We start from the raw sequence: 72,089 nt of genomic DNA on the forward strand, positions 1-72,089 counted from the left end.
TAAACTGCTTGTATTTTAGTTGTTTTTTGGAGTATTATAGTTTCCTGTTCTGGGTGTTTTGGTGATGTTTGTGATTTTGGATAGATAGTTTATAGTATTACTGTGGGTGGCTTGTTTCTGTTATTCTCTATTAGTGTATTATTCCATCTTCTTTTTTTTTTTATATATTACGTCTTTTTATACTTTTTTGTCCTGGTCCCGGGGGTCTATCGAAAATGGTATGGACTGCGTATACTTTACTCTCCTGAGACCCCACTCTGTGGAAATACACTGGGTATGTTGTTGTTGTTTAATAATGGGTTTTTTGTCTTTGAGCTTTTTTTATGCATTTTACTTTGTTTTGAGAACTGATACTATTTAAGTACTTCTCTATTAGTTAAGTTTAAGGTGATTGTATTTAGTTGTTTTTAGGAGTATTTGGGTTTTTAGTTTTCTTGTATGGTTGTTGTTTAACAGAGGGCTTTTCTCTTTCAGCTTCTTTTTTATGCATTTTTTTCATGTTTTCTGACTGATATCACAAAATTACATTATGTGGTTCTCTTTTTCTTGTTTGGTTGTTCTGCATTTTACCTTATGGGGTATTGGGGTTTTCTATTCTTGTTTTAGGGGTATTCGGGTTTAATGTGCTTCTTGTTTCTCCAAAATTAGCCAATTATTCTGCATTGTTGCTAGCCTCTCTGTAATAGTGGACAAACTTAAGTCGACTTGATTCTTGATGTTTTTAATCTTTCGAATGGTTTCGGATACATTCCATGAGATGTCGACCTTTCCATTTATCATGCCAGCAATGATCATTGAGTCAAATTCAATGAAAAACATGAAAGTGCCAAAGTATGAAGCATACACCATGGTCAAACCATGGTGTAATAGCAAACCATTCCAGCCCCTTAAGGATAGCACTTGCCTCAGCAAAATTATTACTACAAGTGCCACAGTATGAAGCATACACCATGGTCATGTGCCCTTCATTGTTTCTAAGCATCCTCCTCCTCCTCCACTGCCTGTGTTTACTTTGTTTCAACCATCAGTATTTAATTTGTTATTAGAGTATCCAAGTTTGCCTTAAGTAATACACTTGATGTTCCTCCTAACATTCTTAAAGAAATATGTCCTTTTGTACATAATAGATCTTCAAGTTCTGAATGTGTGAAGCCAAGTGTGGTGGGACTTTGTTCTGTAGTTTTCTGATAGTCCATGTTCCATGTTCCATGAATTCTTAAACCTTGGTGATTTTGAGTTGCTATGCTGATGAAGAAAATGAGATAGGGCTCCCTTTCTCGTCCAGTTGTCCCTCCGGAATGAGCTTTCTCTATTGGCAAATTTCCAAACAATGTGCTGCTAATATTTGTCTTTCATATCCATCAATCTTTTCCATGTGTGTGATTGTCTGCCCTCCACTTTTTGGTAACTGCATGAGTTCTAGTGCAATATTTAGCTCAAGGAATTGATTTAATAGAGATGGTTTGGTTCTAAAGTTCCACCAAACCTTGTGTCTAGCAGAAAGGCTAATATCACTGATTGATCTGCAACCTGCACCTCCGTCTGTAGTTGGGGAGCATAGATCATTCCAGGCTTTCCAGTGATATTTATTCTTAGCATTTTCTTTTTCCTAGAAGAAATTGGTAATATATATTTCTTTGGGAGATAGTAGTTTTAAGATGCTTCAGAATAGAGAGAAGATGAATTGGAAGAGAGTGAAGAGCTGATTTGGGAAATCGTCAAGGATGACTTCTTTGTTGGCGGGACAAAAAATCTATATTCTTATATGTAACCAGCCCTGATCATAGTTTCTTGCCTCCAATGAGAGCATCTTTCGCTGCCAACTTTGGATTCTGGAAGCTATTTAGAGAAGGTGAATTGGAAGAGAGTGAAGAACTGATTTGATCATAGTTTCTTGTCTCGAAACTATGTCTTACACTGCCAACTTAGGATTCTGGAAGCTATTTAGAGATATCCTTAGTGATTCCAAGAAGATGCTTCAACCCCGTTAAGTTTTAGCTGGCTATCACGGTCCAATAAAGATTTCCAATTCCGTTTTGGAATATTTTCATCCGGGATTGGAACGACCTATGTTGTAAGGGAGGAGAGAAGGTGAACCAGCTTCCTTTGGTCGCCTCTCCCGTCTGGTAGATCACCAAAACAAATATTTTTTTTCTTCCTTAAATAGACTGGACTCCAAAAATATGTGAAGGGGAAATTAGAGTGTGAATAACCAACAATATGTTTAATATCCTGGATAATGAAATGAGAGGGTTTGGGGCTACTAGAAAGCAAGATTTGCTCTTGTTAACCAGTTTTCCAGAACTCTTCTAATATTTGCTGATGTTGTTCATCATAGCTAAGGTGCGTGATTGTCGTACTTCTATCTACTGAATAGTTGATAAAATCCTTCTCTTTGAGTTGATATGTTAATCTGGTAAAAATTTCTGCTCCAATAATAAATAGGAAGAGGAGAGGGAATCACCTTGTTTTATTCCTCTTCCCGATTTTAAAAACCCATGTTTGGTACTATTAATGTTAATAAATTACCAATTATTAGCTAGGTGTCTCCGGATCATGTCTATCCAACATTCCGAGAAACAAATTTCCTCATAACACTGATAAGATATTTCCAAGAAACTCTATCAAAATCCTTTGTCTTGTTTAATTTCATGACTACATTACGATTAAAATTTGGTTTTTTAATATCATGAACCGGCTCCTGGTTGAGCATAATGTTGTTTGTGATGGATCTACCTTAAGTAAGAAACCAGTATGATAGGGGATACCACCTTGTGAATACCTTGAAAGTATGGTGTTAAAGAGCTTTAAATTTAGAACACCTTGTGTTCGTTCCCTCTGGAGATGAAATACAATCAAAATCTTCTATAGCCATCCAAGATTTATCATTAAAACCCAAGGCATTTTTAAGTCCTCCCACAATACTTCTCTCAAATGCTCGTCGCATTTAGCATATACAATGGTTATCTTGACTGTCTCATCTTGGCATTTGATTGCAAGTGACATGCTGTTCCTTGTATTCTAATATTTCACATTCATGATGTTGACCACAGAAGAGCCAAATTTTGTTATTGATGTTGGTATAAGCAAATTTCTAACCCATTTTCCTTTTGAAACCGTCAAATTTGCTTCTTTTACTAAAAGGCTCCAAGATGGCAATGAAAGAAGATTGTGAGTAATTTTGAGTTGTTTTAATCTATCAAATACACCATGTTATGGATGCATCTGATGCTCCACATGATAGACTTAATCATTGTAAAGAATATACATTGGATCCTCTAGTTTGAACACTAATACTGGATGTCTGATACTTTGTTTTACCACCTCCTCTATTAGCTCCACACAAGAATCCTCTAATACTGGATCCTCTAGGACTGTCCTCTGAGGGAAAGGCTTGTTGCATTTCTATGTTTGGAGGTAGTTTTGAGTTGTGTCTTTCTATCTGTTTGTTTGTCTCTTCCTCATCATCTTCAGAGCTTTGTTCCACACTTTCATATTCTTCCTCATCACTACTTTCATCTTCCTCTTACTCAGTACTTGGTTCTTCATCTGTTGATAAGTCTTGGTTTTCCTCATCTTTAGCCTTATCGGATTCACGTGGCTGAGCTTGATGGATTTGTGCTCGTCTTTTGTGATTTTTTTGGTTTTTGATGGTGTAGGATTCTTGTGTTTGAGTGTTGGGGCGTGTGCTATTTCCCTGTTTGTCAGTTGGATCAGTAGTTCTTCTGAGATCAGCTTTGATATTCTTTTTGTGGTTTCAACTCCCTTGCTGGTTCTATTATGTGCTTTATGTGAAGTTTCTGATGATCTTGTGAGAATTTGATCACATGGTTGAGTTCGATCATGCTAGTCTACATGTGTCCCTTGAGATATCCTGGACCTTGTGTCTTGTTCTTGTTGTTGTTCTTTTTTTTTTTTTTAGCCTTTTTGTTTTGTTGTTTGTCATTTTGCTCGTCTTTGATCGTCAAAGGGATTATGGCAGATCATGTTCACCAAGAAATGACCTGAAATTGGATCTTGGTCTATTGAGATTGTTCCTTTTAATCTTAATCAAAGATATTGTCTCTTGTATTCAACTCCTCCCCTTTTCTTGCTTGGTCAAGTTTCTTCTTATTCTATGCTCCTTTTTCTTTGCCTGGGCTGCAACTTGTCCCTTCCATTATCCAATTTATTAAATGGATAAGCCCTTTGCTAAACGTAATTAATAATTCCAGCCTATTGGTATTTTCCTTCTCTTTCTCGGATTCTGCCTTGTTTCTTCTATCATTTGCTTCTTTTTCTCTTGTTTTCTTTTGTTTCTTTTATTCCTTCGGTAACCTCAGGTACTAATATTTATATTTAACACGGCATTAAAGAGCTATGGATGAACACCAGTTGTATGATGCAAATGGGGATGAAAGCTGGACAGATGGGTTTGGTAATCCTCTTTATGCCGAAAGTGATTTAGAGAGTGAAGATGAGGAGCATCTTGAAATTGAGTTAGAGAGGGAAGACAACGAGCATCCTCAAATTGAGTTAGAGAATGAAGATGGGATGGTGTCTGATCGATACCTCTTGGATGTGATGTCAAATCCGGCTTTGATTCGAAATGTTGCTTTAGTGGGGCACTGGTGTCATGGAAAGACTGCATTTGTACGTGCGATGATGTCATATGTCCACCATGTATCTACACTTGAGCAAATCAATGAGAGACGCATTTGTACTCCATACAAAAGGATTTATAGCGATACAAGGTTATCATACCGGCTTCACCTTGCCTCGCTTATTCTGAGCTACAACGATTCAACATCTTATCTTTGTAACATTTTGGATTGCCCCGGTCATGTTGACTTCTCAGATGAGATGACATTTGCTCTAAGACTTGCGGATGGTGCAATTTTACTCGTTGATGCTGTCCAAGGAGTGATGGTAAATTTCCTCTTACTCCTGCGACTAATTCACTTGTAGATGATATGTATGAGCATCTAACATTTGTTTATTGTGCCGTTTTGTAAAAGGTAAACACGGAAAGGGCCATTCGACATGCGATTCAAAAATGTATTCTGATTGTTCTTGTGATCAACAAGGTATCTTGTCTATCACATAAAACTGATGAAGAGTCGGGTAATGTTGAGACAATTTTGTTTCCTCTACTAATTTTTATTGTCCTTTTAGGTTGACAGATTGATAACAAAGCTTAAATTGACACCAAAGGACGCCTACTTCAAATTAAAGCACATAGTTGAAACTGTCAACGATCAAATTATAGCTGCCTCGTCCACAACAGGAAATTCAGAAGTAATTGATCCTGCGTTAGGGAATGTCTGTTTTGCAAGTGCAAAAGATGCATGGTTTTTCACGCTGCAGTCTTTTGCCAAACTGTATGTGAAGCTTCACAAAATTGACATGGATGCCAACGAGTTGGCTTCACAGCTTTGGGGAGCCTTCTACTTTGATAATGACACAAGAAGTTTTAGCAAGACACCACATGCAAATGGGGTCGAAAATCTTTTGTTCAGTGCGTTCTTGAGTCTGTCTACGAAGCGTATAGGAAAGTAACTGGCAACCAGGAGATAGATGCTGTTTTTGTCGTCGACACTGGGTTTACTGATATGTTGGTTCATCACATTCCGTCTGCTAAAGATGCTGCAATTAGAAAAGTGGAGCACATATACACTGGTCCAAAGAATTCAGTCATTTACAAAGCAATGGAAGATTCGGATTCCACTGGCCCTCTGATGGTTAATGTGACTGGGATGTATATCCATAGTGGGGTTTTAGGTAGGGTCTACAGTGGAAAGATCATGACTGGGCACACAGTGCGTGTTTTGAGAGCGGAGGACAAACTAAACGAGCTTATGACAGTAAAAGTCACAAAGTTGTGGGTATTGCAAGCATGTTGCAAGATACCCGTAAGTAAGGCTACTCCAGGTTCTTTGGTTCTGATTGGAGGAGTGGATGATGCAATCGAGAAAACTGCTAGTCTTTGTAATTTGGAATCTGATGAGGATGCGTACAAATTTAGGCTGCTGCAATTCAATACTTTTCCCGTAGTGAAAATTGCATTTTCCCTGTTGAATGGTTGGACTTTAGATGATATCTCAGAGGGTCTTAGAAAAATCATCAGGAGTTATCCCATAGCAACCCTAAGGGTTGAAAAGTCCGGTGTATGCACGATATCAGGTACTGGTGAATTGTACCTAAAATTCATAATGGAGGATGTTAGACAAATTTCCCTTGACAAGAAAGGAATGATTATCAAACTTAATTCATATCGAGGCACTTTTTTCTTGTGTGGGCAATATCTAGGTGGCTGATCAAGTTGTGTCATTCCGCGAAACTGTAATGGGTTCGTCTTCAATGAATTCTCCTGCTGAAACACCAAACAGGAGAAATAGAATCACCATGGTGAGATAATCAGTTAAATGCTTTTTATTACTGGCCTGCTTCACCTTGCTCACTTATATTTCTTGTAGATTTCTGAACCGCTGGAGACAGGACATGCTGATGACATTGAAAATAATGTCGTAAGCATAGATTGGGCTAGAACGGAACTTGATGAACCTAACATCTTATTGTATGATACACTCTCAATTGGAGTGGACAAGATCATATTGAATGCTTTGAAAGAATATTGTTGACGGGTAACTTGAATTTCTTAGTTCTGTGGTTTTCGTCCTGGCCACGTTTTTTCACTGACAAAATTTTGACAGGTTTCAGTGGGGATCTCAAGAAGGACCCTTCTGTGATGAGCCTATTAGAAATGTTAAATTCAGAATAGTTGATGCATTGATTGCACCTGAGTCATCGGATCGTGGAATGAGTGAGATTCGACGATGTGTACAGCATGCAGCGCACTCTGCTTTCCTTTTGGCTATGCCCAGATTTATGGAACCTGTGTATTATGTGGAGGTATTGTTTGGAGCTTATTTTTTGAATGCATTTTGTTGATAAAGTGTTGATTAAGCTCTTTAGAACGATGTAAGAGAAGAAGGGGGTGTTTTCTTTAGTGAAAGTAGGACTAATTTTCTGAAATCTTGCTTCAGATACAAACATCCAGAGATTATGTTGATGTGATAGGCAGGTTATTGGCTTGCAAAAGGGGAGCAGTTATTAGTACTGCAGAAGCTCATCAACCAGGGACTCTTTCTGTCATCAAGGTTCGATTTCTTATATTACATAGAACCCTTGTGGATTATGATGTTATTGACTTTGAGTCTTCTTTGTCTAGGCTCATTTACCTGTTATTGAGTCGTTTCGTTTCAATGAGGCCTTGAAGGAAAAGAAGATGTTTTGGCTTTCGGTGTTTGATCATTGGGCTATTGTCCCCGGGGATCCTCTTGACAATAATATTGTTTTAAGACCATCGGAGCCTACCCCAACTGATATGGGAATTCCTAGCTCGAGACCTTTTGACACGAAGCCAAGCACGTGAGTTGCAACGACTCCAAGCCTTGTTCACATTCTTGGTCATGTGTGAGGCCCTTGTGAGCCCATCTAAGGGCCTATATTTAATAAAATGTAAAGAGGCCCACCAAGACACCCCAAACCCACCCCCTTAAATGCCAAGGGTAATTTGGTCTTTGTCCCTCCTTTCTAAGTGACTATATAAGCCATGTAATAGGGCTAGTCTTGCTTTAGTTCATTCCTATTATTGAAGAAATACAAGTCTTGTAATATTTTGAGAACTTCTCTCTCTTATTCTTGAGAGTGACCCCAAAACTAGACAACAAAGTGTAGTAACACTTTTGTTGTTCTTTGGCTAGAAACTTGGGGGTCTTGAGGTTCATGAGTTCCTCTTGATTCAAGTAAGAATTTGGTATAAATATCTTTTAGTCTTAGGGTCCTAATCTTCATGTTAGGGTTCTTAGATTCTAGGATATTTTGTGTCAAGTTACTATCCATTATTTTGTAATCTTGTTGTTTGTATCTTGCTATAGTGAAGCCATGTGGGGCTCTTTCGATTCACTATAGTTATTGCAATCTTGTGTTATTTATCCATCTTGTTGAATATTGTCGTTGTTGCCTTGAAAACCTAGAGAAGCCGAGTGGGGCCTTTGATTCTCTAGTGATGTTATTCTTGTTGTTCTCTTGATTCTTTGTTGTAAGTTTGATCTTTTGTATCATTTGGTATTAAAGCTCAAGGCTTGGTTTTGTTCTTACAAAACCAATCTTGGGAAGCTCTTACCAAAAAGTGTGTTCTTGAACATTTTGGTTGAAAATTGGTTGTAGATCTACGAAAGATTTTACTTGTTTAGTTTGTTTCTTGTGTTGGTCTCTTCCTCACCGACACAAAAAAAAAAGTGTCTAAATCTAAAGTTGAGCTTAATAAGAAGAGACTTGTTGTTGTGAAAACTTGAAGTGGCCTTGAGTTTGGCTTGTGTTGGATGTTGGAGTGCCATTGTGGTGTATTGTTGTTTTGTTCTTGAAGGTGTTGATGTTGTGTTCATCTTAAAAGTTTATCTTCATCTTATGTCTTAAAAGAGCAATAGATCTAAAAAGGTTGCAAGACAAAATTAAAAAAGTTGTTTGTGAGAAGACTTGCCGACATCACCTTTCTAGACTTGACAACCACTTTTCCCTTAAAACAAAGAACCTTGTCTTGTGGAACTAGTAAGGTCAAATACCACCTTTTAAGTTTGAAAAAGTTGAAAACTTTTTTTTTTTACGAAACTTTATGTTTCCCTCCCAATAACAAGTCATCCATTACACATGGTATAAAGGGACCAAGGCTTCAAGTTGATGAACAACGTATGTGGACCCGTGGCCAATGACATGCTACCACGTCACCCTAGTTACTTTTCACATAATAATTAAGCTCAAATTTGGATGTTCTAATTTCTAATTATTGATTCCTAATTTCATCTAATTGACTTGAGAACTAATTAACAAACTAGTACATTCCTACGAGCTTGTCAATAGTCCTTTGAAGCTTTGTGTTCGTGTCAACGTTTGTTTGTGTGCTTTTATCGTTTGAATACGTTGTAACTCTTGGCTCTAGTCCGACGAGAATTCTTTGAGTTTCAAATAAGAATCCATTCCAGACAAGAGCATACTCATACCTTAAGGATTCACGGGTTACTAGCCAATCTACAACACTTGTGGAGCTCGAGTGTGAGTGAACCTAGAGAGTGTGAGTGAGGAGAGGTTTTAAACTAGTGAGGAGAGGTTTTAAACTAACTTGTTTGTTGTTTGTGTAGGTGATACCTTCAAAGGAACTCTCTTCCTTTTACTCCTCGACATGTTTCGTCAAGTGGACATGATAGAAATTCCTCCACCACCGTTATTCCCGAAACATGGCCACAATTGTCAAATCCTTCACTAGCTCCACTAAATGCCGCAAGCCAAACCACTTATAACCCTCTAAACCGAGACTCCAATAGACCAACCCATTCCCAAATGTCTCAAGTTCCACAAGAGGTACTCGGACGTCAAATGCCTCCACAAAATCCTAACCCCCCCTTCCAAGCTCCACTAAACCAAAGACCACCACCTCCACAAAATCCAATTCCTTTGAATTAAGTTCCAAATTTCGAAAATCGACCCGTCCACCTTGAGGAATATGGTAGAGAGGATTATGAAGGGTATGGAGCCTTTAACGATGCCTACATGAGGGAGGAAGAGATGAGAGGAGGTCGTGTGGATCCAAGGAGATACTGAGGATATGGAGAAAGGAGAAACGGACACCTAGAGAGAGACGTAGGCATCAATACCATCAAATTGAGCCTACCTATCTTTAAGGGTAAAAGTGACCCCGAGGTGTATCTTGCTTGGGAGTCGGCGTGTGATGAAATATTTCAAGTGAATGATATCTCGGAGGAGAAGAAGAGCTGTTATGCCATAGCTCATTTTGAAGGCTATGCTAACACTTGGTGGGAATACGTCAAGCGGTTCAGCAACGAGTTGGTAGAGGGACAACCACCACCATGGTTTCGGTTGAGGTACCTAATAAGGCAATGGTATCTTTCCAAAAGTTATCGTCATGAGTTGCTTGCTAGGTTGTACAATTTGCGACAAGGGAATCGAAGTGTTATGGCATACTATGACGAGTTTCAACAACTCATGTTGAAGCTTGATCATCGGGGAGAACAAATTGGCCATGACATCATTCGGTTCAAGTGTAGGTTGAACAAAGAGATCTTCACTCATTTGACGCTTCACAAGTTTGATATTGTTGAAGGGATTTTCCAAGCGGCTCTTGAGATTGAAAGGGAGCTTAAAGAGAGGTCGTCGTTCAAGGCAAAGGGACCATCAACCTCGAGTTGGCCGAGGAGCAAAGATAGGGTTCAACCATCTTCGGGTTGGCCCAAAAACAAGGACCAACCCACCACTACAAGGCTTTCCGAGCCTAAAACAGTCCATAAATTTCCTCCCCGACAAGAAGCTCACAAGTACCCTAATCCTAAAGGGTTCCAATGTTTCAAGTGCCAAGGTTGGGGACATAAAGCCAATGAATGTCCAAACCGGCACAATGTGATCCTAAGGGAAGGGAGATTGTATTACCTTGGTGAGGAAGTGGGTCTTAAAAATGAAGAGAATGAGGCCGAGCCTCAAGATGGAGAGAAACCCAAAAATGAGCCACATGATGATGATGATTGTGAGGATGCTTATCCGCAAGAAGGGGAGTGCGTGGTTCCAAATTTTGTAGTGAGGCGTGCCATGATTAGTAAGGTGATAGATGACCCTAACCAATGGGAGAATTTATTCCATACTAAATGTCTTGTGAAGGGAAGTGTGTGTACTATGGTGATAGACAGTGGAAGTTGTGCGAATGTGGTTAGTGTTGCAATGGTGAACTTCTTGAAATTGCCGACTACACCTCACACTAGTCCTTACAAGTTGCAATGGTTGAATGAATGTGGCGAGTTAAAGGTCACAAGGCAATGTGTGATACGTTTTAAGGTAGCCAACTACCATGACGAGGTGCTTTGTGATGTGATACCAATGCAAGCTTGTCACTTGTTGTTAGGAAGGCCTTGGCAATACGATAGGTCGACCAAACATGATGGAAGGTCCAATCAGTATACACTTGAGAAGGATGGCCGAAAGGTCGCTCTTCATCCATTATTGCCTTCCCAAGTGAATGAATTATACCAAAAGATGCAGGAATTGAGGGAAAAGGGAAAGAAGGCCGACAGTGAGGGAGTAGGGGAAACCGAGGGGATCCTAATTTCTAAGGGGCAAGGAAGTGTGGTGATGATGGCTAGGAGGAAAGAATTATTTGTGGATCATGACGAGGACACTCTGATGCTTCTCTTGGCTCATTGTTTTAACACTAACGCCACTAACATTTCCATTTCTCCTCCTATTTCTCATATTTTGCAGGATTACGAGGATGTCTTCCCAAAGGAATTACCGCAAGGATTGCCCCCACTTTGGGGAATTGAGCACTAAATAGATTTTGTGCCGGGTTCACAATTTCCCAACAAACCGGCTTATAGGAGCAACCCGATGGATACCAAGGAATTGCAACGCCAAGTTGAGGAACTCCTCAACAAAGGATATATCAAGGAGAGTATGAGCCCTTGTGCGGTTCCGATGCTACTAGTTCCCAAGAAAGATGGGACTTGGCGTATGTGCGTTGATTGCCGAGCCATCAACAAGATAACGGTAAAATATCGTCACCCTATTCCTAGGTTAGATGATATTCTTGATGAATTGAGTGGTTCGTGTTTGTTTTCTAAAATTGATTTGAGGAGTGGCTATCACCAAATTTGTATGCAATCGGGTGATGAATGGAAAACTGTCTTCAAGACCAAATTCGGTCTCTATGAATGGATGGTTATGCCATTCGGCCTAACAAACGCTCCAAGTACTTTCATGAGGCTAATGAATCATGTGATGAAGCCATTTATCGAAAAATTTGTTGTTGTTTATTTTGATGATGTATTGGTGTATAGTAAGTCCTTAGATGAGCATGTTAAACATTTACAATGTGTGTTTGATGTCCTCTGAAAGGAGAAGTTATATGCTAATCTAGAAAAGTGTTCTTTTGGTGTCCATGAGGTTGTATTTCTTGGGTTTGTGGTGAGCTCAAGAGGGGTCAAAGTGGATGAATCTAAGATTGACGCCATTAAAAATTGGCCAACTCCCAAAACCGTAGGTGAAGTGAGAAGCTTCCATGGGTTGGCTAGTTTTTATAGACGTTTTGTCAAAGGATTTAGCACCATTGCCGCCCCCTTGACTGAAGTATTAAAAAGGATCGGCTTTTCAAGTGGGGAGATGAACAAGCTAAGGCCTTCAAGGACTTGAAAGCTATGCTCATCTCGGCCCCTTTGCTACAATTGCGAAATTTTGACAAGACTTTTGAGGTCGAATGTGATGCAAGCAAAGTCGGCATAGGCGCGGTTTTAATGCAAGAATTGAAGCCTATTGCCTACTTTAGTGAAAAGCTCAAAGGAGCAACTCTAAACTACTCTACGTACGATTTAGAGTTGTATGCCTTGATTAGAGCCTTGGCCACTTGGCAACATTATTTGTGTCCTAAAGAATTCGTGATACGAATGGATCATGAATCCTTGAAGCATCTACGGCACAAGACAAGCTTAACCGGCGGCATACCAAATGGATTGAATTTCTTGAAACTTTCTGTTATGTTATTCAATACAAAAAAGGTAAAGACAATGTGGTTGCCGATGCTTTGTCCCAAAAACATGTGCTTGTGTCTACTTTGTCGTCTAAGTTGATGGGGTTTGAAAGCCTCAAGTCTTTATATCCCGAGGACCCTCACTTCACTCCTATCTATAGGAAAAGTAAAGAGTTGGAAAGGGATAGGTGGGTTACGGATAGGGGTTCCCATCCCTATACCAAATTTGATGGATACTTGTTTAAAGGTAGACGATTGTGTGTTCCCTCAAGTTCGTAGAGAGAATTATTTGTGAGGAAAGCACACAATGGCGGTCTAATGGGCCATTTTGGGGTCGAGAAGACCCTCAGAATTTTGGAAGAACAATTTTATTAGCCTAGAATGCACAAGGATGTGGCCTGGATTTGCGGCCAATGTGTTGAGTGAAAAAGAGCCAAGTCACGGCTCTAACCCCACGGGTTGTACACCCCATTGTCCACCCCTTTGCGTCCTTGGCTTGACATATCAATGGACTTCGTGTTGGGATTGCCAAGGACTAGAAGGGGGCGGGATAGTATTTTTGTCGTGGTGGATCGGTTTTCCAAGATGGCTCACTTTATTCCTTGTTCTAAATGTGATGATGCACCTAGCGTAGCCTCTTTGTTTGTTGATAATGTTATAAAAATTCATGGTGTTCCGAGGACCATAGTGAGTGATAGGGATTCTAAATTCCTAAGCCACTTTTGGAAGTCCATGTGGGGTAGACTCGGTACTAAGTTGTTGTTTTCGACTTCATGCCACCCACAAACCGATGGCCAAATGGAAGTAGTAAATAGGACCTTAGGGTCTATGCTACGGTCCATGGTTAAAGGAAAAACGACTTCTTGGGAGGATCACTTACCGTTGATTGAGTTTGCTTATAATCGAGTTATACACTCGAGCATGGGGATGACACCCTTTGAGTGTGTATACGGCATCAACCCCCTCACCCATTTGGATTTAACCCCTTTGCCAAGTGATCTTGTGATAAGCTTAGATGAAAGCAAACGGGCCGAGATCATGAAAAAGCTACATGAGAAGGTGAGGTTGCGGTTGGAGAAGAAAAACCAAGAAGTTGTGAGGCGAGCCAACAAAGGAAGAAGAAAGCTCATTATTGAACCGGGAGATTGGGTGTGGGTGCACCTAAGGAAGGATAGATTCCCGTCTCAAAGGAATGCTAAGTTGATGCCACGGGGTGATGGCCAGTTCCAAGTATTAGAAAGGATCAACGACAATGCCTACAAGATTGATCTACCCCCGGAATATCAAGTGCACAACACTTTCAACGTGTGTGATCTCTCTCGGGGGGAAACGGTGGAGGATGGCCATGATCCGAATTTGAGGACAAATTCCCTTCAAGATGGAGAGGATGATACGGGAATTCCTAGCTCGAGACCTTTCACACGAAGCCAAGCACGTGAGTTGCAACGACTCCAAGCCTTGTTCACATTCTTGGCCATGTGTGAGGCCCTTGTGAGCCCATCTAAGGGCCTATATTTAATAAAATATAAAGAGGCCCACCAAGACATCCCAAACCCACCACCTTAAATGCCAAGGGTAATTTGGTCTTTGTCCCTCCTTTCTAAGTGACTATATAAGCCATGTAATAGGGCTAGTCTTGCTTTAGTTCATTCCTATTATTGAAGAAACACAAGTCTTGTAATATTTTGAGAACTTCTCCCTCTTGTTCTTGAGAGTGAACCCAAAACTAGACAACAAAGTGTGGTAACGCTTTTGTTGTTCTTTGGCTAGAAACTTGGGGGTCTTGAGGTTCATGAGTTCCTCTTGATTCAAGTAAGAATTTGGTGTAAATATCTTTTAGTCTTAGGGTCCTAATCTTCATGTTAGGGTTCTTCGATTCTAGGATATTTTGTGTCAAGTTACTATCCATTATTTTGTAATCTTGTTGTTTGTATCTTGCTATAGTGAAGCCGTGTGGGGCTCTTTCGATTCACTATAGTTATTGCAATCTTGTGTTATTTATCCATCTTGTTGAATATTGTCGTTGTTGCCTTGAAAACCTAGAGAAGCCGAGTGGGGCCTTTGATTCTCTAGTGATGTTGTTCTTGTTGTTCTCTTGATTCTTTGTTGTAAGTTTGATCTTTTGTATCACCAACTCAGCATCTGGCTCGTAACTTCATGGTGAAGCCGAGGCGTAGAAAGGTATACATTCTTGCAGGGTTAATTTGAGTTTCAGAAGCTATTTACCCTTGAGGTTTCTGGAACACCTGATTTGATAAATCTATCCTTTTTCTTTCTAGGGAATGCGTGAGACGTGAGAATCAAAAAGTTCTTTGACGAGGCTATGATGGTGAAGCTTGCACAGCAGGATGCTGATCTTCACCTGCAGATAATGTAGATATTTAGTTGAGATGGTTCTGTCTTTGTGCTTAGGTGCATTCCTTTTTGGATTAATCTTTTACCTTCCGGTCCCAGTTTTAGCGGGTGAGAGTTTCATATCACGAATGGTTTTTGGTTAAACTACATTTGAGTACTGCATTCTGTTGGAGGAATTCCTATTCAAGCTTAATTGATACTGGAAATGTAGCAGCAACAGAATATTTCCAAATTGGTCATCTGCCTGATGTTAGCTATAGTTGGTTTAGAAATGTCAAGTTGGTATAGGTACTTAAAGGATGTATTAATCGACAGATTAGATTCCCATTTATGTGAAAAAAACTATGAATAGATTACCTATATATAGTATTACTCTGCTGCAGTTTGAAGAGATCATTATCTTCTTGGCTTCAATTTGGTCTTTTTAAAAAGAATAGTGCTCTCCATTGACTCTGAATAGCATTCCAGTCGCACTGAGCAAATCCAATCATGATGCTTCTTTTTTTTTGGATAATGTGGTGTCCCGGCTAGCACCTCGACTAATTCCTGCTATATATTATAGCCAGTTAAACTACATTGGTAGTGTAAAATTCTTTTTAAACTGACTATATAAATCTTTTATGGCAATGTTCATGTCACCCAACGAGTCGAGGCACTAGACATGGCACGCACCTGATACTATTGCTAGTACGAGGAAACGTTCTAGCATATATGTATATAAGTGGGATATGAATCCAAATCCCCGTCATGTTTGATTTTCACAAGTCTTTCGTCAGATCATGATCCTTTTTCGCACAAATGTTTTTGGAAGTTGATCGGAATTGACAGAATCAAATGTTGATGCAGTAATATATATCACTGAGTTTTTGCCATCAGTTTGGGGATATAAACTAATGTGAATATTATGTTTTTACAACTTTGTTTTTGTAGTGGTTATTATGACTTGTGAGCATACAACTAACATAAATGAATAACTTGGAAACAATAGGAAATTTAAATAAGATTCTTCAAAGGAGACCTACTTTAAGTTCATTAACACCACTTTATATCTAACGATGCTGATACTAGTTGTCAAGTTAAATATACTGAAAATTATAAGAATGCCTTACATCTAAACCAGTATATGAAGCCTCTAATGAATTATAATGACCCCCGGGACAAGGTCCCAGCATACTAGAAGAAACCTAAGAAAATCATAGCATCTAAACTTTCCTCCAGATAAAAAGGAAGGTCACCAATCACAGAAGATAGAAATCCTAAAATGTAGTGATCACTAACTTGAGAGTCTGAACCTATATCTTGAAACGATGTAGCGTCAAAGTTAGTCAATACGTGGAATGTAATTGATCACGAACTTGAGAGTCTGAACCTACATCATGAAATGATGTAGCATCAAAGTCGGTCAATACGTGGAATGTAATGGTATGTAAAATCATTTCAGGAGAATAGAAATACAAGAAATTATCAATGTAAATAAAACATTAAGTGATGACGAGCTGGAAAGGAGCAAGGGTATTAAATACCCCACATTTTCAGGCTAGATTTTGACCTGTCCTTCCTACGTGTATAGACCCAAACCCAATGATTTCTATTTAGATATACATGTGATATCAATTCTTTAGTGGGGAAACATCTTTAGAGATGAATTGAAGTCATAAAAATCTCCTAACTCAAAGTTGAGTTGAGAACTTTCCTGCCGATTGTGTTTTAGTAGATGTTCTTTGTTGGATCAACTTTAAATAGCCATTAATCCTAGAATATAATGAGGTAGGTGAGCTACTATATATCAAATTAAAGGTCTTTGATTTTTCTTTCCAACACAACTAATCATTCGTCGATTTGAGTTCGGAGTAAAAAGTTATGGCCTTTTAGTGAGATGTTGTCCAAGGTGCGATTGGTCACACAAGGTATGGTTGCGGCTTCTCCCCAATCCCCACCCCACCCCACTGTAATACCCCGCATTTTTTCTAGCTTAATTTCGTCCCTAGAATGCCAAAGATTAGCTTTAAGAATGAATAACATTTATTTCATATAAAATTTTCCAGATTTAGACCTTCCATTGTGTGGTAAATTGAATAAGCTTTCCATCAATACCAAATTCGCCCAAATCTGATACGCGGTCGAGAAGTTATGGCATTTTAGTGTTGACAATATGCTATTCAAGCAACCACCGCATCATGGTGAAGGGTGAATTCATAATTCACGCGACGCGATGGAATCATGGTGAGTATAGTGCCAAGAGGTCCATCGCATCGCGGTGGAGTGTAAAAAGACAATTGTCAATTTCCAGTAACTCACCGCGATTGCACCGCATTGCGATAAGTAAAGCAATTGGCGGAGGGAGGGGGAGGGGGAGGGGGGATCACCGTGTCATGGTGAAGGCATATTTGTCATGTCCTTGATCCATAATTTGAAATGTATATTTCATGACCTTTATCCTAGTTTATGAAATGCTTATTGGGTGAAAAATGATCCTAGAAATCACTTAGATCCTTTAATTCATCCAATATTTGGTGTTCGATTCTACGTCAACTTTGAAAGTGTATATAACTTTTGATATATGTAGAATTTTTCAGCTCAAGACCCACCAAATCGTAGATAATTGAATTAACTTTCCAAAGATACCCATTTCGCCAAAATCTGATACCCGAGTCAAAAGTTATTACATTTTTAGTGTGAGGCAGTAAGCTGCCGTGATTACACCGCGTCGCGGTGGCCCTTCAAATGACAATACAGGTTACGAATTTTCTATTTAAATAATGGAGGGGCAATGGGGTCTTTTTCCACCTCAACCCAGGTCGTAAAAACACGATCTAAGGCTTCAATTGGGGCATTATTTGCCCCAATTCTCCAATCTTTCCCTCAAGAACAAACTTAATCAATTCCCTCAAGAATAAGCAATTCCATCTTCTTCTCTTCAACAAAAAGATCAAGAATTTAGGGTTTCTAATCCAAGAACTTCAAGAATGTTTTCAAGATCATCTCCAAAGGATTCAAAATTCAATCTTTTACATTCAATTCATCATGGGAATCTAAGATTCCAGCTTTCTCATCTAAGATCATCAATTAAGGCATGTGAGGTTATGAACAAGGACAATCCTTTCGTCCTTGTGCCCAAAACTTATTTTAAATTACAAATTACTGAATTTGATGTGATTTTTCATGAAATTGAAGTTAGGGTTTATACCCATTAATGATATTTACAAGTTTATGATGTTTCCAATGATTTAGAAGTTGAATTCCATGATTATGTTCATATTTTCATGTATATTGCTGAAATTTCCAGATTTTTAGTCGTTTTATAAACATTTAAATTAACAAGTATGATTATTATGATGATTTAACATGAGATTGATGCATGGGTTACTACCCTAAGATTGAATAGTATTATTTTAAGAAAAATGATGCTTTAAGCATCTTATGAACAAAATATTTACAGATTTTGAGTAAAGTTTTGATCTTTTGATCCTTAGTTAGCTATGGAATCCACTTTTTAGATTATTACAGATTACAGAATTCAGATCATCTTGATTTACATATTTTATCAGATAAATGCATAATTGGTTTTAGATAAACCCTTATGCTAGTTTTAAAGTGGATTTCAAACAGAATGAGCGTAGCAAATAGAAAGGGAGTAGTATTTAGCACCGAACTGAGAGTATGGATTTAGCTCATCCTGCCTCCACAGAACTATGTAGCTAATGTAGGTACAGATTGTCAGATTATTCCCATTTATATATGAATGACATATTTAGCTTATGATCGATAACATGAGCAGGTTATACTCTCTGGCAAGAGTATGACACCTCTCTCCAACGTGAGGTTTCTTTCTTAGGAGGACGAGACATTGGACTCCATGTAGCTCGCATAGTTTATGTCAATTAAGAGAACCTCCCTAATAGTAAAGACTTTCAGAAAAAGAGATTAATAGAGAAAACTTTTAGAAAACTAAGTTTGAAGGCTCACAAGTTTTACTCAGATTATGCTTTACAGAAAGATATTTACTATAGTTTTCAGCTTTCAGATTTCAGATTAAAGCGTGAGTCCTTTTTACACTTAGACAGTATGATTTAAATAGAGAATACAAGTACAGCTTTTAGAACTAAATGTTATGACTCACTAGATTTATAAAGTTTGATTTGTTATTTTAGCTTTTAGATTTTAGTATTTCAGATATTCCAGCTTATGTGATTCATTTACATTTAGCATGCATGATTTTATAAACTGTGATGATATTGTTTTACTTATGCATTTCACCCCCATATACTCGGTACATCCTCAAAGTATTGATTCACATATATGTCTACATGCTACATTGTCTCATAATGTAGGTACAAGTTTTAGTATGTATATTCAAACTCAGACAGTTGCAGATTCTAACCAGCAAGATAATGACTCCTCCAACTTTGGGGACTTCAGTTAGATTTACTTATATTCTTTACTTTCTTAATCATATATATTGATTAGTGATAGTTGCGGTCGCGTCCTAGCTATCTATAGTCAGTATTAGCAGAGGCTTCATAGACAGTCAATATAGTTGATGTATTCAGTTTTAGTTTTGTTTTGTATAAGCAGAGTTGTATTCATCTTAATGTAGCTTTGAATTGATCAAGTTCAGAAAAGATTTATTTTCTATATTTTCTTCAGATTTATGTGTTTTAAACAGTTGCTCATGAGTTATGCTAGTACAAGGGTTAGCTTGGGATCACTTGTAGTCCTAAGCACCGTGTGACGTCTTGAGATAGATTTTTGGGGTGTTACAAACTTGGTATCAGAGACAAGTTTTCAAGTGTCCTAGGGTGTCTGTGAAGCCGTGTCTAGTAGAGTCATACAGAACGGTATGGAGACGTCTGTACTTCTCTTAGAGAGGCTACAAGGCATTTAAAAAAAGTTTCCTTTCTTTCCTACTCTAGATCGTGCAGTAAAGTTGTTCTCTCAGAATCTCTTGTCTATTTGTGTGTTACCCCAAAATTCCTCATCTATGTATTATTCTTGAGATAACATAATTAGCAAGTTCTAATTTTCTCCCCAGATAATGCTCTCAGATTTGCTAGTAGAAGTTTTAAAAGTCACACAAAGGGCTTGAGAGGAGATCCCTAGTGTGTCATAAGTCCCTCAAGTTGAAAGTTATGTCCTCATCCTTATGAGTTGTTCAGTCGAGACAAAATTAGATCTGTATTGAGATTGCTCATTGACCCTTTTTAATACGGATAATGCTCATAACAGGAGATAGTATGAACCTAGACTATTAAATATTGTGTGCATTCGAGGGTTAGTATGAACTTCAGTGTTATGATTTATGAATAGTAGAACCTTATTATAGTTGGAAGTATGGGAATAGAAGAGTAGTGACAAAAAAAGTGGGAATGACAATTGGTAGAAAGTATAGATATAAGCTTATGCATTTTATCGAGGTGTGTTAAGGTGATATGTTCTTGTGTGTTAGTTTAGTAGATGGTGAAGAAAGAGTTATTAATTAAGGTGAATTGTTATTTGTTTGAAGTACGGAAGGAGTTATTGGTGGTGTTTATTGTGTTTTAAAAAGTATAGGATATTGATAAAGTGTTTGGTGGTTTCGTATCATTAATTTAGGCTTCCTTTCAAGTTGCAAAAAGGAGTTTACCTAAAATTTATAGAGCTGTGATAGTAATTTAGATGTATAGAAGGATAAATATTAATGATGTGTATAAGGAGAATGTGTTAATGGATTATGATAAGATAGGCCATATACTATTTACGATCCCTTAGTTCTCGCAAAATGCTAAACAAGTGTATTATGCTCCTTATCCATTGCAAATTGATAAGTCTGATTGGTGGGCTATAATCAAAACAAAGTCTATAGGACGGGTGGACGTTGAGAATATGTTGGAGACTGCGTATCAAAATGAAATGCAGATTGATCACCAGTTAGTGGATATTGATTTAGTGGATAGGTTGAATCACTCGAAAAATATATTTGAAGAAGTTAATATTGCAGAAAAAAACTGAGTGGGTAGGATATAAGGTAACTTCTGAAGAGGGTGAATGGTTTAGTGGAGAATCTTCAGGAGAGGAGGATTAGCTTGTATAGATTGTATTTATTATGTATTGATACCTTTATGTTTCTTGTTTAAAATTGATATCTAATATATTGTGTAAGATTGTTGTTTCACTTTTCCATAATTTATGTAGTAATAGAAATATTCTTGTCTATCTCGTGTTGTTGGAGAGATTTGAAATGTGAATTAGTAACTTGGAATGTTTTCTTATGTACTCATTTTGTAAGGACTAACTACTTGTTAACTTTACATAATTTAGATGACAGGTAGAGGTGACAAAGGTAAGCAAAAAGTTATCCTACAAAAACAAAAAAGAAAAAACAACCTCCACCTTATATACGACCAACAAGTATTCATATATCTGATGGTCGATTCGCTGACGCGCTAACACGACTCTTATATTCTAGGTCGTCACAGTATTCAGTTCCTGCTCTAACACATGTGGATCCACTTCATGGGTCTACAGCGACTCATTCTGCTCCTATCCTCGTGCCACCGCCATCAGAGTACTATAGACGACCGCCGGCACATCCAGCCATCTACCATTGTCTGCAGTACCCTCTACTAGCAGTCACCCACATTCTCACAGTGATTCTGTTGGATCGATTGAGTTGATAGATCTTCATCTTGGAGGCACTCCATCTGGTGCTTCAGATCTGCCCAGTGCATCCACCAGCACTTGTTCTGCAGCCCTGAGACAGAGATAATTATCGAAAGCAGTATATTATTCCATATGAAATAGGGTAAGATTTCTAAATATAACAATATTATTTATTTTTCATTTACTATATTATTATGCTCTATGAAATTATTGTTTGATCTTGTGTTGTAGGTTTATGCCCAATGATGGAGTTGGAAAAATTACAACTAAATGGATTAGTCGGCACTTCAATAGCTATTGGACCAGTTGGCAAAAGGTTCCAGAATATGACAGAGAACAAATATTTAAAGAATTTCATGTAAGGATTTAACTTGTCGACTACTTAACACATTGTTAGAACAAAAAATTGAATATTATATTTTTGTTTTTATTGTAGAAATATTTTTGGTGGGATGACGTGCATGAATGTGCTATACGGAGGAATTTTTATAGAAGAGCTAGAGCCAGAATGAACGGACTGTTGGATTATGCCAGAACGAACAGGGTACGATCAAAGTTTATACTCGAACCCATGTGGAAAGATTATTTTCACTATTGGAATAACGAGGAATACCAATTGTAGAATGAGAAAGGAAAGAAAGTCAGAGCATCATCCAAGGGTGGCTCTCTACATACTGTGGGTGCAGTTAGTCGGATTACTGTGGAACAAAAAATGATATGTAACTTTTACAGTTTTAATTATTTGTTTCTATTTAAACTTTTAATTATTTGAAGATTAAATTTTTTATCATATGCAGGCAAAAAAATTAGGTAGGAAGATAAGACACGATGAGGTATTAGAGGAGACACATGTGAGGATGAAAAAGAACCCAACTGATAAAGATGTCTGGGTTGAGCCTCGTGCAAAAGCTGCCCATGTAAGAATCAAATTTTGTATTTATGAATCTTTTTCTCAAAGTTGATATTATTTAAGTACAAGTAGTTTAATATCTTTTTCCTGTTAATTTTAACTTTACTTCGAATATAGGACAAATATATGCAACTCGTTAATGAGTATCGTAGTACTCAGTCTCTTGAAAGTCAGGGTGACACAATACCTGAATATGTAGAGAAGGAGTTATGGAAAGAAACTGTAGGTCCTCTAGTTAGAGGCCAATACTACGGATACCACAAAAAATGTTTTAGCGAGAATGTTAGGTCTTCGTTCGGCCCTACATCCTATCCCACATCAGTTGATAGAGAAACCGTTGAATCTCTAAGAAATACGATATCTAAACTCACTGAAGAGCTTGCTGCACTGAGAAAGAGGGCGAAGGGGAAGGAGGAGGAAATAACATCACAAATCAAGATGCTGCAGTAGCAGTTCAGCTCTTTTATTCTATCTGCAAGGATTCTTCCTCCAAGTCCTGGTGATGAAGTTCGGGCTACAAAAGGTCTAGGCCCACTGAATGATATCAACATAGATGAGTAATCAGATCCGTTGTGTGCGGCTAAGGATGCGGATGATAAAGACGATGATGATGAGTGATAGTTTTTTGACTTTTGTATGTGCTGTAGTTTGAATTTGGAGATGAGTTGTAGTTTTTACACTTTTGTATATTTTGTATGTTTTTAGACTTGTATTGTATGCTGGTTATTTGAATGGAATGTAGCAAGTATATTGTATGCTCATTTGTTTGACTGGTTGATGGAATGTAGCATATATAAGCTTTTATTTAAAAAAAATTCAGAAAAACCAACCACATGTGGTCGATTTTCTAGAAAATTTTACAAAAATCGACCACATGAGGTCGATTTTCTGAAAAATTTTACATAAACCAACCACATGTGGTCGGTTTTCAAGAAAAATTTACAAAAAAACTGACCACATGTGGTCGATTTTTTGAAAATTTTATAAAAATCGACCACTTATGGTCTATTTAGTATAATTATTAATTAATTATTTTTTAAAAAAATGATTACTAGTGGTTGATTTTTTTAAAATTAATTAATTATATTAAATAAAAGAACCGACCACATGTGGTTGATTTTATAAAAATTAAATAATTAATTTAAATTAAAATACCGACCAAAAGTGGTCGGTTTTATAAAAACTAATTAATTTAAAGAAAAATCGACCACCAGTGGTTGGTTTTATTAAAATTAATTATTTAATTTAAAAATAAAATCGACCACTTGTGGTCGGTGATACGCCCAAATTACAGCTCTTATGAGAATGTAAGCGGTCGCTGTCAAATATAGAATCCAACTAGGTTGGGGTCCAATCCCACAGAGAATATGGTGTTAATATAAGTTATTCGTGATATGACCAACTGATAGTTAATAGTTTCCTGTAAATGGGGGGGTTTTGGAGAGTAGACAAAAAGGTATTAAATACTTCAAATTAACAATTTGTACTTTATATTATAAGGTTTCAAATATGATATTATGAAAAACCAGGGTTATGGTTACCAAGATGCTTGAATAGATAGGGTTGTGAATCATTTTGGAGTTCCACTTGACAACTTCCGTCACAAGAGTAGTTGAATCCTATTATTTACCCATTCGTTTCTCAACCTCAGTGGGTAGTTTATCCATTAATTCTCTCGAACTTAAAGAATGTGTTTGTTATTCAATTATTTTCTCATGTAGGCAAATCCGGTTAAGGCATCTACCATTAATATAAAGATTAAGTCTTTCGGGTCCATGTACACTTTCTTTTCCCAACATACACTTTTCTCTCGGACAAGTGATGTTCTTGGGCTTACCTTTTAAGTCTGCAACCAAGAGAAATCGTTACAGTACTCAACATGCACTTTCCTGTCGAACAAGTGATGTTTCATTGACGTAACCTAACAAGCACTTTCCTCTCGGACAAGTGATGTTCTTGGGCTGACTCTTCTAGGTTGCTGCCGAGAAAGGTCATTAAAGCGAAGAAAGGTTTATATACCATCAATTACTCATGAAATTCTAGTAGATTCATAACCCGAACTAGTTATTTACACCAAGGCTCCCATAACCCCAGCTATGGGAGATTAGCCACACATTTTTATAGAAGAAACAGAAAGCATCACTGTATTGTTCATCATAAATTCAAGATTTACTTACAACAGTTACAAGAATCTGCTCTTGAGTCTCCAATCAAAATGAAATGAATAGATCCAAAAGCAAATGCTTACTTCCCACAATATTCTAAGTTACAATAAGTTCAAGATCTAGAAAACTTGATAAAAAAAAAGAAGGATAGAAAGCTAGATCTAGAAAATGTAGATTTCAGATCTAGCCTACCAAAGAAAAGTCAAAGATTAGGTGGGAAGAGAGAAAACTAAGTTGAGCTAAGATAAGGTGGAAAAAGATTCTCAAATAAACCCTAACACTTAGTATTTATAGGACTCCAAAAATCTGGGCTTCAAAATTCAAACTTGGAGTTGCTCATGCTCGACGGTACAAGTCGATAGTTCATCGTATGTCCGATGGTCCGTCACTTGTACCGCTGCTGGTCGTCCAGTGATGTTGCCTTCTGCTTCGCGTCGATGGTACATATTGATGGTCCGTCGCGTGTCCGACGGTCCGTCACATGTACTGTCACATGGCTTCTAGTGATTGTATCTTCTGCTTTTTGGCGATTGAGCTGACCGACGGTCCGTTGACTATACCGTTGCTTGTCATTTCCTCTCAGTTTTGCCCATTTTCTCAAGTAATTCTTCACACTTAGCTTTTATCCTGAGAACACTAAAATATACTATTAAATACAATATTAGTTGCTTGAAAACATACAATTATCTTACGAAAAAGGCCTAAGATGTTCCGTCAAAAGCCGAAGCATCAACACCCTCAACTTAAGACAATTGCTTGTCCTCAACTAACTCAGCATCAATATTGCAAATAAGAACAACATAATGACAAGCATTCTCTACTGAACCAGTTTTCCCACAACCCTTCACTTGTAATCCAATTCATATGGTTTAACATGTTAGAATCCACAATCGGCATTGTTTCAAATTCAATTCATCTATACCAACATGGATATAAGAATCTACAAAAATCAGTCGAATTAAGTATAACTCAAGTTGCCCTCACAATCAAGGAGATCCACCACTCAATGTATTTCGTGGATAAAAATCACAACCCTCTCACTCATCAAAGAAGTTACTAACACAACATATGTACCCTTAAATTTGCCTTTATCATCCAACGTCCCCCGTATAGCTGAGTTCAAAAATCAAGCAGGTCTTTTCTGGGCTTGTAATGAGGTTTCAGGCTAGGTCAGGAAGAAATTTTAGGTAACAATGACTAAGATTAGGATTTAACTCTCTTTGCTTTCAAACTTTTCTTATCAGGGCCACTTCTTTTGCTAGATCATTTACCCTTATTCCATTCATTCACATGCTTTACCATAGTAAATCCCCTATTTTTTTTTTTACAGGTAGGCATCAGCCACCCTCAACTTAGGTTGATGCCATAAGTCGAGGTGCACATTGTCTAAAAAGACCAGGGCCAAATGCTTCACACAAATTTTAGGCCACTTTTCATTAGATAGTTAACAATCCTACAATAGCCACCCTCAACTTAAGTGTTTTTCCTAAGTTTAGGTACACATTGCCCATTACTAGGCTAGGGACAGAGTTAGGAGTGAACAGAGAGTTAATTAGAAAATTTTGGTGATAACACATAATATACACAGGCTCAAAGGAAGGTTCAAACAAGGAAAATTATTTTTGGTGGGGTTAATTACTTTGGCTAAGTGGGCTGAAAGAACAAGGTGGCCTACTATCACTTCTTATCCCATCAACTATAGAACAACATCAGTTGAACCAGGCAAGTTCTAGGTACTATACTATGCAATAACTAATACAAATACTCGCACACACAATGGAAACTGAGTTAAAATTATTCTACTGTTCTTAAGATGTGCATCACAAGTCATGTGAATTTACAAATTAATGCCACTTACAGATTCACCAACAGTTAATCACATATCGTAAAAGACATAAGTAAACTGTCAAATGAAACTAGTTGTTGCATGATGCCAATATCATTTATCATCCGTATTTGCAACAAGATACTACACAAATAACACTTTTTTATTTCGTGAACTAACCTTAGCAACATAACAGACTTAAAAACAAGAAACATGCAAAAACCGAGATTAAACTTAGACAATAACATAATCCTAGACATGCCGCTTCTCCTAGATAGCACATGGTAGGGTCAAGAATGTCGGCAACATATCCCTCCCATGGTACAAGTACATCCCACCCCCACAGAAAAGAATGTGTTGTCCTCAATGCATAAAATAAAAGTACAAAGGAGGGGAAATACTTGTAGTATGCCTCTCATTCATCTGAGGCATCTGTTAAGTGTGGTGAGGCACCAGTGGCCTCACCAGGTGCATCGTTGACCCCCATGGTGGTGGGAGTTCTCAAAATCTCGCACTCCGAAATTGGAGGGATCACATCTCTGCCAGGATCTAAAATCTTCCCCCTGACTGGGGCTGAAGTAGTGGATACTCCAGCTGCTTCATCTTGAAGCTTTTTCTGGTGCCTCTTTGCCTCTTTCTTTGACTTCTTCTTTACTCGCTGCAGCTGGTAGTCGTCGAATTATTCAGGTGACATGGCTACAAGTCATTATTTTTTCTCTTCTTTCTTGGCCACTTTCTCAGTTTTCTTATCTGATTCCGCCACTTGCTTACCTTTGTCTTTGATCGGATGCCTAAATAGATCAACAAGGCCTTCTTCCTCATCACTAGCAACTTGGACTGGATCGAATGTGGTTTGCTGTGGATGTTGACTTATCTAATCGACATCTGCCCGGAGATGTCTAACCTCCTCTATCACTTTAGCAAAATCAGGAATGGACATTTCATCCAACTTTTTGTTTATGCGCTCTTCCATGTGGTCCATGCATAGCTGGATGTTTTTGAAGAGGCACAATGCATCCTCCATAATTTTCTCCACAAAGGGTTTGAAATCTTTCCCCCAAATTGCTATTTGATTTTTGACCTTTTTGACAGTTCGCATAGTCTTTGCGAAGTTGTCAGGGTTCAGCCTGTACTCAGAAGGTTGGGGCAGGACAAACGCAGAGTCTGGGTCCCACCCATCGACATAGAAGTTGAACTTGTAGAGGTGGTATGAGGCACATACATAGTCAGAGGCAATGGCATACCTGCAGGAAAATCTGATGATTCGAGCATCGGTGTGGACTGAGTCTGCTGAGCTGGAGGCTTGTTGGTTCATAAATCGAACCTCTAGTCATCATTCGTCTTTTTAATGTCCTATTTATGCAGTGCTGGAACCTCATTATCTACTCCACTGATCAAAGGAACATTTTCCTTCTTGCATAACTCGGTGATAAGGCATGGAAACGGTAGGGCAGTGTGAGTCTTGTGAGCTCGGAAAAATAACTCTTCGGAGATAATGTGGCCAAAATCCACGGTCAACCATTTAATTAAATCAACAACTATCACGGCTCTAGTGCTCTCGAGGCGATCATCACCCCTTGTGGGCATCAGCCTTAGTCACACAATCGCCCACCAAAATTTGGCCCTGAAGCTTAGGAATTTCTTCGATATTCGTTCATGAGGGTCATGTAGCCATAAAGTCTCACCCCTATCTGTCAAAACCCTCGCTAACCAGGGCCATTTCTCTAGCCCGTGTGAATAACCGATGCTCTAAATCAAGAATTTCCCCTGGTATCTGATAGTCGGGCCTAAATAAGAACCTGTTCAAAGTTTGCTCTGAAATATCAATATAACTCCACGGACTGGAACTATCTCCCACTTGTTCTTGTCAGCAACTGAGGAACCTTTGGGACAATCCTTTTTCAGCAAAGCCAAATAGTTGGCAAAAAACTCGCGAACCAGGTTAGGTTGGTAGGATCCAAGTGGCTTACTCATCCAAGCAAACTCATACTCATCGAACCGCTGCTCGAGTTTGGGATACTCCTGCAGAGCTGTTATGATCTGATACTCTTCAAAGATGGCCCTCTTGATGGGCACAGGCTCCAGCCCTTTGTAAAATTCTTCTTGAGCACCGTCAACCTGCCATCTCAATGCTTCTCGTACTTGCAGATCCTTACGCCGGACCAAATTTGGATTTTCCAGTTCTGTATCCTTCTCTTGAACGGGGTTAGAAGTTTCAACCCCCACCTCTAGCGGAATTGAAATTGAGGTACTGCTGCTGCTTTCAACCACCTCTTCAGACGAGGAGGATGACAAAATCACTTAACGACTTTGCCTAGTGTTGCAGGCCAGTGCATTAGAACCTTGTGATGGGCCATGCCCAGCTTATTGGCCTCTGCCCCTGCCTCTGGATTATGGTAATTTGGGAGCGATGGCACCTAAAAATGTAGCATTTATCAGTGTACAGACTTAAACAAGAAGAAGGAAATTATTCTGAGCAGCGACGGTTAAAGTCGAAAATCCGTCAACCCCTACCATCAGGTTATTCCATTAACTCTAATTCTGAGAAATTTACGACGGTCTAAGGCGACGGTCTGTCGGGTATACGATGGTCCATCGACCCCTACCGTCAGGGTTATTCCAGTGAGTCAGTTTCTAAGACAGGTGTGACGGTGTCAGGCGATGGTTCGTCGGGTATCCGATGGTTCGTCGCGAGTATTGTCGCCTGCAAATTTTAAATTGAAGTCTCACTTTGGTATTTTGTCGAACATCTTGTGCACACTTACTATATACATGATTTTTATGGCATTTTTATCAACAACACATCACCACAATTTGCTATTTTTGGTCTATGGGTTACTTAGACTTCCCCCAGGACAGTTTAGGCTAGGCTTTGACTAAAAATCATGAACATACATTACCAAGAAAAATAGAGAAGAAACAACATTTGTTCACATAATTGTATTCACCTATTTGATTTGCTCATCATGTTGAAGAAATATAGAAAGAAAAAGGAAATACATACCTTGTTGTTTCAGTATTTGTTCACTACTAGGACCTTGTACAGTGCACTTCGAACAACAGATGAATATTTGTTTTATAGAAGAGAACTTTAGTTGCCTTGTGATGAAAAGAGAAAGAGAAGAAAAGTCCTTTAAATAGAAGGAATAGGGAAGATGGGGAGTTATACGGGCGAATGAAAAGGCACAGGGGCATTGAATAGGTGGGAGTTACTTAACCGCTTTAAATTATCAATTTAAAACCGTTTGGATCGGATAAGAATAAAAAATCGGCTATTTAAATTCATCCACCTGACCCGTTAACCTTGGGTTAAGTGCGACGGTCCGTCGCATCCTCAACGGTCCGTCGGTTATTCCATCGCGACTAACCAGTGAACTCACCTGGTACCAATCTACGACGGTTCAGTGCGATGGTGCATCGCACGTGCGACGGTCCATCAAAAAACTCCATCGTGGCTTTCCCAGATTCTTGGTTTCTGGACATGGTTGCAACGACTGCGGATTATTCCGTCGGTTACCCTACCTTCTTTTTGCATCAGTTTTCCTTCTTTTTAGTACCTGCACACTTACATAAACCGTTCAGTTTGTATAAAATAACTAATTAACTCAAAAGAATGTTTTACAACAACAAAATGTGGGTTGCCTCCCACTAGCGCCTGATTTATTATCACGGCACGACTCAGTTACCTCGATTACTTAGACTTCATCAAGATTGATGTTAACTATATTGTTTATCGCATCATTTGGACCGATATATAACTTCACACGTTGTCCATTAACCTCAAAGACACTTTCATCTTCATGTTCAAATTCAACTACTCCAGAGAGATAGACTTGATGTACCTTAAATGGACCAGACCATTTAGATTTCAGCTTACCTGGGAATAGCTTGAGTCTGGAGTTGAAAAGTAGTACCAGGTCACCTTTCTGAAAGGTTCGATGTATGATTCTCTGGTCATGGTACTTCTTCATCTTTTCTTTATAGAGGGCTGCTCTTTCATATGCATTTAGATATAATTCATCCAACTCATTAAGTTGTCCCATTCTCAGTTCTGCTGGTTCATTCCAGTCCAAGTTCAACTTCTTAAGTTCCCACCACGCTTGATGTTCTAATTCAAATGGCAAATGACATGCCTTACCATAAACCATTTGGTATGGTGACATGCCGATGGGCGTTTTGAATGATGTTCTACATGCCCAAAGAGCATCATCCAGCTTTCGAGGCCAGTCCTACCGATTCGCATTTACGGTTTTAGCAAAGATAGCTTTTATCTTCCTGTTTGACTCCTCCACTTGACCACTGGTTTGTGGGTGGTATGGCGTTGCCACCTTATGTTGTTTTACTCCATATTTAGCCAATCCAGGTCGGAACAGTCGATTGCAAAAGTGAGATCCATCTTTACTTATGATAGTGCGTGGTACTCCAAATCTAGAAAAGATATTTCTTTTTAGGAATACCACAAATCTTTTCCCTTTTTTGTCGACCAGCACAACGGCTTTAACCCATTTTGACACATTGTCAATGGCAACCAAAATATACTTCATCCCATAAGAGCTTAAAAAGGGCCCCATGAAGTCGATCCCCCATACATCGAACAACTCTACTTCCATCATCTTATTCATTGGCATCTCATAGTGTATGGAAATCGACCCTTGCCTCTAACTGGTCACACCTTTGAACAAACTCATAAGTATTCTTGAATAAATTCGGCCAATAATAGTCACTCTATAACACTTTTCTGGTCGTCCGGTCACCTGCATGGTGACCTCCAACAGGAGAAATATGATATGCTTCTAAGATATTCAACATTTCTACCTCTGGGACACATCGCCTTATAACATTATCAGTACATTTGTGAAACTGGTATGGTTCATCCCAGAAGTAATATGCCACATCGTGGAGAAATTTCTTCTTTTGTTGAAAAGATAGACTCTCCGGAATCACTTCGTTCACCACATAGTTAGCGAAATCTGCATACCAAGGTATCTTTTTTAGTGCAGCGGCCAAGATCTCTTCGTTTGGAAATGCATCATCAATCTCAAGTTCCTCTTCGATTTCTTGTTTTACCTCAAGTCGTGATAGATGGTCTGCCACTTGATTTTCACAGCCTTTACGGTCTGTCACTTCAAAATCAAATTCTTGAAGCAGCAGTACCCACCTAATTAGCCTAGGTTTTGCATTCTTTTTGGCCATCAAGTATCGTAAGGCTGCGTGGTCAGTGTGTACCACCACCTTGGTGCTTAGCAAATACACTCAAAACTTCTTAAAGGCATAAACGATGGCAAGAACTTCCTATTCTGTAATGGTATAATTTTTCTGAGCTCCATTCAGCGCTTTGCTTGCATAATAGATTAGATCATGCCATTTAATATTCAGCGCTTTGCTTGCATAATAGATCAGCGCTTTGCTTGCATCGCGCATGATCTCAAATGGCATTGACCAATCCGGTGCGACAATAATGGGAGCATCTACCAACTTCCCTTTGAGGTATTCAAATGCCTTCAGACAATTCTCATCAAAGAGAAATTTAGCTTCCTTCTCCAAAAGTTTGCAAAGAGGGTTTGCAATTTTGGAGAAATCTTTTATAAATCTTCGGTAAAAAACTGCATGGCCTAGGAAACTACGCACCCCTTTTACTGAAATGAGAGGTGGCAGCTTCTCAATAACTTCGACCTTGGCGCTGTCGACCTAGATTCCCTTTTCTTAAATCTTGTGTCCCAGAACAATGCCCTCCTTCACCATGAAGTAACACTTTTCCCAGTTGAGCACTGATCTTGGGTGTATTTATACGCCTAAGCACCATAATTTATCCATATTTTGGCTATGTTTAGAGAACAAAGTGCCTAGTTTCTTATGTTTTTACTCTACTTCTATGTAATTGAGCTAACCGATGTGATCAGCATGATTTCAGGCATTAATGAGGTAGATGAAGACATTATGGGACTATGGAATGCGGATGGCATATGACACAAGAGAGAGTAGCAACCTGGACCAAATGTGGCGCCTACAAACTACAATATGGACAAAATGTGGTGCCTAGAAACTATGTCCAAGACGAGTTTGTCATTTATAATTAGTTCAGGGACCTAGAAGGCAATTATGAGAGAAAAGATTATTAAAAGGCTTAATGCTGAATTTTTATTGATTATTCAATTATTCAGAGAGAGGAAAATAGCGGCTTAGGGTGGCGAGAGAGAAAAATGTTTCTTCTCTCTTACTTTCACTATTCGTACACCAAGATTGTCTTCTAGTTTTTGGTATGATGAATATATTTATGATGATTTTCATTTTATTCATGAGTAGCTAAGTTTATTAGTTAGGGTTATGGAAGCCTTGTAGCATACAATCTATTACTTTGGGTTTTGAATTCATTATGCATTGACTTATTTATATCATACTCTCTTCTCTTATCTTGAATTCTCGTGGTTGCAAACATAGAGGATATGCCTTAAAACGCAACTTGTTCGAAAGAAAGGTTGTTGTTTGAAAAAGAGAGTAGTGACAAGAAAATAGGATTACCAACCCCTATTTCATAAGTTAATGCCTTAGCAGGATTAACTACTTGGAGATTTCGTATTGTTTTTGGTAAATGCTTTTGATTCGAGAGTACTAAAGTGAATTAGTCCTTGATGATTGAGAAACACTAGGATTATGTTATTAAATACAATACGTTGTTCTGTAAATACGATGCATGTATGAATTCGTAACACCCATAGTTAGAAAGTATTGAAAACTATAAGGTAGACATAACCCTAGCTGGCTATTTCTCTGAATTTGAATACTACTACACATATTTCATCTTGTTAAATTGAAACCATTAATTTGTGAACTGAATCAAATCCCCCTATTTATTTTATGGAATCAAACGATTAAAAGTCAACTAATTTGCATACAACTTAATTAGAACCATATTCCCTGTGGGATTCGACCCCAACCTAGTTGGGTTATATATTTGATAACGATCGCTTACTCTCTCGTAAGAGAGGTGTAATTTGGGTGTATCAAGAACAAAATTAAATTATTCACACCGTTGCAACGCTCTACTGAGGTTCACCAAACACAGCTTAAACGAATCACCAACTACTGAGAAATCATCCACGAATACCTCCAAAGTGTCTTCAACCATGTCTGAAAATATGGACATCATACACCTTTGGAAAGTGGCTGGTGCGTTGCACAACCCAAATGGCATCCGTTTAAAAGCGAACGTGCCATATGGGCAAGTGAACGTTGTCTTCTCCTGATCCTCATAAGTAATAGAAATCTGATTGTAACCGGAGTAGCCATCTAGGAAACAGTACCAACCCCTTCTCGCTAGTCGATCAAGCATCTGATCCATGAAGGGCACTAGGAAGTGGTCTTTCAAGGTCCACGAGTTGAGTTTTCTGTAGTCCATACACACCCTCCACCCAGTAACAGGTCTGAGTGGGATCAACTCATTCTTCTCATTAGCTACCACTATCATGCCCTTTTTCTTGGGCACGCACTAAACTGAACTTACCCAATTGCTATCTGAAATGGAATACACAACTCCTGCATCCAACCACTTAATTATCTACTTTCTAACCACCTTTTGCATTGGTGGATTAAGACGGCGTCGATGTTCGATAGTCGGCTTGCAGTTTTCCTCAAGCTGAATTTTATGCATGCAAATGCCCAAAGAAATGCCAATGATATCTGCAATAGTCTAGCCTATTGCCCTTTTATATCGCTGAAGCACAAAAATAAGTGCTTTCACCTACTGTTCACCCATATCGGCTGCAATTATAATAGGTAATGTGTTTCCACTGCCTAGAAACACATACTATACATGGCTCGGCAACTCTTTCAATTCCAATACCAGCGGCTCTTCGATGGATGGCTTAGCCAGTGATATTGGCCAATTTTTTAGATCTAGGTCAAGCTTCTTGGGGGTATCTGAATATGACCCTAGTCCCGTCAATGCACATACTATTTCCTCATAGTTCTTGACACCGTCATTGTCAAAGTTTATCAAAACAGCAACAACAAGCTCAACAGTGAATTTCTCCTCAATCAACGTGTGTTGCTTGTCTTCATAATAAACGTCGACAATTGAGAATACACTCATCTTATTGTGTTGCTTCATTAACTGACAGACATCAAATCAAACAATCTCATTATTGAGTCTAAATTGAAGCTCGTTTACCCGTAAGTCAATTAACATACTCCCAGTTGTAAAAAAAGGTCTACCCACGATTATTGGTACCTCAAAATCCACCTCACAATCTAAGATCACAAAGTCAGCGGGGAAGATAAAGCTGGCCACTTTCACTAGCACATTACATAATAAACCAACGGGTCGCTTCACAGATCTGTCTGCCATCACAAGCCTCATGTTGATGGGTGTGAGGTCCCCGAAACCTAACTTTTTGTAAACTTCTAGTGGCATCAGATTAATACTTGCTCTAAGATCACACAGGGCCTTTGCAAAATTAAGAGACCCGATCGTGCAAGGAATAGTGAATGCTCCTGGGTCCGCCTTCTTCTGCACCAAAGACCTTGTGGAAATAGCACCACAATGATGGAGATTATCCTTCGATTCATAGCTAACTGTCCGGTTTTTGGTGACAAGGTCTTTCATAAACTTGGTATATCTTGGCATTTTCTTTAATTCCTCCACCAATGGCAAATTTATTGTCAATTGTTTAAGCATTGCCATGAATTTTCCAAACTTTGTATCGTTGGCCTTCTTCTTCAGTCTATGCAAAAAGGGAGGCGGTGGTCTTGGGAGAGTAGTGGTCGTTGCTTCCTTTTCCTTTTCTTCTTTCTCCCCTAAACCATCACCCTATCGATGGTAGAGGGAACATCATTATTATTCAGCTTCGCTTCCTCAGCTGGATGACTCTTATCATCATTATGATCTTCTTCGATCATATTATCCACAATATTATTGCCCACGGAAGGGCTCACCACTACCTTACCATTCCTAGTAGTAATTTTCATACACACACCGTCATTCCAAGGGTTTTGAACCATATCACTCAATAGAGTGCCACTCTTTCTCTGGTTAACTGTGACAGATAATTGGTTCATTTGGTGTTCCATCTGTTTTATCGAAGCGAAATATGAACCAATCGTTTGGATCAAAGAGGATATATCCCTTCTCATCTCGTCGTGGCTCTTCATGAATTGAACAAACATGTCCTCCATGGACAGGTTCCCCGAACTAGATGTAGAAGGCTCTCTGTTTATAGGAGGAATATATAAGCCACTTCGGTCATTTTTGCTCTTCCAATTTCCTTGGTCACGATCCCTGTAACCAAATTTTTCATAGTAGTTCCAACCTTGGTTTCCTTGGTCATTGCCTCAGAAACCCCCCAGATTGTAGAGATAGTTTGCTTCTTCCTCATCATTGCAATCATCTCGCCCTTGTACACCGACTGCTTTTACTCTCTCCGTCTTACCAAATAGTAAATACTTGGTTAGCAGATCCATCTGTGTTCTCAAATGAACCATATCCTCCTTATGTTCCTCTTCTCTTCTATGTTGTTCTGGAGTCATCCCCATAGAAACAACAGGGCTTGCTACCACAGAATTCCTGGTATGCCAAATTCTACTTTGTTTTGTCATCCGATCAAGCATCTACAAGGCTTCCTGGAAAGTAAGATCCACAAATGATCCACCTGCTGCATTATCCACAACCTGTCTTCTAATAAAATTAAATGCCCTATACAGTGTCTCCATCAAGTGTATGTTAGTCATGTTATGATTCGAACACTGTATCAATTTCTTCTTGAATCCTTCCCACGTCTCATGGAGATCTTCGGTTGGAAACTGCCTAAAATTACTGATTTTGTCTATTAGTTGGACTGTCCTGGAGGGTTGAAAGAACCTTTCTAGGAAAGCATCTCTTAATTGCCTCCAGTCGATAATAGAATCTGGAGTCAGCTCACTTAGCCATAGTGTTGCCTCTCCTGATAGAGACAATGGAAATAATCAAAGGCGGATTGCATTTTGTCCAACTCCCGGGTTATCAAAAGATTTGCATACGGTGATAAAATTCACTAAATGCATGTTGGGATCATATCCCGGGAGTCCCCTAAACAATCCTTTTAGATGAAGGAGTTGAATCATTGTGCTTGTGTTGTTGAATTTGGCACCTAGTGTCAATAGTGGAGGAATAATAGCTCCGATTTCTCCAGCTCCATCTAATTCATCTTCATCTTCATATTGATCATACTATACCGATCGATGATCGTGTCTCGCTCTATAAGGATGATTTCTGTGCACGTTTTTGTTTACCGATGCAGCAACATCCCTTGCACGCCTTCTAATTCCTGGTATCAATAATTCATCATCTCTCAGGTCCTCGTCCTCTGGGTTAGGTGCACGACCTGAGTTATCTGTATTTTGTTGATGTAATTGAGCATTAGCCAAAGCGGCTAATCTGTCAGCTTCTTGTTGAGCAGCCATTCTACCGATCAATTGAGGTTCAGGATTAAATGGTAATAATGGTTCTCTTGAACTTCGGGTTTGTGGCATCAACAATAATAAACCTGTAACGAACAAAAACAACAAATAACATAAAATTCAGAAACTTAACTAATCAGTCAATTAACACAAACAAACTTAATTAACAACCGTACTCCCCGGCAATGTCGCCAAAATTTAATACACCCAAATTACACCTCTCTTATGAGAATGTAAGCGGTCACTGTCAAATATAGAACCCAACTAGGTTGGGGTCGAATCCCACAGAGAATATGGTGTTAATATAAGTTATTCGTGATATGACCAACTGATAGTTAATAGTTTTCTATAAATGGGGGGTTTGGAGAGTAGACAAAAAGGTAGTAAATACTTCAAATTAACAATTTTCACATTCTATTATAAGGTTTCAAATATGATATTATGGAAAACTAGGGTTTATGGTTAACAAGATGCTTGAACAGACAGGGTTGTGAATCATTTTGAAGTTCCACTTGACAACTTCAGTCGCAAGAATAGTTGAATCCTATTATTTACCCATTCATTTCTCAACCTCAGTGGGTAGTTCATCCATTAATTCTCTCGAACTTAAAGAATGTGTTTGTTATTTAACTATTTTCTCATGTAGGCAAATCCAGTTTAGGCATCTACCATTAATCTAAAGATTAAGTCTTTCAAGTCCATGTAAACTCTTTATTTTCCCAACATACACTTTCCTTTCGGACAAGTGATATTCTTGGGCTTACCTTTTAAGTCTGCAACTAAGAGAAATCGTTACAGTACTCAACAAGCACTTTCCTCTCAGACAAGTGATATTTCATTGACGTAACCTAACAAGTACTTTCCTCTCGGACAAGTGATGTTCTTATGCCGACTCTTCTAGGTTGCAGCTAAGAAAGGTCATTAAAATGAAGAAAGGTTTATACAACATCAATTACTCATGGAACTCTAGTAGATTCACAACCCGAACGAGTTATTTACATCAAGGCTCCTATAACCCCAGCAATGGGAGACTAGCCACACATTTTCATAGAAGAAACAGAAAACATCATTGTATTGTTCATAATAAATTCAAGATTTACTTACAACGGTTACAAGAACCTGCTCTTGAGTCTCCAATCGAAAAGAAATGAATAGATCCAAAAGTGAATGCTTACTTCCCACAATATGCTAAGTTACAATAAGTTCTAGAAAACTTGATAAAAGAAGAAGGATAGAAAGCTAGGTCTAGAAAATGTAGATTTCAGATCTAGCCTACCAAAGAAAAGTCAAAGATTAGGTGGGAAGAGAGAAAACTAAGTTCAGCTAAGATAAGGTGGAAAAAGATGCTCAAATAAACCCTAACACTTAGTATTTATAGGACTCCATGAATCTGGGCTTCAAAATTCAAACTTGGAGTTGCCGCGTCATGTTCGACAGTACAAGTCGACGGTCCGTCGCTTGTGTCGTCACTGGTCGTCCAGTGATGTTGCCTTCTACTTCGCGTCGATGGTACATACCGACGGTCCGTCGCGTGTCCGACGGTCCGTCGCGTGCTTCTACTTCTTGGCGACGGAGCTAACCGGGTCCATCGCAAGGGCAACGGTCCGTTGACTATACCATTGCTTGTCATTTCCTCTCAGTTTTGCCCATTTTCTCAAGTAATTCTTCACACTTAGCTTTTATCCTAAGAACACTAAAATAAATTATTAAATACAACATTAGTTGCTTGAAAACATACAATTATCTTACGAAAAAGGCCTAAGATGTTCCGTCAAAAGTCGGAACATTAGTCAGTTTATTTTGAATTTTTTTAAAAAAAATTCTTTTTTAAAATATAATATTGAATTATATATATATATAAACGATCACACGTGGTCGGTTTTAAAAAAGCTACCACGCTTTTATCGATCAGGCATTTTGGTTGGTTTTGTTGTCGGAAATGCAGGAAAATCGACCACTTGTGGTCGGTTTGTGTGGTCGATTTTTCTTTTTCTTTTTTTTTTTTTAGTAGTGTAGACCAAATTGACAGGGCCAAAAAAAAATGCTTGATTAAAAGATATGACACCCAACAGAAAATAAAAATTCCTTTCTAAATTACCTAATGCCAAATAGTAGAAGAGAAAAAAAACTTAGGGAGCTAAAACTCCAAAATGGTAAAATTTGGCCAGTGGCCTTAGTGAATAGCAAAAACTTTTAATAAAAAAACCCATCTAAAGATGACGCGACAATTTTAGAATTCACTAGAATTTGATGAAACTAAACACCCAATAGAAAACTCATTGACACCATTTGACACTTTAAAAACCAATCTAAGCATGCTCACATTATACTAACTTGTTCGAATACAATCAATGAGGTTTACAGGAAAGTGTCCCATGATCAGTCCATCCAAGATATCATAAACACTCCGTAAAAGACAGTACCGATACTTAAAAGAATCAAATGAACACGGCATATTTACTTACTAATTGGCTATCACGAATTCAACTTGGGATAAAACAACTAACTCGACCAGCCCTCTTTTAGTCCATGAAACAAAACCGACAAGCCAAACAAACATACAAGATCATCTTATATTTGAACCTTGCGGGTCTGAATCTTTTTTAAAAGGTGTGACATCCATAGAAATGAGCTATATGAGAAAGGTTTAATGACTATTGATTAAAAGAAGGCAAATATGACAATCTATAATATGCACGATCAGCTAAAACAAGAAAATAGTCGTAACTCAACATCCCACCCTGTCGTCTTAGCACCATTTACCAGGGAACCTATTCTTATTGAATGGTTTGAACTCTTCATTATAAAACGCATACACACAAAAGGTTCACATTGGACAATGATCATACAATAGTGCAGAACACACTAATTCAAACACATTGAGATTTAAGTTTCTGCTTCCAAATTCATATCATGAAACCAAACTAAATAGTGAACTCAAGAATATACAGTTAACCAGGGGCGGAGCCTGCCTTTTTGTGGGGGGTTCGTACAAATCTCCTTCTTTGACGGAAAATATATTATTTATACATGATTAAAATTAATTTTTATGTATCTATAGTAGGTGTTGAACCTCCTTCGACTAAGTTTTCTTCAAATATTGAATCCCCTTTGTTGAAATCCTGCTCCGTCTCTGCAGTTAACCACTCGTGTAAGGCCTTTCGTGCTAAGTTAGAAATTGAGAATCTTTTTTTTTTTTCTTATAAATGGCTAGCCTAAGACTTACAACTGACAAGTTCAAATTATCCAAAGTGATCTATGTAGCGACTGAAAATAGCTTCTTTTAACAAGTTGTAGCTTGCAAACAAAAACAAAAGAAGGATGTCAACTATATTAGTAAATAAACTCCCATCGGCCTCAAATTTCAGTAAAAGCAGTTTTAAGGAAAAATACATTTCAACATGATTCCCGAATTAACATAGTGCATCATAGGTAAAACTGAAGCATACGAAAGCTTAAAGACATAATCTGTTCTTCTTTATGACCAAATAAGTAGCTTATATTTCATCGACAATGGATGATCAAAGCTATTCTGTTAGTGAAATTCAGAAGGGAAGGAATCCTTGTAAGTACAGGAAATAAGATCAAAACAACTTAGCAAATTTATTATTGTGAGGAGCTTTAACGAATCTGAAAACTATTTTTTTTAAACACGATGCTTCAAAAAGCTTCTTGGCTAGTCATGTAGAGTACACAAGCAAATGTTTAGGTTTTAGGTGATAAACAGAAAAGATAGACACTAATTCTTAAACTAAGTTAATATAGCGATGAAAACTTTATACTCATTTAAACACCTTTATGCTTGAATTACTACTTACATATGCATATTATGAGAATAAGCAAGCTAACCTAGAAGCAAGATAGCTAGTTTTACTTCAAAATCTCTAAAATCAGCTTTTTATATGCCAAATGGGAAGTTGAAAATTTCCATTCAATTGTACAACTAGTAAAGCATATAAAAGGACTGCTACCAGGTTCAAGGTATATTTCAAAAAATCAATGCTTCTGTGGTAAACGGTTGAACATGCCCAGAGTTTCAAATATTTGGAGCCTTCCCGCTTGGACAGGCATAGGAAAATTAAGAATTTATCACCATGTTCAAAGTATCCAAACCAACGTCGCAATGACCTTAAATAATCTGCTATATACATTAGAAGGCTTGGAGCCTCCTAAAGTCTATTACAAATTGGTTTAAATATTACAACGACTCTTACAAACACACCATCACGTATAGATAAAATTGAACATTCCAAGAACTGCTTTACTTCTGTTAATATTTAGGGCTAGAAGAACAAAACATCAAATTCCATTCGAAGACTCATACTTTAAAAGTTCTTTAAGCTATATAGCGAGCTATGAACATTTTATAAACACACTGCCTAATATGAACACAATCGAGCATCCACACACCATCTTACTTCACATTCATATTAACAATAAACCAATCAAATTCAAACAATCAAAGAATCGCAAAAACTAAATACAATATAATTAGATGGGATAGAGTTTACCTTGTGCGGGACAGCGAACTGGAGTTTTCTCGACGGAGATTCGAACTCAAACTCGGACTTCGAATGCAAGTGATCAAAAGCAATGAGAGTAAGAAAAGTGTAATCAGAAGCTATAAAATAGAGCAAACTTAGTGAGTGAAAGAGTATCATAGGCTTAAAAATTCCCCAACTTTCTAACATTTGAACCATGTCCCAAAAGGGTAAGAAAGTGACTGTTTAGAGTGTGAGGAAGATAAAACCACCTTTTAGAAGTGATTTGAAAGATTGACTTGATGGAAATCTGATTTGAGTTCTTCAAGACAGATGAGTTCTTTGACTGTTGAATTAATGTAAAAACACTTCAGAAAATGTTGAACACCCATAGCCCTCCCTTTTAAGAAGTTTTCAGGGAAGGATTTAAGCTTTACGTAGCTTTGAGACTTTAAAGCTGATACCGATGGAGATGGGCGACTGTGGTACTGATTTCGATATAAAAGAAAGAAAGGCGTGGGTTCATGGGTACTTCATAAAAGGAGAACATCTGTTCATTGTCGGTTAGTTCGTTTGGTTGGGAATGAACAAGGGAAAGAGGATTAGGAGTTTAGTTGGGGAATTAGGGGTTTGGGCTGGAGCAGTTTGGTTGTTGGATATTTTTGTTAAGTTTTTAAGGGTTGAAATTAATTAAAGAAATTGGCTCAAACGGAAAAGTTAATTAATCTAGTTCTTTTAGATCGGTTTCACTTGACTAATTCTGATACGGGAAATTCTAGCTCGAGACCTTTCACACGAAGTAAACGTGTGAGTTGCAACGACTCCAAGTCTTGTTCACATCCTTGGCCGTGTGTGAGCCCTTGTGAGCTCATCTAAGGGCCTATACTTATTAAAGTGTGCAGAGGCCCAACAAAACACCCCAAACCCACCCACTTAATGTCAAGGATATTTTGGTCTTTTGTCCCTCATTTGTAATTGACTATATAATTCATTTATTAGGGCTAGTCTTTTAGTTAGTTCATTCCTATTATTCAAGAATCAAAAGACTTGTAATAGTGGTGACTTCTCTTTCTCATTTTGGAGAGGCCAAAACCAAAAGCTCACCAGTAGAGTGTTACTAGTGTTGGATCTTGGCTAGAAACTAGGGTCTTGGGGTTCTTGAGTTCCTCTTGGTCCAAGTAAGAATTTGATGTTGATATTCGTTAGTCTTAGGGTCCTTTCTCATTGTTAGGGTTCTTAGATTATTGAATATTGTATGTCAAGTTTCTATACCTTTTGTAATCTTGATAACATTGTGTTGTTGAATCTAAAAGTCTAGTGAAGCAGTGTGGGGCTCTTTCGATTCACTAGCAAAATTGTCATTTGTTGTTCTTGTTGTAAACTCATTTTTCTAGTCAAAACAAGTGTTGAAGCCTAGTGAAGCCGTGTGTGGCCTCTTTCGATTCACTAGCACTTTGTTGTTCTTATTGTTGCTTCTTGTGTTGGCTTGAATCTCTTGATACACACTTAGTTTTGTATCATTTGGTATCAAAGCTCAAGGCTAGATTTTGTTCTTACAAAACCAATCTTGGAAAGCTCTAACCAAAAAGTGTGTTCTTGAACATTTTGGTCAAAAATTGATTGTAGAACTACAAAAGTTTTACTTGTTTAGTTTGTTTCTTGTGTTGGCTTCTTTCTCATCAACACAAAGGGTGTCTAAATCTAAAGTTGAGCTTAATGAAAAAGAGAATTGTATTGTGAAAAAAAAAAACCTTGGAAGTGACCATTGTGGTGTATTGTTGTCATGTTCTTGAAGGTGTTGATGTTGTGTTTATCCTAAACTTCTCCTCATCTTATGTCTTAACTTCTGTAGAGAGAAATAGATCCAAAAAGATTGTAAGACAAAATTGAAAATTGTTTGTGAGAAGACTTGCCAAAATCACCTTTTCAAGACATGATAAGCCCTTTTCCTTAAAATAAGGAACCTTGTCTTGTAGGACTAGTAAGGTCAACATCACCTTTTGAGTTTGAAAAAAAAAGAGGTTGAAAAAGGTTACAAGACTTTATGTTTTCCATCCCAATAACAATTCATCCATTACAAAAGATCTAAGGGGACTAAGACTTCAAGATAATGAACTATTTATGCGGACCCGCGGCCATTGACATGCTGCCACGTCACCCTAGTTACTGTTCACGTGATAATTAAGCTCAAATTTGGATGTTCTAGTTTCTAATTATTGATTCCTAGTTTCCTCTAATTGACTTGAGAACCAATTAACAAACTTGTATATTCCTACTAGTTTGTCAATTAGTCCCTTGAAGCCTTGTGTTCGTGTCAATGTTTGTTTGTGTGCTTTTGTCCTTTGAATACATTGTAACTCTTGGCTCTATTCCGATGAGAATTCTTTGAGTTTCAAACAAGAATCCACTCTGGACAAGAGCATACTCATACCTTAAGGATTCACGGGTTACTAGTCAATCTACAACACTTGTGGAGCTCGAGTGTGAGTGAACCGAAAGAGTGTGGGGGGGAGAGAGATTTTAACTAACTTGTTTGTTGCTTGTATAGGTGATACCTTGACAATGGAGGGACTACGTCTCAAATCGTGGATTCTAATGAAATGGAGAATATGAGGGTTACTCTTGAGGCTATGACCCAAACTCTTGAAAGATTGAGTACGGAGGTGGGATCCATAAGGGGGAAAGTGACGACTATTAGTGGGAGGTTAGAACAAGTGGAGAGTCAAAGGAACTTTCGCCCTTCTACTCCTCGATATGTTTTGTAAAGTGGGCATGGTAGAAATTCCTCTGCTACCGTTACTCCCGAAACATGGCCTCAATTACCAAATCTTTCCCTAGCTCCACTAAATGCCGCAAGCCAAACCACCCATAACCCCCTAACCTGAGAGTCCAATAGACCAACCCATTCCCAAAATCTTCAAGTTCTGCAAGAGAAACTTGGACGCCCAATACCTCCACTAAATCCAAACCCTCCCTTACAAGCTCCACTAAATTGAAAACCACCACCTCCATAAAATTCAATTTCTCTAAATCAAGTTCCAAACGTCCAAAACTGTCTCGTCCACTTTGAGAAATATGGTAGAGAGGATTATGAAGGGTATTGAGCCTTTGATGATGCTTACATGAGGGAGAAAAAGATGAGAGGAGGACGTGCGGATCCAAGGAGATATTGAGGGTATGGAGAAAGGGAAAACTGGCACCAAGAGAGAGACGTAGGCATCAATACCATCAAATTAAGCCTACCTATCTTTAAGGGTGAAAGTGACCCCGAGGTGTATCTTGCTAGGGAATCGTTGTGCGATAAAGTTTTCCAAGTGAATGATATCTGGGAGGAGAAGAAGAGTTGTTACGCCATAGGTCACTTTGAAGGTTATGCTAACACATGATGGGAATACATCAAACGGTTTGGCAAGGAGTTGATTGATGGACAACCACCACCTTGGTTTCGGTTGAGGTACCTAATGAGACAACGGTACCTTCCCAAGAGTTATCGAAATGAGTTTCTTGCTAGATTGTACAACTCGCATCAAGGGAATAGAAGTGTGATGGCATATTATGATGAGTTTCAACAACTTATGTTGAAACTTTATCATCGTGAAGAACACATTAGTCATGAAATCATTCGGTTCAAGTGTTGGTTAAACAAAGAGTTCTCCACTCATTTGACACTTCACAAGTTTGATGCCGTCGAAGGTATTTTCCAAGTGGCTCTTAAGATTGAAAGGGAACTTAAAGAGAGGTCATTATTCAAAACAAAGGGACAATCAACCTCGGGTTGACCGAGGGGCAAGGATATGGTTCAATCCTCTTCGGGTTGGCCCAAAAAGAAGGACCAACCCGCCACTACTAAGATGCCCGAGCCCAAAACAGTCCACAAAATCCCTCAAAGGCAAGAAGTTCACAAGTATCCTAATCTGAAATGGTTCCAATGCTTCAAGTTCCAAGGTTGGGGGTATAAAGAGAATGAATGCCTTAACCGACGCAATATAATCCTAAGGAAAGGTAGATTGTAATTTCTTGGTGAAGAAGTGGGTATTGAGGGTGATGAGAGTGAGGTCGAGCCTCAAGATGGAGAGACGGCCGAGAGGGAGCCACATGATGATGATGATGATGATGATTATGAGGATACTTATCCACAAGAAAGGGAGTACGTAGCTCCAAACTTTGTAGTGAGGCGTGCCATGATTAGTAAGGCCATAGATGATCTTAGCCAATGGGAGAATCTATTCCATACTAAATGCCTTCTGAAGGGAAGTGTGTGCACTATGGTGATAGATAGTGAAAGTTGTGCGAATATGGTTAGTGTTGCAATGGTGAACTTCTTGAAATTGCCGACTACACCTCACACTAGTCCTTATAAGTTGCAATGGTTGATTGAATGCGGCGAGTTAAAGGTCACAAGGAAACGTGTGATATGTTTTAAGGTAGCCAAATACTATGATGAGGTGCTTTGTGACGTGATACCAATGCAAGCTTGTCACTTGTTGTTAGGAAGACCTTGGCAATACGATAGGTCGACCAAATACGATGGAAGGTCTAATCGGTATACACTTGAGAAGGATGGCCGAAAGGTTGCTCTTCATCCATTATTGCCTTCCCAGGTGAATAAATTACACCAAAAGATACAGGAATTGAGGAAAAATGGAAAGAAAGCCTGGAGTGAGGGAAAAGGAAGGGAATCCAAAAGTGAGGGGGTAGGGGAAGCCGAGGGGCCCCTAAATTCTAAGGGGCACGGGAGCATGGTGATGATGGCTAGAAGAAAGGAACTATTTGTGGATCATGACGAGGACACTCCGATGCTCCTCTTGGCTCATTGTTTTAATACTAACCCCGCTAACGTTTTCATTTCTCCTCCTATTTCTCATATTTTGCAGGATTACGAGGATGTCTTCCCAAAGGAATTGCTGAAAGGATTGCCTCCACTTCAGGGCATTGAGCACCAAATTGATTATGTGTCGGGCTCATAATTGCCCAACAAATCGGCTTATAGAAGTAACCCGACGGATACCAAGGAATTATAATGCCAAGTTGAGGAACTTCTCAACAAAAGGTATATCAAGGAGAGTATGAGCCCTTGTACGATTCCGGTGCTACTAGTTCCACAAAAGACGAGACTTGGCGTATGTGCGTTGATTGTCGAGCCATCAACAAGATAATGGTAAAATATTATCACCCTATTCCTAGGCTAGATGATATGATTGATGAATTAAGTGGTTCGTGTTTGTTTTCTAAAATTGATTTGAGGAGTAGCTATCACCAAATCCGTATACAATCGGGTGATGAATGAAAAACCACCTTCAAGACCAAATTTGGTCTCTATGAATGGATGGTTATGCCATTCGGCCTAACAAACGCTCCAAGTACTTTCATGGGGCTAATGAATCATATGATGAAGCCATTTATCGAAAAGTTTGTTGTTGTTTACTTTGATGATGTGTTGGTGTATAGTAAGTCCTTAGATGAGCATGTAAAGCATTTACAATGTATGTTTGATGTCCTCTGAAAGAGAAGTTATATGCTAATCTAGAAAAGTGTTTCTTTGGTGTACATGAAGTCGTATTTCTTGGGTTTGTGGTGAGCTCAAGAGGGGTCGAAGTGGATGAATCTAGGATTGACTCCATTAAAAATTAGCCAACTCCCAAAATCGTAGGTGAAGTGAGAAGCTTCCATGGGTTGGCTAGTTTTTATAGACGTTTTGTCAAAGGATTTAGCACCATTACCGCCCCCTTGACCGAAGTGATTAAAAAGGATTGGTCGTGGGGAGATGAGCAAGCTAAGGCCTTCGAGGACTTAAAAGTTATACTCATCTCAGCCCCTTTGCTATAATTGCCAAATTTTGACAAGACTTTTGAGGTCGAATGTGATGCTAGCAAAGTCGGCATAGGTGCGGTTTTAATGCAAGAATTGAAGCCTATTGCCTACTTTAGAGTAAACCTCAAAGGAGCAACTCTAAACTACTCTACGTACGATTTAGATTTGTATGCCTTAATTAGAGCCTTGGCCACTTGTCAACATTATTTGGGGCCTAAAGAATTCATGATCCGAATAGATCATGAATCCTTGAAGCATCTACGGGAATAAGACAAGCTTAACCGGCGGCATGCCAAATGGATTGAATTTCTTAAAACTTTCCCTTATGTTAAGGGTTAAGACAATGTGGTTGCCAATGCTTTATCCCAAAAATATGTTCTTATGTCTACTTTGTCGTCTAAGTTGATGGGGTTTGAAAGCCTCAAGTCTTTATATCCCGAGGACCCTCACTTCGCTCCTATCTATAGGGAAAGTGAAGAGTTGGATAGGGATAGGTGGGTTACGGATAGAGGTTCCTATCCCTATACCAAATTTAATGGATACTTGTTTAAGGGTAGACGATTGTGTGTTCCCTCAAGTTTGTGAAGAGAATTGTTTATGAGGAAAGTACACAATGGCGGTCTAATGGGCCATTTTGGGGTCGAGAAGACCCTCAAAATTTTGGAAGAACAATTTTATTAGCCTAGAATGCACAAGGATGTGGCCCGGATTTGCAGCCAATGTGTTGAGTGCAAAGGAGCCAAGTCACGGCTCCAACGCCACAGGTTGTACACCCCATTGTCCACCCCTTTGTGCCCTTGGCTTGACATATCAATGGACTTTGTGTTGGGATTGCCAAGAACTAGAAGGGAGCGGGATAGTATTTTTATTGTGGTGGATCGGTTTTCCAAGATGGCTCACTTTATTCCTTGTTCTAAATATGATGATGCACCTAGTGTAGCCTCTTTGTTTGTTGATAATGTTGTAAAATTTCATGGTGTTCCAAGAACCATAGTGAGTGATAGGGATTCTAAATTACTAAGCCACTTTTGGAAGTCCATGTGGGGTTGGCTCGGTACTAAGTTGTTGTTTTCGACCTCATGCCACCCACAAACCGATGGCCAAATGGAAGTAGTAAATAGGACCTTAGGATCTATGCTACGGTCCATGTTTAAGGGGAAAATGACTTCTTTGGAGGAGCAATTACCATTGATTGAGTTTGCTTATAATCATGTTATACACTCAAGCACGAGGATGACACCCTTTGAGTGTGTATACAGCACCAACCCCCTCACCCCTTTGGATTTAACCCCTTGCCAAGTGATTTTGTGATAAGCTTATATGGAAGCAAACGGGCCGAGGCCATGAAGAAGCTACATGAGAAGGTGAGGTTACGGTTGGAGAAGAAAAAACAAGAAGTTGCAAGGCAACCAACAAAGAAAGAAGAAAGCTCATTCTTGAACTGGGAGATTGGGTGTGGGTGCACCTAAGGAAGGATAGATTCCCTTCTAAAAGGAATGATAAGTTGATGCCGCGGGATAATAGCCCGTTCTAAGTATTAGAAAGGATCAACGACAATGCCCACAAGATTGATCTATTCCCGGAATATCAAATGCACAACACTTTCAACATGTGTGACCTCTCTCGGGTGGAAACAGTGGAGGATGACAATGATTCGAATTTGAGGACTAATTCTCTTCAAAATAGAAAGGATGATACAGGAATTCCTAGCTCGAAACCTTTCACACTAAGTCAAGCGCGTGAGTTGCAACGACTCCAAGCCTTGTTCACATCTTTGGCCGTGTGTGAGGCCCTTGTGAGCCCATCTAAGGGACTATACTTATTAAAGTGTGAAGAGGCCCAACAAAACACCCCAAACCCACCCACTTAATGTCAAGGATATTTTGGTCTTTTGTCCCTCCTTTGTAATTGACTATATAAGCCATTTATTAGGGCTAGTCTTTTAGTTAGTTCATTCCTATTATTCAAGAAACAAAATACTTGTAATATTGGTGACTTCTCCTTCTCATTTTGGAGAGGCCAAAACCAAAAGCTCACTAGTAGAGTGATACTAGTGTTGGATCTTGGCTGGAAACTAGGGTCTTGGGGTTTTTGAGTTTCTCTTGGTTCAAGTAAGAATTTGGTGTTGATATTCATTACTCTTAGGGTCCTTTCTCATTGTTAGGGTTCTTAGATTATTGAATATTGTATGTCAAGTTTCTATACCTTTTGTAATCTTGATAACATTGTGTTGTTGAATCTAAAAGTCTAGTAAAGCCGTGTGGGGCTCTTTCAATTCACTAGAAAAATTGTCATTTGTTGTTATTGTTGTAAACTCATTTTTCTAGTCAAAACAAGTGTTGAAGCCGAGTGAAGCCGTGTGTGGCCTCTTTCGATTCACTAGCACTTTGTTGTTCTTATTGTTGCTTCTTGTGTTGGCTTGAACCTCTTGATACACACTTAATTTTGTATCAAATTCAACGATGTTTATTTTGTATGTATGTATGTATGTATATAGGTACGTATACATACGTGCACGATTTCAAATATGTACATATATTATATTTAAAATACGTTTAGCTATAGCCCAAAATAAAATAAATAAAATAGAGTAAATTTGCAAAAAATATTATAATATAGCAAGGATTATGTTAATACGCTAATAATATATATTTTTATTCATTGTAGAAAAGAAGCGAAATGACAATTTAAAATATATTTATTTATTCATTTTTCTTCGAGCAAGTGTATAAGATGTGATATTTGTATTTTAATAGCAAAGATAAGAAAAATATCATTTTTAAACTGCTAATGTTTCAATAAGAAAAATATATTGAAAAAATATTCAACAATCCTAAGCACCGAGAAATTAACTTTATGAAAAGAGAGAGCCAAAATTGGGTGCCAATAAGCTCATGCTCATACTTTAGCCTTTTTGGGTTATGTACATAATTTAGCCTTCTGGGCTCATGTTAAGAATTCAACCACTTTGGATACATAAGATTTTGATTTGATGCCATTGCATAGCGTTTACAAGCATTATGAAGTAAATTAAAACCTTACCGCTAGACGTCATAATTCCTATTCAACTGTGAAAATAGCTTCAATTATTTTATTATAAAGAAATAATTAAATTAAGGATTGAACCTTTACTAGTAAGAAAACAAAACCATTAAGGATTCACACCTTTACTTGTAAGAAAATCAAAGCAACAGAGATCATATTAAAGCTTACTGAAAATATTCCAGCAAGTTCGCAAATCATGGCTTCTAAATTATTAAATGAATTAAGGAATGATTATGAATTTTCAGGTTAAGACTGATAATTTTGATTTAATTTTGGCTATTCCGTGTTATTAATCAGCCTAATCATCTTCTACAAGATGTTGTGATTGTTGTAAGAATATTATATATAATATTACGTATTAATGACCCACATATTTTTAGTAAATAATTTACCTTGTCTTCCAAGTAAAGTACTAAATCAGTCAATTACTTTTCCTCTAAGTTGTGCACATATATGGTACTCCCTCCGTTTAAAAAAGAATGATCTACTTTCCTTTTTAGTCCATTTCAAAATGAATGACCCCTTTCCTTTTTTGGCAATACTTTAATTTCAACATTTCACATGGCATGTTTATGACCACAAGATTAAAGGGCATTTTGGTACGTTTGACACTACTTTAATTTAAGGCCACAAGATTCAAAAATCTTCTTTATTTTCTTAAACTTTGTGACAAGTCAAATTAGGTCATTCTTTTTTAAACGGAGGGAGTATTTCTTTGATAACAAGAAATAACTATGAAAGTCCCTTGGGTTAAAGTTATTTGCTTAAAAGTCCCTAGCCTACTATAAATATGCTCGTGACTCCATCAGTCTGGCATACCTTTGATAAGCATAGGTTAGAAGAGTCTTAGGTCTCCTCTATCCCTCTTTCCTTGTTAAAGTTTTTGACAAAGGTGATTCTTCACAACACTTGAACAATGATGGTTGAACGTTTCTATTTATTCTACCGTTCTGCATTGGCTCTGTGTATGTGTTGAAATTCAACATGTAGTATTAAGAGTTATCTTTAGTCATTTTGTTTGGTGTTGAGATGGGTAATAAATTATTAATGTTATGGACATGTGAAGTCTAATATCTTTTCAGTAACTATTACTCGATCTTGTGATGGAGTTACTGTGTGTCCTAGTTTTATTTATTTTTCTTGTTTTTCTTAAATATTAACTTGTAATGTAGTGCTGAACATAATTGTCTAAAGGGTAAAAGACAGTCTACTAACAATACTTGAAATCTTTAAGAAATTTTTGCCATTATTTCATTTCATTGAAATTAAAAATGAAAATTTAATTACTTATTTCGCTGTAATTGTTATTTCTTGGGTGAGAAACATGTCGAAAGTTTTATCACCGTTTGAGATTCTTATAGTAGGAATAATAAATAAAGAAACATGAATGGGTGATATGTAGGCTCAGCCTATTCCCTTATCATATGCAACCTATTATCACTATGACTAAAGAATTACCGTTTTAACGAAGGATTTGTAGGCTCAACCTATTTCTTTGTTGTAAGATTTTTCTTTGATTAATAAAAGATGTGTTATACAATGAATTACTTTAGTCTCTTCCTATTCAATCCACTTTAGCATTTTAAGAATTAACACTTTGTTTAAGTTAATTATTAACTATTGTGAGATGTTATTTTGAGTTCTTTTTATCATATGTTTGGGTTAGCCGTAACATTCCGAGCATATTATTTAAAGAAAACAAATTCTTTAATCACATAAAATTAAGTGATTGAAATATAATAATGACATCTAATAAAGTCCGATTATCTTATCAAAATAGTAACCTTACCCCACAGGGAGCTAACTAGTTTGGTTAGATTAATTGAAATAGATAGTAAACCTTTTTGTTTAAAAATTATTTTATGTCCACAGATATAGATTATTTTCTAGTTTTATTTGGTTTACTAATCTAATTAGGTTAAGTAATTTTATTCACAGACGCAACCTCTACCCACAGCAAGGTTTAGAATTTTCTTAAGAATCGTATTTAAGAAATTCATTTTGATGGTAATATATTTCATAGCTTATGTATGTGTATTCTTATTTTGCAGTTAACACAACTTTTCCTACTTCTCTAGTTAATGAAAATGCTCAAATTCAATGTTGTCTGGTGACAAATTTACTAAATGGAAGGAGAAAGTCCTTCTCACTTTAGGGTGTTCGAATCTGAATTAGGCACTCGTGTGAAAGAACCGTCTAAGTCCATGGAATCAAGTACGCTAGAGGCTAAGGCTTTTTATGAGTGATAGGAGAAATCTAATCGGTTGATCTTAATGCTCATAAATGCTAATATAAGTAAAGCATTAGGGTTTCTGATAAGGCGTTAGCCAGCACCCTTATGAAGAGGCTCTCAAGTATGACATTTGATAGAAGTCGTACAATGCATGAGTAAATAATGGAGATGAGAGATATTTTTGTTAAACTTAAGTCCCTTGAGGTTGATATATCCACACTATTTATTGTGCATTCTATTCGCAACTCTCTTCCTATGGAATATAATCCGTTCAAGATGTCTTACAACACACATAAAGATGAATGGTCAATCAATGAACTTTTTATGTTGTGTGTGCAAAATGAGGAGAGGATGAAACATGAGATATCCGAAAGTGAAAATTTAGTGATTCATGATAAGAAAAATGCAATTGTAATACCCCGCATTTTTGGGCTAGTCTTTGAACCATCGTTCCTACATGTATAAACTCCAATCCAAGTGATTATCATGTGAATACAAATTTCATGATCATTATACTAGTCTATGAAGTAGTTTAGAGGTGAAAATGTTCACAGAAATCATTTAGAGACAAGTTGAGCTAAGATCCTTTGATTCTCCCAAAACTTGACATTTGATTCTACAAGGGTCTACTTTGAATATGTATGACTTCTTATATAAATAGAATTTTGAAGCTCAAGACCACTAATTTGTAGATAATTGAATTAGCTTTCCAACGATACCAATTTTGTCTTAAACGGATACCCGAGCGAAAAGTTATGGTCATTTTTGTGAGTGAGGCAGTAAGATCATGCGACTCATACTCCATTCCGGAGCACTAGAGCATGCAACGGGTTTTCATCTTTTCATTTTACGTGTCCAAAGGGGTATTTTGGGTATTTCCTACCCCCTATTATGCATAAACACGGAATTTTAGTCCCAATTGACCAAAATATGGTCATTTTTATCAAATTTCTCAAGAACCACGCCCCTTAGTACCAAAATAAAAATCAAGATTCTTCCAAATTGAACCGTAGAATTTCAAAATTTATTCAAGATTCGAAATTTCCATTGCGAGAGCTACAAGGAGCACCAATCAATTTCACGAATAGAGATCCAAAAGTAAGAGTTCATTCAAGTTCCTAATCCAAGGTATGTGGGGTTTGAACTAGAACAATTCTTTCGTTCTTGTGCCCAAAGTTTTAGTTTTCTTAAAGAATTTTGTAATTTCAAGTTGAATTATGCCTAGTTTGCTATATTTCAAGTTTATGAGATTATGAATTGATCAAGTTTTGAATTATATGACATTTCACCTATTTTATGTTGTGAATTGAGAATTTATGAATGAATTGTATACTTTTACCATGATTGAAGTTTTGAATGGTTCTAAAGTTGAAGCCTTGAATTACTACTATTTTGAAGGTTAATATTACTTGAATATGCATACATGCTTTAAGTCCAAGAATGAGTTGTTGATATTTCCTTAAGAGTTCCAATAAGTGTATTGAGATTTTAAGACCATATTCTTGAAAGTTTTAAATTATTATATCCATATCAAGAATGATCTTGGTTTTGAGAATGTTATGATTTTGAGTTTTCCTCTAGCAAATTGCTTACCAAGATTTGAACCAAGATTGAAGTTTTGATATTGATTTAAGATAGGAATCCACACTATCTATGAATTAAAGCAAAGAAAAGCATAATTTGGTATTTATTATAGACCCTTGAGTTATTTTAAGGTGGATTTTCTAAACTTTCTGAGCCTAAGTATGGGATTAATATTTAGCACCGAGTTAGGTATGATTTCGAGGTCTCATACCTCAGAACTACGTGCCACCGTAGGATTGAGATTTGTGGGCCTAAGGTCGAGACAGTGATCACTAAAGTTAAGGTTCTATTTTGATGGAAAGGGTAGAGCAGCTCTCCCCAACGTGGGCAAGACGTTGGACTCCATGTGGCTCACATGGTTTATGTCGGTTAGAAGAAACTCCTAAAGCAGTCCCCTACTCTAATTAAGATAAAAATATATATGTTGAAAGTTTGATTATTTTAAGATTTTCAAGTTTTAAGTCTCAAAGTATCTAAAATTGTTACAGTCTTAAAGATCCCAAGTCTTGAAGTTCTTAAAGTTCTAAGTCCTTAAGTTTTCAAAGAAGTTTTACTCTGCTCAAGATAAAAGCATGAGTTCAAAAGTACTATTTAAGGATTTCTTTAGCTTACAAGTTTTGATAATAAGAGGAGAATACAAATTTTAGAGTTAAGTATAATGACTCACGAGATTTATATTACATGTTTCATTATTCATGATTTATGAGATTTATATTTCAGTCTTATTCAAGACGTGTGAGTCATCTATAATAGCATGCATGTTTTCTATATAGACTGATGATATTGATTATTTAACTGCATACACCCCCATATACTCAATGCATTCTCAAAGTACTGATTCACATACTCGTCTGTGTGCTACATTTCCTCATAATATAGGTATAACTCATAGCACACATACTATAATCAGACAGGTTGCAGCTTCTAGTCAACAAATGACGAGTCCTTTTGATTCAAGGGCTCAAGCCAGTCAGAGTTTGTATAGTATTGTACTTTCTTCATTCAGTCATATTGAGTTAGGATAGTTGGGAGTCATGACCTGACTATCAATAGTCAATATTAGTAGAGGCTTCATAGACAGTCAATAGAAGTTGATGTATTCAGTTTCAGTTTTGTTTGTAAAAGTAGAGTTGTAATCATGTAAATTCAGTTTTGTATTGATCAGATTTAGAAATGAGTTATTTTCCGCTAATTTGTACAGATTTATACTTTTATTCAGCTGTTTATGAGTTATGCCAATAAAAGGGTTAGTTTGTGGTCACTTGTGATCCTAAGCACCTTGTGACGTCTTGGGGCCCATTTTTGGGACGTTACAACAATCAAAGGCAAAAGTATTCCTATGAAGAAGAAGTGCAGTCTTGATAAATACACTTGTTGTTTCTAAAAGAAAAAATAACACTGGAAGAAAGATTGCCTGAAATACAAGAAGTGACTCCAAAAGAAAGGTAATTTTATCTTTGTATATTATGAATCTAATTTCATTTAAGTTTCTAATAATACATGGTAGATCGATTCTGGTTCCACAACTCATATTGCCAAAATCATGTAGGGTTTTCTAACTCTCAGAAAGCTGACGAAAAGTAAACAAAATATTTATTCTGGTAATAGGACGACATCATATGTGGAAGGCATGGGGACTTATAGTATTATTTGAAAAGATTTTTTTCAATTAGATTAGAAAATACTTTTTATATTCCGTAGTATTCTAGGAATCAAATTCTTTTTCTAGATTATCCATAGTTGGTTATGATTTCAATTTTCATTTGTCTACAAGAAAACTTTTGAAAGTCAATAAATTTTTGATTTTGAAAATATCTATGAAAAGTTATTTAAATTTGAGTTAGCCCCCACGACTGAATGTAATCTCATAACTCTGCATGATAAAGAAATTGACACTGAGCGATGTATTATCAATGAGAACTGATCAAGCCTTTGGCACAAGAGATTGGGACATATCTCTATTGAAAGAATCAAAAGGTTAGTTAATGATGGAGTTTTTGGAGCTCTTGATTTTTCTAACTTTGGGACTTGTATGGACTGCATAAAGGGTAAGTAAACCAACAAATTCACCAAAGGTGCCAAAATGAGTTCTCAATTGCTTGAGATCATACATACAAATATTTGTGGACCTTTTTCTACCCCTTACTTCAATGGTGAAAGATATTTCATCTCATTTATTGATGACTATTCAAGATATATGTATCTCTATCTTTTGCTTAACAAATCAAAAGCACTTGATACTTTATAAGTTTTTAAAATAGAAGTAGAGAAACAAATGGAATATCAGATCAAAATTGTAAGGTATGGTAAGGGTGGAGGATATTATGGTAGGTATAAAAAGGGATAAGCTAAAGGTCCATTTGTTGAGTTCCTCAAAAAAGAAGGTATAATTTCACAAATATACCATACCAGGAACACCATAAGAAAATGGTATGACCGAAAGAAGAAACCATAAATTAATGAACATGGTAAGAAGCATAATTAGTAGATCAAGTTTATATTTATCCTTATGGAGTTAAGCTTTAAAAACTGTTGTGTATCTTTTAAATAGGGTTCCATCTAAGGCTACTCGCAATACACCTTTTGAATTATTTAAAGAATGCAAATCTAGTTTAAGCCACTTACATGGTTGGGATGTCCAACTAAAGTGAGTATTTATAATTCATACTTACAAAATTTGGATGAACGAACAATAAGAGGTTTCTTTATAGATTATATGGTTAAATCTAAAGGATTTAGGTCTTATTGTCTTTCTCATTCTCATAAAATTGTTGAGGCTAAAAATGCTAAAATTTTTTAGAAACATGAAGTAAGTGAGAGTGGTTCAACTCAAGTGTTGGAACTAAAAGAGATAAGGGAATTATTTATGGTACCTTTATATCCTGAAAACTTAAATGTAAATCAGTTAAATACTCATGAATTAAATAAAGAGCAACAAGTTCAAGAGCTACCACCAATTGATGAGCCACATAAAGAAAAACCCGCTTTATCTGAACCCATTGTTTAAGGAGCACCTGAATAAGTGAAAGTAGAACGATCCTCAAGAGTTCATAGACAGTAATTTCTAGTAACTATATGTATATCTTCAAGAGTCTGATTGTGATATTGGACTAAAAGATGATCCATGTTTATTTTCACAATCCATGGATTGAGAACACTCCACATTTTGGTACGATGCCATAAAAGAAGAGATAGAATCTATGACTAAAAATAAAGTATAAAATATCATTGAATTACCAAAATGAGTTCTACTATAAGATCTAAATGGGTTTATAAAACCAAAAAAGACTCATATACTAATATTGAGCTATATAAAGCTAGACATGCAGCCAAGGATTTCACTCAAAAAGAAGGTACTGATTATGCATGCGTCAACCTAAAGGATTTAGTGATAAAGATGAAAGTCACCTTATTTTCAAGTTGAATAGATCTATTTATGGACTAAAACAGGCTTCCCTCTAATGGTATATAAAATTTCATAATGTTGTTTCTTCATTCAAATTTATTGAGAACATCATTGATCAAGGTATATATCTTAAGATAAGTGTGATTAAATATATTTTTTTAGTCCTATATGTGATGTCATTTTTTCTGCTAGTAATGATTTGGGCCTATTGTATGAGATGAAACAGTTTCTTATCCAAAATTTTAAAATAAAAGCTATGGGTGAATCCTCATTATGTCATTGTCATAAAGATTCACAGAGATAGATCTCAACAAATGCTTGGACTATCCTAAAGAGCCTATATTGAAATAATATTGAAAATACACGAAATGAAAAATTATTCACCTATAACAGTACATATTATTAAAGGTGACAAATTCTCATTGAATCAATGCCCAAAAAATGTATTGTAACAAGAGTAAATAAAAGGCATTCCATATGTTTCACTTGTTGGGAGCCCTATGTATGCATAGGTCTGCACTAGACCTTATATTGTCTTATAGTAGGAATACTTGGCAGATTTCATAGTAACCCTGGGCTTGATCATTAGAAAATTGGCAAAAGGGTTTTGAGATATTACAAGTAACCAAGGATCTTAAGCTTACATACAAATAGTTTGACTCATTGGAAGTCACTAAGTGTTCAGACTACGATTTGGGTAGATGCAAAGATAGTTATAAATCTACTTCTAGATATAGTTTTCTTCTTGCTGGAGGTGTTATGTCTTTGAGAAGTGTTAAGCAAACCATTGTTGCAACATAGACAATAGAAGCTGAATTTATAGCATGCTATGGAGCTACATCACAACCGTTATGGTTGAAGAACTTTACTTTAGAACTGAAAGTTGTCGACTCTATTGCAAGAACATTGAGATTTTTTTCCAATAACTTAGTTGCGGTGTTCTTTTTGAAGAATAATAAGAGTGACAGCCAAAGTAATCACATCGACATAAAGTATTTGATGTTTAGAGATCATGTCAAGAAACAAGATGTGAGTTTTGAACATGTTAGTACTACTTTGATGATTGTTGATCTGTCGACTAAAGATTTACCAGCTAATATTTTCAAGGATCACGTAACCCATATTGGACTTAGTAACTCATTGTAAACGTGCATATTTTGATTTTCATGTATTATAAAGTGATCACTGGATTCAATAAAGTTGGACTCTAAATGACTTATATTAAGCTTTTTTATAAAGTTGTTGGATACTTTATTTAGAACATATTGTACATCATAATACATGGAAGGAAGTGTTTGATTAATAACATGACCACCATGACTCTTGCATTAATATATTCTTGATAAAAGTAATTTTTGCATAACTATTAAATTGAGTGGATATGTGTTTATGGCCATATTGTTTATTTTCACTCATAAAGGATTGTCTGATTTTGATACGTGGGTCAAGTGAAAGAATGTAAGAATATTATGTATTAATGACCCACATATCTTTGATAAGAAATTTACCTTGTCTCCCAAGTAAAGTAATAAATCAATCAATTACTTTTCCTCTAAGTTATGCATATATGGTATTTCTTTGATGGTAAGAAATAACTATGAAAGTCCTTAGAGTTAAAGTTATTTGCCTAAGAGTCCCTAGCCTACTTATAAATACTATGTGACTCCATTAGTCTGGCATACCTTCGATAGGCATAGGCTAAAAGATTCTTAGGTCTCTTTTTTCCCTTTTTTCTTCTTAAAGTTTTTGACAAAGGTTATTATTCAGATATTTAAATAATAGTGGTTAAAGGTACGTTTCTATTTATTTTTTTATTGTTCATTGACTCTATTTATTTTTTGATTTCATGCCAGGACGCTCAACCACTGAGGCCATTTACCTTGTAAAGAGATTAGTGGAGCAGTTTTGGGAGAGAAAGAAGGACTTGCACATGGTATTTATTGATCTTGAGAAGGCGTATTACAGAGTTTCCAGGGAGATTCTATAGAGGTGTTTGGAGGCTAGAGGGGTTCCCGTGACGTAACTAGGTCAATTCATGATATGTATGATGGTGCGAATACTCGTATGAGGACGGTAGGTGGAGATTCAGAGAACTTCTCAATTTTGATAGGATTGCACCAAGGATCGACTCTTAGCCCATTTTTATTTACCTTGGTGACGGATATTTTGATACGATATATTTCAGGAGAGGTGCCTCGGTGTATGTTATTTACAAATGATGTGGTACTGATTGACGAGACTCGGGGTGGAGTTAATGATAAGTTGGATATTTGGAGACAGACGCTTGAGTCTAAAGGATTTCAATTAAGTAGAACCAAGACGAAGTACTTAGAGTGTAAGTTCAGTGATGTGTCGTAGGAGGATGGAGTGGTTGTGAATCTGGACTCTCAGGCCATTTAGAAGAGGGAGATTTTCCAGTATCTGAGGTCTATGATTCAGTGTAATGGTGAGATTGACGAGGATGTCACACATCCTATTGGGGAAGGGTGTTTGAAATAGAGGCTCTCTTAGGGAGTTCTATGTGATAAGAAAGTGCCCCTAAGATTAAAGGTAAATTCTACAGAGTGGTAGTTTAGCCGGCTATGTTGTATGGCATAGAGTGTTGGCCAGTTAAGAGCTCTCACTCCCAAAAGTTGAAGGTGGCAGAGATGTGAATCTGGCGATGCATGTGTGGACATAACAAAAAAGATAAGGTGAGGAATGAGATTATTCGGGAGAAGGTGGGAGTTGCCTCGATGAAGGACAAGATGCGAGAAATGAGGTTACGTTGGTTTGGGCATGTGATGAGGAGGGGATCTAATGCTCTAGTGCGGAGGTGCGAGACACTGGCTATAGATGGTTTTAGGCGAGGTAGAGGTAAATCGAAGAAATATTGGAGGGAGGTGATTAGACATGATATGAACCAGTTACAACTTATAGAGGACACGACACTTGGTAGGAAGGTGTGGAGGATGCAGATTAGGGTAGAGGGTTAGGGGGTGGGAGTGCTTTGGTAATTGTAGGGGAGCGTTCTTTTGTGTCTAGAATTTCTTATTCGTGGTGTTGTGGTTGTAGTATTATCGTGTGGCTATTTTGCATACCGTACTAGTTTATATAAACTTGTTTTTGGTGTCTGTTATATTGTTAGTTTATTTTGCATACCGTACTAATTTATATGAACTTATCTTTTATGTTTGGTATACTGTTATCGGTCCTAAGCCGGAGGTATATCGAAAACAGCCTTTTTACTTCACCTGAGGTAGTGGTATGGTCTGCGTACAATACTCTACCCTCCCCAGACCCCACAATGTGGGAACAAACTGGGTATGTTGTTGTTGTTGTATTGACTCTATGTATGTGTTGAAATTCAACAATTGTACCTACTATAGAATAAAAATAACATGATCTGATGAAAAATCTTGGATTGGGAGGGCACAATGGAAGGGTATTAAGGATGGAAAAGTTAGGTAATAAGGGAGGCATGTAAATAAGAGGATTTAGGTTACATAGAAAGTTTGTCAGTAAGTCTATGTTAGTGAAGCAAATGATATAGGCTCAAAAAAGTGGTCTGTTCCATGTGTAGGTGCTTATGTATCACACTTCATGTTTTTTTTATATTTTTTGCTATTACAAGTTCTTTTGATTCTGTTATTGGTTATAAGAAAATAGAACCAGCCAAAATTATATTCAATTTGTAGTTATCACATACTTGTTAAACTTAAAGAAATTCAGTATATCTATATATATTCAATTTGGAATGGATATCAGCTTGAGACAAAAGAGATGTTCTTTATCTTTGATTAATCCTAATGTATTTCGAGAATAAGAAGAAGAAAAATACTTATTGAAAATTATCTATATCACTATGTCATTGACTGGATAAGATCCTAAGTTTGAGGCAAAACTAGTCCATACATCATGAATTCATAAACATTTGCTATGACATCAAGAAATATAGTGACTTAAAAAGTTGAAGACTTAAGATAATTAACGAATTGAAGCACACAGACTCCATCTAATTAAGAAATGAAATTATAAAATAGAGATTTAGAGAATAGAAAAACATCCCGACGGTTCTACATACCTCTTACACGTTGAAAGAATTTGAGATTAGAAGAAGAAATTTGAACTTGATTCTCAATCAATTCTCTTGTGTTTTTTACAAGTTGTGATTGAGACGGGGAATAAGGATATTTTCTGATGGAAAATTAAGAAAATGGATGAGAAAGTGAGGCTATTATTGTGTGAAACTTGGGGAACACAAGGGACTTGTCTTAACACATATTGATGGAAAATAAAGGGATGTTATCGGCTAGGAAAAGAATGTTATGTTGAAGAAACTGTATGAAAACTGATAATTAAAAGGGTTTTAATCGTTTGGGGTAAAGTATAAAGGAAAGGACAAAATTTCCCTTGAAGGATCTCACAAAAGCAACGGCCAGAGATGTTACAATATCCCTTTGGGATCATTTATCCTCGAATAAAGGTTATATACTCGTGAAAAACTTTACACACTAGAATTAGGAAATGAAACTTTTTACTAATAAACTTTTCTTAGAATTTATAGTTACCACCATAACTCACAAGCTACAAAATAGCCCACCAAGAGAAAATATAAACACAAATCATGAAATAAAAGACACTACATATAAACACGATGTTACAATTTGCAACTATAATTCTCACAAGGATACATATGATTACTAATTTTGAGTTTAATTTCATGTTGCTTCCATGTTCAAGTCTAACCTAGAGTTACAAGGTGCTACACTAAAATGATCATGCTAGCCTGAATCATAAGATCCTATATTTTATTTCACCTTAGGAACTTTCATCTTGATCGTTGATCTGGCCTTAGGATTATTGTTCTAAAACTCGACAAGGTTTTCGTTGCATCTAGAGTTATCCCAAGAATACCACTTTTCTCACTATGTAACTCAACAACCTCGAGCTCCAATCAAGAAGTCATCACTAATCACATAATACAATTGTCCACATGTATATCAACAAGGCATTCAAGTCTATCACTATAACTACTTCATGGCTTCTATGTAGTTAAAACGATCTAAGAATCTTCCCAAACACTCCTAAATCTGTAGCTTTAAGAACTTCTACACGAAATCACATATTATATCCTTTACAACAAGGTACATTTACCCATAGTAACTAATTTGTTTCATTCTAGTGTTTCATGATTAGTGTCTACAGGTAAAGGGTGTGATAGCATCAGAAAGGCAAAAAGTTTGTCATCATTAAAAAGGAAAACTTTGTTGGATTCTATGAAGTTTTGATGATCAATAAACTAAGGGGTCGTTTGGTAGAATGTATAAGAACAATGCTAAATAGAGTGTATTAGTAATGCTTGCATTAGTAATGTTGGTATTAATTGTACTTGCATTAGTTATGCTGATATTATTTCTTATACACTCTTTGGTTTGATGTATTAAGAATAATATATGTTGGTATAATTTTTATAAGAAAATATTTGTTGAAAAATATATCCTTTTCCCTTTCCTTTTTTTTTTGTTCTTTTATTAGAACAGATCAAGGAATTGAATATTTTAAGCTTGTTCCGTCTTCTTCATCTAACAACAAATTCCCAAGCTTCAAATCTCTATGATAAACACCACGACTATGAAAAAAATCAATTGCAGATATCAACTGTTGAAAATAACCTCTTGCATTATCTTCCTTATAACTTCCCTTTAGCTGCTTTTTCGAACAATTCACCGTCTTTAGAAAAACTCCATAGAAATATATATATTCGTTTTGCTTGTCATAACTTCATGAAGCTCAATAATATTTGGATGTTTAACCATTTTCATGACGGAGACTCAAACAAGTCAAAACTTCAATCCCAAACCCTCATTCCCCATATTCATAACCTCCAAAATAAAGAATTCAATTTCAAATCTATACCCAATAATCAAACATTTAATTCTAGTGGAGAAGAGTAATATCCCATTGAGGGAAGAAAGGAAGAAGGTGCAGTGAATATTACCTTACTTTTTCATGGCTAATAGATTAAAAAGGAAAAAAGAAAAAAAATAGAGGCAAAGTGAAGAGAAGGCAAGGGAAAATGCAGAGAAAATGACTATTTTAGTAAGGATTTAAGGGGTAAATTTGTCATTTAACAAGATAATACATGTATTAAAATGCTTTGTATTATTAATATCTAAAAAATGGTGGTGTTAGTAATACATTATTTAATACACAAAAGAGTGTGTAACTAATACAAACATTAGTTATGCATAGGCTAAAAAAAAGAACCAAACAAGGTATTACTAGAACACAAGAATAATGCATGCATTAAATTTTTCAACACACTCTACCAAACGACCCCTAAATGAAATATGTTGGTTTAGCTGGTTCACATATGAACTGTTGCAAGTAGTTAAACTCATAGCAAGATCACTGATAAGAGAGGACAATATTGCTCGACTGAAGGAATGAATAAGCGGTTACATCTGATAAAACAATTGACTTGTGTTGCATTAAAGATTTGTAGTTTGACTACAACACTTAAAAAAGTATAAGTTTGAATTAAAGAAGGAGTCTCACTTAAAGTAGAACTCTCGAAAATAAGAGTTCTGATAGAAGCAAGAGTTTGATTCGAAGAAGAACTCTTTTTGGAGAATTATGTTTAAATATAAGAAGGGTAATTCAAAAGTTTTTACGCATTTACAAAGCAAAAAAAGGCAATTAACAAATTGACTTGACAGTGTGCTACATGAAAACTAAAGGAACACATTGTTGAACTTTCTCCTAGTACTAATAAGATCAGAGGTCTTAGTCTTTATGTATTAGGAGTTAGTTACAGTGTTGTAATGTTGACGTAATCTTAGTTTTAGTGAGCTATAAATTGAGTTAGGTTTATTGTCTTCAAGTTAGGAAATTCAAAGACTTGGGGTCACACACTTTGGGAGGTTTGTGAATTGAGCATAGTTAGGAGTTAGAGTTTATAATTCCTAGGTTACAAGAGTCCTGTAATTTTTCATTTTTGAGGCTCAAGTTGTTTTAATGAAGTTTGGATTTAATCCTATAAAGGTGTATGTCGTGATTTTTTTACACCTTTTAAAGTCGGGTATTTTTTTCACGTGAAAACAATTATTTCATTTACTTATAGTTTTACTGCTTCATTGAAACACATTAGGCGACCTGTTTCATACGTAGGCAACTCTTAAGTAATAGTAAGTAAACAAATAGGTCGGGTAGAATATCATTTTCTACACACATGAGCTTCAAAAGACACTACAACATTATGCATCTATAGCTACAAATCCTCAGTAATGAATTTAAAAATCGTGACCAGTACTTAACAATAGCCACAAAATTTAAACTTTTGTGGCTCTTTATAATTTCATAAAATTTCTTAGCTACAAAATCAAATGACAAGGCTAATTCCTTATTTTTGCTACAATTATTAACTATCGTGATAATAATTACTCATATAGCTACAAAATAATTGATACAATAAAATATTGTAGCTCGATCAAATATTTTTGTCTTGAGTTTGAAGTCACTCTAGCAATAGTAATCTTAAAGCTATGAAAAATTAATTGAAACATAACGTTATAGCTAAATATATTTGTTTGCTTCATGTTATAAAAATTTATGACAATAATTACCAAAATAGCTATAAATTTATTACAAGAATAAAATATCTAGCTAAATTATACTTTTTTTTGCTACGAGTTTGAAGTTGTTGTAGCAATAAATACTTTTGCTTCAAATTATTAAAATTTGTGGCAATAACTATCTGAATACCTATAAATTTATTCCTACAATAAAATGTTGTAGCTATATTGTATGTTTTGACACGAGTTTGAAGTAATTGTAGCAGTAGTAATCTTATAGCCACAAAAAAATACTTGAAACAAAATCTTATAGATAAGTAACTATTTTTGCTTCAAGTGACAAATTTTTTTGTGGCAATAATTACCCAAATAACTATAAATCTATTGTTACAACAAACTGACGTAGCTAACATATGCTTTTGACCACAAGTTGAGAGTTATTGTATCAATAGTAATCTTGTCACCACAATAGAATTACCTGAAAAAAATATTATTACTAAATATTTTTACTTCATGTTATATAAATTTGTGGTAATACTTATCCTAAAAGATATAAATTTGTTTATAAAATGTTGTAATAAATAGATTGTCAAGCATTTTATTACTAGCCTTAGCGTACACGCCTCACGTATGTCCCTCATATTAATAAGAATAAAATTTAAAAAATAACATAAATAATATTTAAAAGATGTGTTTGTATAACAATCAATATAAGAATTTAGAAAGAAAATTAGAAATTTTGAATTGATAATTGATCATGTTTATGAGTTTGATCCAATCTAGTATTCCTTCCTTTGTTTTGTTCTAATACTTGTTTTATTGAACAAAAGTGTCATAGAAATAGTGTTTGATTAAAAAATAAAAAAGTCATTCCTTTTTATAATGAACTTAAATGCATTAATTATGTGCATATTTCATGACAATTGTTAAAAAATTTGTATACTAAATTATTAGCATTTAATATAAATATTATCTTTATGAAGACGCAGTGCAATACAGAGATGTAAAGTAAATTAGAACATATAGTAGAAGTTATTTGTTTAAATAGCTATCAGTACTTGCAAAATCATACTGTGATTTATTACTGACTTCTTTTGGCACTAATAAATTGATATCGTATCACAAATTTATTATTTATTTGTAATTAATAATTAAGTAGTTGTTATGCCACCAAATTAAGTACTCCCTCCGTTTAAAAAAGAATGACCTACTTTGACTTGACACAAAGTATAAGAAAATAAAGAAAACTTTTGAATCTTGTGGCCTTAAATTAAAGTTGTATCGAATGTATCAAAACGCTCTTTAATCTTGTGGTCCTAAATATGTCATGTAAAAAGTTGAAATTAAAGTATTGCCAAAAAAGGAAAGGGGTCATTCTTTTTGAAACGGACTAGAAAGGAAAGTAGATCAATCTTTTTAAAACGGGGGAGTAAAACCTATCAAAATTAGTGAAAGTGGACACAAATGCTAACTTTAGTGGGATGCTTTGTGCACCGGGCCATCATTTTTTTAATTCTGTTTTAAAATGTTACAATTTTATTCAATGTGTAATTATTTCTTAAAAGCTAAAAACTTAATCATTTTTAAAGTTCTAAATATTAATTATATATATATATTTCAAATAAGGAATGATTTAATATAAAATTTAATTAATTTTAAAATTTTAAATATTATATTTAAAAATAATTAAATTGCATAAATTTAAGTCGAGAAAAAGGGTTGCAGTGGTTGGAGAGGATAAAAGATTCATTTCTTACTTTTAAAGTAATACATGAAATACAAACAAGTTATACATAGAACATACTAGAATAGCTAATTTACATATTTAATTATATCACATTTAACGATTATGTGATTTTATCTAATTATATTCAATTTTAATAACAAAAAAAGGCTATTAAAGTTATTGTATATTGCAATTCTTAAAACTTGATAATTAGATAAATCTAATTAATTATTAAAAATAATAATTTAATATAATTAAAATATGAGCATATTACCCAACTCATAATATTATAATTCTATTAAAAAAATATAACATGTGACATTTACTATTAATTAATCCAAATAATTATGTAATTATAATCATTGCTAAATTAGTGAACTTAAACATTGTTTCTAGTTCTAATTATTTTTTATAGTTCGAATTATTTCTAGTTTTATATATACATACATACATATACACACATATATATACAACACACACCCATATACACACACATACACTGTCACGACTCGAATCGAGGCCTTGGCCGCGACGGGCATTCCAAACCTCAAAGGCCCGAGAAATCCCTTAGCATACTATCATAAGCATAATCTATACATAAATCAAAGTGCGGAAGATATAACAGTGTTCATTGGAAACTTATAATCTGAAATGTGTCAACAAGATATGACAATACAACATTTCAACTACCGTCTACAAAGCCACTACTGAATACTAATTGTCTAGGCTAGGACAAAGTCCCCGATTGGACCATACACTAAAAGACTCAACATATAAATAAATGTCTTTCGAAATATGGATGGCTCACCATTTTTGTCAAATCCCAAGTGTTCTACTGATGTGATGTACCATGGGATTGTACCGTATAACCTGAAAAGTAGGGGTTCAATACATGTAACGCCTCGAATCTGGTACCCGAAATGCTATACGGTGCTCATAACCCCGAAGGACCACAAGCTAACCCATGACTGATATTTGTACCTGTACTCTGCATAATATACTAAATAAATGTGGAAATAAAGGCTGAAAGGCCATAAGGTTCAAATCTGATAAAAACATAACATCTGGGTGGCGTATAAAATACCCAAAACAACTGAAATAAATTGTCTGACCATGATAGTCTAAAAAGCCTTTATCTGTCTGAATAAGGAGTTGATAGGACATGTCCCCAACTAACTCCAACTACTAAAATAAACTAAATAACGAAAAAATAAAATAATGATCATGTCCTCTAAGGATGAGGACTCACTGCTAACTCTGACTGCTGAAAGCTGGAATGCTACTGATGCTCTGGAGCTCGTGCTTCTGAACCTATGGTATAGAATAAAATATCATAGAGCGAATACGTCAGTATGATTGAATGTACTGGTATGCATGTGAGGTAGACTGAATGCATGGGGTTCAAATGCATGAACAATGCTAGCTGACTGTATAACATGAACGTGAGAAAGCATGCATGAATACATGATAACTGTAACTTAGATTGTGATAACATGATCACTGAGTCTGAATACTAATAACATGAGTTTATTGATAACATAACATAACTGATAACTGAATAACTGTATCTGACAGACCTAATACTGATGGAACTAGCTGAGTTCCATACTGTTCTGAGTTGACTGTATTTGAAAGTCCTGATTCTGTAGAACTATTTGAATTCTATTACTAAGACTAATACTGAGACTGTGGGAAGTAGTCATCTAACCGACATGCCCCAAATAAAGAAATATAGCTGAGTTGAGATCTATAAGATCCCATAAATTTGCCTAGTCGTTAAAGCTCTTTTTAAGAATGTTAAGAGAAGCTTAGCACTCAAAAATTTGGCTAAGTGTTGAAAATTTCTTCATTTCATAAGTCTAAGAACTACGATGAATTATTTTGGGACCTTCTCGATCTCTGTTTCTAGATTTTCAAGTTGCGTGGCACTGGGGCAAGGGAAGAGTACATCCCGGGTGAGTTTCAAAATTTTTCGAATAGCATAAGGGCACGTTTGAATTTCCAAACCAATAGCTCAAGGTGTTTAGCCCGCACCGCCCTAGTTTCAGCACCGATGTATCCAAGGCGCCGCTTTGGTTCTCCACAGCTCCATCCAAGGCGTTGCCCAGGGTTCTCCTCCAGGCTAGGCGAGGCGCCGCCTAAGATAATACCCTGGGCCAAAAATCTGCACTCCAGCTCCATTTTCTAAGGGGCAAAATAGTAATTTTCCAACCCTTATATATATTCTTTAACATGAGATTCAACATAAATACACCCAAATATTGTTGTTTTCTCTCAATTTTCCTCAAGAACAACCATTAGGGTTCATATTTCAAGACAAAACTCAAGAATTCCTCTGTCAATTCACTCTAAATCAAGAACTAAGGTATGCAGATGTTGATTCTTGGGTTCCTTCCATCCAAGAAGTTTAAGAATCCCTTTCAAGATTTTAAAGTTTATGTTTTTATGAGTTTTAATGATTTATGTATATGGAAGTTCATGATTATATGTCGTTGAGTTTTAATTCAGGATTTAGATACAACGTTCTAAGTTTTGATCCTAGTATGTGATAATTAAATGATGTTCATGAAAAAGCCCCTTCAAGTTGCATGTTGATTGATGTATTTATGATAATTATATATAGAAATTGTTGGATAACCAAATCATGCTCCCCATATGTTTGATAAAATGCTGAAATTAGAACCAGCATGTTGATAAGAAATCCTTAATTATGTGTCAACTAATGCATGCCAAGTGTTTGTTGAAAAACCTTAGTGAATGAATTGTGACATGTTAGCATGAAATTCCCCAATGTGCTTTTTAATGCATATTAAGTGTTCGATGAAAGACCTTGTTGAATGAAATATGAGCCAATAGCATGTCTCCTTATTCTATTACATGTTTCTAATTTCTAAGTGCTTGAAGAAATGCTTTAATAACTGTAATGGTGATTTAAAGTCCATGGTCAGGATTATTTAAGTATTGTTATGTTTTACTTTTATGTTATCGAGTCCTGAGGGTATTTATACTTGAAATTTAGCTATTTTTCTAGAGCTGAATCAGTCTCAAGTTTATCTCAGTCGTGCTATGATCAGTAGAATTCAGTCAGTCACAGAACTTAGGAAAATTCAAGATAATCTTGGTATCATTCTAAGTCCAATTTAGTATTCAATTTAGACCTCGGTAATGTTCAAGTATTCAGTTCAGAACTCAGTAGCATTCATCTAACATCAGAATCTAGTAGTGTTTCATCAGCCTTCAGAACCAAGTGAACTTAGCTTAGTTCAGTTAATTAGTGAGATCAATAATAGATTTAGTTCAGTCTAGTATGGCTTAAGAAAAAGAAGCAGTTCAGAGTCTTTCAGTTGGGAGTAGGATTTAGCACCGAGTGAACCTAGGGATGAGGGCTCACCCATTAGAAAGGACTGAGATCCTTAGAAGCAATCCCTAAGTTCCAGAACTACGTCGCCAGCATAGGTATGAGATGTCACCTGCTAGATAGGACTGGCATACTCAGGGGTCACCCGTTAGATAGGAATAATCCCAGTTTTCTTTACCCGTGACACGGTACTGACACCCTTCTAATTGGGGTTACAGGTTGGACCCCAACTTAACTAGAGGAGGTATGTCGGTTAGATGAATACTTTCCACAGTCTCAATTTCAGAATCAGTCTCAATAAACAAGCTCATCTCAGTAGTATAGATTCAGGACTGTTAAATACGGTCAACATTTATCACCATCAATAGACTCTGGGATCACCCATTAGACAAAACTGATCTCCACTATAGTATCAGTATAAGTATCACAGATTTAGAGATAACCCGCTAGATAGGAATGATCTCAAATCCAGTTATACACTTGCATTATCATCAGATTCAGGGATCACCCGCTAGATAGGACTGATCTTAAATTTAGTTACTCATTCTCATTATCATTAAGTTCAGAGATCACCCACTAGATAGAAATGATCTCAACCTCAGTATACATTTATCATCATCAGTAGATTCAGTTATTTAGTATCGCAGTATTAGTAAACTCAGTTGTTAAAAGTTCAAGTATTCAGAAATCAGTATTTAGTATTTCTATGATTTCAGTTATGGTTTATGCATTCATGCACGCATCCTTATTCAACATACTCAGATTATTTATTCAGTATTAATCATGCATAAGCCCTTGCATTTAGCCTTACCTCATCTTGCATACCAGTACATTCAATAATACTGACGCATTTATGCTATGGTGTTTTACTTTAGGCCATAGGTTCAGAAACACGAGATCCAGAGCACCCCTAGTAGATCAGATCCAGTCAGCAGCAGTAGACCTAGCAGTGAGTCCTCATCATTCGAGGATGGTTCTTATTTCACTTTATTACTAGTTTTAGTATTTCAGTACTTGGATTTACTTGGGGACATGTCCCATCAACTCCTTATTCAGACAGTTTAGAGTCTTTCAGACTACAGAGTTTTCTGACTAAGTTATTCAGATAGTTATTTTAGTTTCAATATTGATAGACTTTATTCAGTTGTGTTTTAAGTTTTTGAACCTTATGGCAAGTTTTCGCCAGTTTTCTGCATGTATTTTATTATATTATGCAGTGCTCAGATACAGGTACCAGAAAAGGGTTAACTTGTGGTCCTTCAGGATTATAAGCACCGTGTGGCATTCTAATTATAAAAAATTGGGGTGTTACAAACTTAGTATCAGACCCTAAGGTTCAACAGTATCCCAGGAAGTCTGAAAGCTGCATCTAGTAGAGTGTTGTTCTTGGGTGTGTTGCGAACCATATTTATGTACAGGAGGCTATGAGATGTTTCTAGAAATAGTTTTCCTTCTTTCAGTATTCATGTCGTGCGAGTGAGTATAAGTTCCAGTTAATTCTCTATCTAATCTATCTCTTCCTTTCATTTGCAAAGTATGCCTCTCCGTAGAGCCAATGCTCATAGGAATAATGAGCAACCTCCACCTGTTGATCCCTTGAATGAGAATGTATCTCATGCTGAATTTCGGGCTACTTTCCGGACATTGGCCCAAGCTGTGACTGCTACTGTACAGGGTAATAATTAGACTGTTGCTCCACATTAACAAGGTGGTGATTTATCCGCAGCCAGACTCCATGACTTTATAAGAATAAACCCTCCTGAGTTCTTTGGCTTTAAGGTAGGTGAGGACCCACAGTTGTTTCTAGAGGAGGTGAAGAAAATCACTCAAGTTTTGTATGTGTCTGAGGAATAGAGCGTAGAACTAGCCTTTTATAGGCTGAAAGATATTGCTTATGACTGGGTTGTAGCATGGAGGAATTATAGAGGAGAGGATGATGCTCCTATGACTTGGCGGGTGTTCCTGGATGCATTCTTGGATAAGTTCTTTCTGTTAGAAA

At 36.6% G+C, this 72,089-nt stretch overlaps 3 long non-coding RNA genes and 1 pseudogene across 6 annotated transcripts; 2 read left to right on the top strand and 2 right to left on the bottom strand.

Moving 5' to 3' along the window:
- Window positions 1-7,492, top strand: part of LOC107876359 — a 10,587-nt pseudogene extending 3,095 nt beyond the window's left edge.
- A 7,053-nt stretch (window positions 7,493-14,545) lies between these two features.
- LOC107853588 lies at window positions 14,546-15,374 on the top strand. Its single transcript, XR_007057582.1, has 2 exons — window positions 14,546-14,746; window positions 14,845-15,374. It is a non-coding gene; the product is annotated as an uncharacterized LOC107853588 (long non-coding RNA).
- An 11,180-nt stretch (window positions 15,375-26,554) lies between these two features.
- Window positions 26,555-42,030, bottom strand: LOC107877691. 4 transcript variants are annotated; one of them, XR_007057585.1, is made up of 4 exons: window positions 41,402-42,030; window positions 29,840-30,016; window positions 28,974-29,163; window positions 26,555-28,876 (listed from the first exon to the last, which is right to left on the bottom strand). It is a non-coding gene; the product is annotated as an uncharacterized LOC107877691 (long non-coding RNA). The 4 variants fall into 4 exon arrangements; XR_007057583.1 differs by lacking the exon at window positions 28,974-29,163; XR_007057584.1 differs by lacking the exons at window positions 28,974-29,163; window positions 29,840-30,016.
- On the bottom strand, window positions 39,742-41,395 carry LOC124900016. The gene is made up of 2 exons (XR_007057586.1): window positions 40,117-41,395; window positions 39,742-40,023 (listed from the first exon to the last, which is right to left on the bottom strand). It is a non-coding gene; the product is annotated as an uncharacterized LOC124900016 (long non-coding RNA).
- Window positions 42,031-72,089: the final 30,059 nt, after the last annotated feature.

The sequence above is a fragment of the Capsicum annuum genome, chromosome 7 (genome assembly GCF_002878395.1).
Source record: "Capsicum annuum cultivar UCD-10X-F1 chromosome 7, UCD10Xv1.1, whole genome shotgun sequence".
NCBI lineage: Eukaryota > Viridiplantae > Streptophyta > Magnoliopsida > Solanales > Solanaceae > Capsicum > Capsicum annuum.